Source organism: Watersipora subatra, chromosome 6 (assembly GCF_963576615.1).
Source record: "Watersipora subatra chromosome 6, tzWatSuba1.1, whole genome shotgun sequence".
Classification (NCBI taxonomy): domain Eukaryota; kingdom Metazoa; phylum Bryozoa; class Gymnolaemata; order Cheilostomatida; family Watersiporidae; genus Watersipora; species Watersipora subatra.
The window spans coordinates 5,428,064-5,500,152 of record NC_088713.1 but is presented as its reverse complement, the minus strand read 5'-3'; the positions used below and the strand labels follow the sequence as shown (position 1 = coordinate 5,500,152).

Sequence of the window (72,089 nt, the reverse complement as noted above, 5' to 3'; positions counted from 1 at the left end):
CAATAGAACTAAAATTTAGTTCAATTGCGTCTGAGGAGTGCTTCGCACGAAACAGATTTGTAACGCAAATACTAAAAGTTTACTTTTTTCGCAATAATTTTTCAAATATTTCATACTCCACTAATAATCTTTTAGGTTTTTAGTGTAGAGTTCTCTTTTTATATGCTTTTGCACTTGCTTTTAGTTAACATATATATATATATATATATATATATATATATATATATATATATATATATCCTTGCTTGTGCTTGTCCCTACAATTGGTTAGCATATGGTCATACATCTTCTTCATGTGTAGTGGTGACATCATGTATAGTCAAGCTTGTTAATATCTCTTCATCAGCTTGTAATGGTTAGATGGCTACTATGCTCGATAAATGGAAGCATAGGGATAATACATCATTTATTACACAGTTTGTAGCAGTGGAGAGAGACTGCCGTTTCTTTTTAGTTTTTCCAAGGTTCCTATGCCAGCGTTACCTGTCAACCAATTTACTTATAAATTGGTTTGACAAATAACGCACTGTTTTAGCAAGGCTTTTAACACGGATGCTGTCCGTGTCATAACTTCTATCACTGATTCAATTCTATGCAATCCTATGCAATCCTATGCAATCCTATCTCTGCAGTCTGGCACGCTGATCTGTCAGAGCTTCCAATACTGATGTATTCCTAGCTTGACAGTGTATCACGCTTTTGTTTTAGCATTGCAATATCCAGGATGCCAGTTTTAGCGTGATTGCTGCTTTCTGCATACTTTCAAACTTTCCAACCCTGACAGTTCCCAAAATATATTTATTACTGGAGCCCTAGATAGGCTCCTACAACTTAGTTTAATTTTTATTTTTTTTTCCTTATTGGTCTATTTTCTTGATTAGCCCTTTTCTTATTAGTAGTTTCATCCCAGATTTATTTTGCCACTAAAGTTGTCTTCCCTTAGCAACAGTTTCACATTCTGAAGATCCTGTCATGAAGCGCTTCCATAGTTGAGTGAACTCCCCTTCAATTTTCTGTTGATAAAAATCACACTTAGTAGTTGGCTACTGTACTGCATATGTATAGGTTATTTAGATTGGGATTTACATCCACACCTTTTCTTTTTCTCTAATCTCTATTGGCTTTTAGTAATACATGTAAATGTAAACTTTTAAAAAGTTTATAAAATTTTAGCTTTTTCTTTTAGGTTTTTCATTTCTTTTCCCTTCTCTTCTTGACCTTTCATGTGTGCAAAATCATCTAAACAAATGTTACCCTACCCTAGAGTACAATCTGGTAGATGCTACTTATTCTTTGTGTGACTTCATTAGTCTTTTTCTTTTCAGTTAGCATTTGTATACATCATAACTTTTATCACAATGATACAACTTAACAATTTTCACAATATAGAACATGAGGTTGTAATTCCACGCCATTTTTACAACAGCCTGCTAAGTGAGGACAACTTGTATGCATATGCTAGATATCTCAATCATCTAGCCCAACCTCTGTGCTGTGTGATGCATTGTTTACAGGGTGTTTGTGCTTGGAATAGATGACACGATGCTAGCAAATTTTGTTCTATGCCTAAAGGTTATTTGGTCTATCATGCATTTTTTGGGCATAAATATTCCATTGAATCAGTGCCCATTACCTGCTGCACAATATTATTGCTTGAAGTAATATTTATAACAAATCAATTCCAGTTTGTGAATTCAAACTTTCTGTATCAATCGGCTTGAAGTAATTGCTCAGCTAAGAGATCAAATGACAGTTGATTTCTTCTATCCTTTTATTAATTTGGCAACAGGAATGTTTGTTCCTCATCTAGTATTATACACATTGACAATCACAACAGGTAGCTGAGGTATGTGAACCAGGCAGGTGACTAGTCATGACTGGTGTCAAAGCTCTGACAAAATGGACATCTTGCAGACTGAAATGCCCCCTGATATCTTGTTATACAATAAACACACCTGACATTTAGGCTCCTATGTATACAACTCACATCAATAACTGTTTTATCAGACTATTGCAACACTCATAATGCCATCTGTTGTTAAGAGGTCATGAAAATAGTGCATTTTATCTAAACCATTTGCTGTCAGTAATTCTACTTTATCATGGTGACAGGAAGGAGCAGCTTTTAACCTGAATAGAACAGACTTTTTCAGCCCTTAGGTCAGAAATCAGCTATATGAATTGTAAAAAACAGGTATTTTAATCCGGTCGATTTTCTCATGAAAAAACCTTAAGTTTTGTTTGATAAAGAACCAGGCTTCATCATGTAGAGTACATATTGACATCTAGTAACTTATAACTATAATCAGCAATAACTATTATAGCTCAGACCGCAAGTATCGAGAGGTACCACTATCGTTTTGTTCAAAGTATTGATTGATAGCTTCTGGTGGAACAGTAACCTTTTTTATACTCACACACTTCTATGCAATAATTGTTGTTATTAATTCTACATATTCAGAAGTTTTATTTTGTTTTTTCAGTTCACGTTAACTGCATCATTACTTATATCAAAAACTGATATTTTAATCTGGTTGATTTTCTCATGAAAAACCTTATATTGTATTTTGTTTGCTAAGGAACCAGACTTCATCTCGCTGAGAACAAATGACATCTAGTAACTTCCACCTATAATGGGCTACAACCATTATAACCATTGCAGCTTAAGCCTTAAGCAGGCACGCGGTAGGCATGTCGGCTGTGGGCAGGCAGATCGTAAGCAGGCAGGCCATAAGCATGCAGGTCGTAGGCAGGCAGACCGTAGGCAGGCAGGCCGGGCAAGGAATGGGCAGATCAGCTCATTGCTCAATGTAAGAGGCGAGGCCTCGCCTACTAATAGTATTGGCTGACCTGTTCAAATTGGCAGCGCATTGGCTAGAGCCTTTTGTGAGGCAAGACTTATCCTGTATGCAAACCCTTGTGCTCTTGCAGCTGATCGCTTGGCGACGATTCGACCACTGTGCGCTGAAGCAATCCGCAACTGATCGCTCGGAAAAGCAAAGGATTGGAACAATCAAGAACCAATACGACTGGCGAGTCACAAGGGTACACTGTCCTTTAAAAAGTGTCATGGTATAGGTTTATGACATAAATATTTACATATAACATATATACATATATATATAATGTATATATGAAATATATATGTTGTATATATATATATATATTTATATATATATATTGAAATATATTTGTATTGAAAATGAAACTACCCGTCACATATATATCTATATATGCATTTATATACATGCATGTACATATATATATATATATATATATATATATATATATATATATATATATATATATATGTATGTATATAAATGCATATATAGATATATATGTGACGGGTAATTTCATTTTCAATACAAACGAGGTCAGATCACACAATTGTTTATTAGCCCAATGTAATAGAAAAATTTCTCAGCTTTTCAAAACTGTTTTTAGATTTGAAATCGAAGCAACTTAACCTGATATAAAGGTTTTTATCGAAGAAGGTGTTGGTCAATATGGTCGACGCAACAAATTGAGAAATTTGTCTTTAAACCATAACTGTCACATACAACTTTTATTGTATATTCTAGGTAAATCAGCCACGCTGATTCCGATTTTGTACTCAAAATAAAGATTGGTCAACTAACCTTCAAAATCATTTAGGTTTTTTAAGACGTTTCAATACCAGTTTCGAAAACAACACAATCGGCATTAATAGATTCGCCCATAAATATGTGACCAAACCTAGCTTTTTCAGAAATGGAAGTTAGGAATGTTTAGACCAATTTAGAATAATAGAGATCGGTGTCTTAAAATCTATTATTATTTAAATCCAGCATGTAAAATAATTTCAGTTTTTTATGAAAGGTAGATAAACTATTTAAAATTGCTCGTAGCTTGTTACATGATGCTTAAATGGGCTGAGCACTGAGAAAAATGAGCTCAAAAAGCGCGGTTCTATCACAAGCAAGCGTTGTTATCGCACTTTTTTAAATATGCAATGCTAAATAGCTGATCTACCTTTCGGAATAGACTGATATTATTTTTAAGGCTGAATTTAGATATTAATGGATTTTAAAACACCCATCTCTATTATTCTAAATTGGTCTAAACATCTCTACGTAACTTCTGTTCCTAAAAAGCTAGGTTACGTCTCGTATTTATGGGCGATATTAACACACTGTTAAAAAAGCCTTCATTACTCTGAAAGTTAGTGGACTAATCTTTGTTTTAAATACAAAATTGGAATCAGCTTGTCTGATTTACCTAGAATATACAATAAAAGTTGTATGGGACAGTTATGGTTTAAAGTTGATGGATTGAATTTTAAACAGTATTGTTTGTTGATGTTTTCGAATGCCATAGCAACCGCACACGACAGATATTATATTTTCATGAATGTTGAAATCTGTAGGGAAGAGAACATGGGGAACAATATGAAATAGGTCCCGATGATTTCACTTCAATTCAAATACATAAATCACTGAGGTCAAGGTCACATGTTGTGTCGTTGGAAAGGAACACATTAATACACAGTAAAGTGGTTACTACCAAAATGTGTTGCACATTGAATTGATTATTTTGAGTAGAAAATTGATGCAAATGTATCAGTGTAAGAATAATTACCCAATGCACTCACAGAAATTTTACTGAGATGAATGAGTAAGCGTCTTTAGGGTAGACGATCCAGGGCTTCTGAGCCCGGGGAGACAATTTGAGATCAATGGTACCTGTTTAGTAGGTAAATTGGGTTTAAGTTAAAGCAAGTTAAAATTGATTAAAATATTATTAAAATAACATAAATATAATATAATAATGTAATATAAATAAAAAATAAATTAATATCATTGCTGCTACTGTTTATGATTGACATTTACGTTTCCGTATCAGGGCGATAGAGCTAGCCTTAGTAGACTTTTTAGTAGTCTTTTTGGATTCAGCAGTAGTTGCAGCAGGCGTATTGAGCTGTGATGGCTGTTGAATAGGTGTTGGGCACACAAGATCTCTTTTTCTCTCATCACACAACTCTCTGATTTCTTTGAAAATATATTGCTGACGTTCAACACTCAGACAAGGTGGCGGAATAATTTCAGGCCGCCCTGACCTGGCTGACTCTGCAGACATAAGCTGTATATCTTTACTCTCCACGCTATTGGTATGCTTTTTTACTTGGACATTGTCTGCAGCACAACAACGATTGCTGCACACACTGTCTATTAGTATTACATATATTGCACCGCGTTATTGAATTTCTCTATGTAGTACTTTCAAAGATAAAATTAAGGATGGCAAAGAATACAAAACAAAGTATACCTAATCTTTCCGCCAATAAGATAATCTGGTGGTAGCTCTTAATTTAGGTGATCCTTTTGCTTTTTGCATGAAAAAATCTACTTAAGTCCTTTATTGGACCGAGCACATTGCCACGATCGTCCATGACCATCTTGGCACTGTTTATGCGAGCCGAGCCATTTACTACCTAATTAAATAAAACTCAGATTAGGTAACCAAGAACCTTTAGATAGTTTGTGTATAAATAGCGCAGGCAAGATTTGCAATTTCTTATTTCACTAATTGACAAAATGAGAAACATACCTCAGCTATATCCAAAAGAGAGGAACTCTGTTAGTTCTGTATTTCCTTTTTCAAAATTGAAAATTTGAAAATTGAAAATTCAGTTCTATCTCCTTGTGCAGCCCATTTGCAACGCACCAAGCCAAGTACTATATTACTGCGTTGTTTTTATTCTGGCCATTTAAAAGCGTTTGATATGTATACATAAGTTTATCAATACATTTTCAATACAAGCATGAAACTTCAAAACAGTGGTTGTTGCTTGCATACCAACAGTTGTCAGCGTGGAACAAAGCTTTCTCTTCAGCAAGGCCATAGGTCTCCAGATAGTGATGAAAATAGGATACGACGCTGTTGGCTCCTTTTGTCGAACAAGAATCTCATCAATCAGATAATTCACTTGTGCAGGAAAGGTGTCACAGGCCACTCCAAATAGAGCATGCACATGCGGGGTTTTAAAATAGAGTGGCCCAGCTTGCTGTGGGTTGGCAGGGTAGTGGACCTAAGAATTATACAAAACAAAAATTTGTTGTTTTCTATAGACATGCAAGTACATTGTACATTTATATTTTAATTTTTAAATGCATATTTTCATTTATAAATTTGATTGTTTTTATAATTCTTAATTAGCGTTTGCAATTGTTAATTGCCAATTATTAAAATTCAGCAATGTTTCAACTTAAAACAGTACATTCATAGCCTTATACCATGTAATAGTTGAGTAAATATTGTTATATTTTGGGCTGTGTGTGCGTTTTTGACGAAAATACAAAATAAGATTTGCGTTTTGTAACAAGCAACAAGAAATGCTTTAAAAAATGTTTTTGACCTACCAGCTGTGCATAATCAAATCGGTAGTGAGCAACAGGAGATCCAGTTAGAGGAGTGTTGGTACCAAGCTTAGAACCTTCTGTTGGATATTGTCGTGACAACAGGATCTCTACACTACGACTGTTATCAGTAAAACTTGGCTGAAATTTTCCATCTAATCCATCATTCTCCAAATCTAAATCGATCTTACTGCTTCGAAAATTACTATTACTTGTTTCTCTACACTATAAATCTAAATAATCCACATCGACCTCTTCAATGTCTTTCCAAAAGTCACCACCATCGATATTGCAGTGAGACATTTTAAAACGCGATACGTAAATTGAATAACCGGAAATGAAATGTCGCCATTTTTGTTGTCCTTAGCAACCACTTCAAAGTCCGAAAAACAGTCTAAAAAGCATCCTAGCTAATCAAACAAAAATCTTTAGCCAATCTTCAGAAATGGATTCCTGACATATGATTCGCCCTAGAAAACTCATGACCTCAAATTACAAAAGTCTAAGCTGCGTGGACAAGTTTCACTTTGAGAGCCTATTGTGCGCTATATGAAATGCCGAGTTTGTATTGAATAGGATACGCGCTGTCACATATGTAGCAGTCTGTTAGTTACTCGTATACGACTTAATAGAGTTAAGCTTCCAGTAACAAAGTTAGTTCCTTTTAATGACCGCTCTTTGTGCATTTAGCCCGTTAAGCTCACAACTTCCGTGGCATAATAATTTTATCTATTGAATAACTGTTATAGTTACTCCTTTACTGCATTAGGATAATATATATATATATATATATATATATATTCCAAAGTAGTGTGTTAAAGGTGCCAAATAGTGCTCAATGAGTGATCAGAGCTTAAATATAAAATTTATTCATGTAAAACCTTAGATAAAAAAAAACTTCATTACTAGTAGTTTCATGTCTATTACGCAGACAATCATCAGATAAAATTGTTTTGGTCCGACTGAGTTATATGTGCAAGAGAGGTGTAATTACTATAATGACTGATAGCTATGTAATTGCATTTCGTAGTGTGTATTTAGCAGAATGTCAGCATGTGGAAGCTAGCTCATTACGCTTGTTGAGTGAGCTCATTTCTGGCTTTGTGAGAATGATGTACTTTTCTGATATGCACAGGTTACAACGCTTGGTGGCTGGGTCGTATGGCCTTGCGGTGTTTTCAGGCCTTTTAGCTGCCAGATGTAGTTACTAAGCTGTATGGCAGATTGCTTGTCCTGGTGCTTGAAAGATGATATGTGGCCGCTGAATCGTGTCTTAAAGGTATTTTCTGTGAGGCCAATATAACTTTCTGTAGGTTTGCTACCGTCGTCTGCGGTGACTACAGCTTGGTAAATGAGCGACTTGCTAAGACAGTTTCCTTCGAGAGGGCATGCGTTTGGTGCGCGACAGTTGCATGTTTTGTTGTTTGCTGGGTGCGTCGAGGCGTTGTTCAAAAGCTTCTTATTGTGATTGTTGATGGTTTGTTTGATGTTAGGCATGCAGCTGTAGCCAATCTTTGTGTTGTTTCTATTAAATAGCTTTCTTAGAGGGTGATTGCTCGGAAAAGATTTATTTAATATTTTGATGAATGTCTGACCGATGTTATTTGCCACGTTTCTGCTATATGGTGGGTTGAACCATGTGATTTTTCTTCGTCGCCTGTGTTGTTTAGTTGGTGTAGTGGTCTCATGGGGTGTGAATTTCAGCTGGTGTGTATATCTGCTTGTTGTCAATGCCTGCTGGTACGGTGGTGCTGCTCGGTTGAACTCATTAGCATCGGATGAGATTGCTGATAGTCGGTGGTTGATTGCTTGAGGTAGCTGCTTTATAATGCAAGGTGGGTGGATGGATTGAGTGGGATGTTATTGGGTTTGTTGTACGGCGAGTATTTCCCAGTTGTTAGGTCGAAGGTGACGTCTAGGAAGTGTGTCACTTTTTTGGTGGTTTCGGCTGTGATGTTTAGTCCGTGCTTCTTGAATATAAGGCAGAGGTCTTTTTTTAGTTTTTCGGCTTGGCGGGGTGTAGATCCTGTTACTGCTAAACCGTCATCTCTATACAGTCCTAGGTTGATGTTGTGCTTTTTACTGATCTCGTGTAGTAAGAATGAGCCAATTAATTCGCACGTTTCTGCTCCGTCGTAACTCCCCATTGTCACGTCAAAATGGGAGTTTTCTCCCTTTTTGCCCCACGTTGTATTTCCGTTGAATAACACTGATTGTTTGGTGTGCATGATGATGTCTGTGTCCTCAGGTGTAATGTTATCGTAGTTCGACGCAAATTTCAATGCTGATTGGAGGAGTTCGGCTGAGATAGAGGGGTAAAAATTGACTATGTCAAACTCTATAAAGATAGCTCTATCTCTGTTATGGATATTCTTGAACCAGGTAATGACTTCTGCGGTGTTTTTCCACTGGTTGATGTTTAGACTCTTGCTGATGTTACAGTTTATGCGGTCGAGAATTGCTTTGCTTATGCATCCGATGTTTGATTTAGCAGGGTTTATTAATCTACATGCAGGGTTCTCTTTGATGTTGGTTTTGTGGTCTTTCAATGTGATAAATGCGTCTCGTTGGGTCATGCTATTAATTCTGTTGTCTAGGTCGAGAGTTGTAGCGATCTTTTTGGCTTCTCTGTTAATACTGTCTGTTACGTCAGCATCGATCTTTTTGTATGAGTTGGTTATGCTGTTTTGGAGTAGTCGGTTGTAATCGGCAGTGCCTATTTTGTAGAAGTTTGACGTCTTGTCAGCTGGGACTACCATTGATTGTGGGTTGTTAGTGATGTTCGCCATGTCTTTGGATAGTTTCTGTTAGAAAGTGCACGACTGCTGTTGCCTGAATCTCACGTTGCGTATCATATTAGCCATTTCTCGTTCGAATTTCTTTAGTTCGTGTATTTGCGGTGGTGATTTGCGTGAGTTAAATCCGAATGTTTCTTTGCTTTCAGATGTGATGTGCAGGTTCAGGTGGAAAAATGCTTTCCATCGCATTCTCTTTATAAGGTGTTCTACTTTTTCTACAAGTCGTTTGGTATACTCTTGTTGTGATGGTATGCGGATGTTCTTGGCTGAGTATCCAAGGTTTATACAATCCATGTTGGCGTCTTTAAGCGGAAAGTGCTCTACTGTTTATGAGGAGCGTATATATTCCAAAGTAGTGTGTTAAAGCTGCCAAATAGTGCTCAATGAGTGATCAGACCTTAAATACACCAACTAAACAACACAGGCGACGAAGAAAAATCACATGGTTCAACCCACCATATAGCAGAAACGTGGCAAATAACATCGGTCAGACATTCATCAAAATATTAAATAAATCTTTTCCGAGCAATCACCCTCTAAGAAAGCTATTTAATAGAAACAACACAAAGATTGGCTACAGCTGCATGCCTAACATCAAACAAACCATCAACAATCACAATAAGAAGCTTTTGAACAACGCCTCGACGCACCCAGCAAACAACAAAACATGCAACTGTCGCGCACCAAACGCATGCCCTCTCGAAGGAAACTGTCTTAGCAAGTCGCTCATTTACCAAGCTGTAGCCACCGCAGACGACGGTAGCAAACCTACAGAAAGTTATATTGGCCTCACAGAAAATACCTTTAAGACACTATTCAGCGGCCACATATCATCTTTCAGGCACCAGGACAAGCAATCTGCCACACAGCTTAGTAACTACATCTGGCAGCTAAAAGGCCTGAAAACACCGTATACAATTAAATGGAAAATCGTTCAACACGCAAGGCCATACGACCCAGCCACCAAGCGTTGTAACCTGTGCATATCAGAAAAGTGCATCATTCTCACAAAGCCACAAATGAGCTCACTCAACAAGCGTAACAAGCTAGCTTCCACATGCTGACATTCTGCTAAATACACACTACGAAATGCAATTACATAGCTATTAGTCATTATAGTAATTACACCTCTCTTGCATATATAACTCAGTCGGACCAAAACAATTTTATCTGATGATTGTCTGCGTAACAGACATGAAACTAATAGTAATGAAGTTTTTTTTATCTAAGGTTTTACATGAATAAATTTTATATATACATATATATATATACAGTCAAACATGGATAACTCGCCTTCGGATAGCTTGAACACATGGTTGACTCAAACGGTTTTTGGTCCGCTCCCACGTAATGATAAATTGCTTTAGATAACTCGACCTCAACTCTGTTAACTCAAAGGTTTTTGCCTAACGGCTAGCAAAACGGTCATTATCGCTTTAGAAAATCACTTCATTCTAAGCCATAGAGGTAAACCTCAACTTTTTGTAGTTCATAGGCTTCGTTATTACCATCATTGGCAAAATATTTTTGTCAACGACTTTTCGAAAGGTTTGGTGAAATTTGATTTTTACCAAACATCCGCTTAGCGATGGCCCTTCGAAAGCAAAGAAATGTGAGGTAACCTTCGCATAAACTTAAACAAAAATTGGCAAAATTCATCTTGGTTAAAGCGCTCAGAGAAAAAAGATTTTTTTTCTGAGCATGTCAACAGCGATCAAGTTTTGTCGACATTAATATAAAAACGTCCCGGCAATAACATCACCTCAAACAACAAACCAATCTCAAGTGATAGAAAAATCTCTATACTTTTCGATAAGTATTTTTTAAGCTTTACATTAGAAGCATTTAAACTGAAACAAGCGATTTATGCTTTTGATTTATATTATAGTTTGTATATGTACATATATCTACTAATAAATAAATAAATAAATACATAGACTTGTGACAGTGCTCTGATAACCTGAACGCTCTGATAACTTGAGCACTTTTACTCGGTCCCGTGAAGTTTGAGTTATCCATGTTTGACTATATATATATATATATATATATATATATATATATATATATATATATATATATATATATATATATATATATATATATATATATATATATATTGGCACACTTATTTCTCATTATTTAAATGCATTTAAAACTTGTTCCTTAAACTATATGTATCGTAATATGATGCATACAATTGAACTTAAAGTGCCAGGTCGTCACGTGTATTGTCGTTGACTAACCTTTGACCTTACTTATCACTGCCTTGTAGCTAGTCCTATACTGTCATTTGAAGGAATCTAGTGACTGTGTCTAACGGCTGATAGATGTGATACAGCTGTCATCTAGAAAGAAAGAGCTAATCAGACAAGTAGCTTCCATCAGGTAAGCTTTCCTTCTACTTGAAATCCAATCAATCAGATACACAAAAGCTGTTGACTTAGGAGGTTATTGTTAGTTATTTGTGACTTGTTATATCTTTTCTCCATTACCATTATTAATCTTGTTCAAATCTGTTCAAGTAGTTAATTCTAAAAAGGCATTGATCAATAATTACTGGTGGGGAGGACTGTCTCAGCATTAAGTTGTTGAATATAGCTGTCAATATTTCAAAGGCACATTAGTTTTTATTTGTTTCAACCTGTTTTTTCGAATAACAGATACTTTTGTGTAAACCTATTGTGACCTAGAATACTTAGCAATCACTTATGAAGTTTTATGTGTATCCAAAAACCTAGAGCTTACCAACACAGTTAATATGACTCTTTTGATGAACCACACATGTAACTGATGTAACATTCCAATTGTAAGCCAAAAATCATTTTTATGATGTAAATTTTTGATTATTGCCCATTGAAACAATTCATTTGCATCTAAAATGGCTGTCTGCAACAACCTTTATATCCATGCTATCCATTTTCTAGTCAACTCTCCGAAAACAATATTTTCATCAGCTATAATTTGCACACAGACTACCATCATTTACTTTAATAAAAATAACTGCCATTATTCTCCTAAAATTTTTAAACGACGGTAAATGATACCTCAACCAACTTTTATGTGCTCAAATTTGAATTCGCTTAAGTGTAGAAAATCCAAAACAACAAAAATATTTTTATTCAAAATTATTTACTGTCAACAGCAGTGTTCATGCAACTCTCTCATCTAATGAGAAGAAAAATGTTTAATTAAGTTTTTATTTGTTGCAAGTTCTTTAAAAGGATCACTACCTACATGTATATTATGTCATGTACTTCATGTCAAGATTGGAATAAAAATACTTAAAATGACCAGCTTGCAATTAGGCCACTGTTTTTATTGTTTTTTTGAGGTAATATAGTTTCCAAGATGAACCAAAAAATGTTTAGCACAATTATGCCCTCTCTAGCTGGAAACTACATTTGATGAGTTATTATTCTACATACAATCATTTTTCATTTTGGTATTGTAGCTCATTCAATTTTAACGTAGTTATTTTGGTAACATATCTATGCACTTAATTGTTGTGTTTTCTGATAAGTTCGTGCAAAAACTTGGTCTAGCCATATCAAATACAATAAACAATGTTATAGTTGTCATTAATAAACTATGTGACAACTGGCCTAAAGTTTAAATATTTACATTTAAGGTAGTTTTTTGCTATGTCTAACATCATAACTACCATGACGTGTTTTCTATTTTTTCACAAAAACCGCTCTTTTCACCCTTTAGCGACCGGGCGCTTGCGCTAGAAATTCCCCAACGCACCAGAACATTGACTACTACAATTTGAGCCTTCGACACGACTGCGTAAAAACTGTATCAACTTTCACGAAAATTGAGGTAGATACATAAATTAACATGAATAGGAATGCTGAGAAATTTCTCTACAAGTTGATACTTTTTTATGTAGATAGCTTGCATATGCTTTCCTGCAGAAGTTTCAATTTTTTGAAGCAACCAATATTTTATTTTCGTACGTCAATTTCAATTGTGTTTTCTAAATAATAGAAGTAATTGAAAATGTTGTATAAATTATACTTACATGGATTTATATGTTCACAAAAATTTGCAAAAGAAATTGGTCGTCCAAGAAAAATGAAAGGAGCGATGCAACGCAGGAGCGCTGCTCAAAATTCTCAGCGCGTGGCCTAATGACCAGCGAAAAATGGCGGCTTGACATGATTGCCTAAACTTGGCGATAACTTCCATGCAAACTGACATACAGCCACAAATAAATATGCATTAGAAAGCTTAGAACTTTTTCAACAGGCTGCCATTTATTTTTTGCAAATCGGCTGTAAAGACTTTGGTCAATATTCTGATTTGACGAAGCTGTCAGCTTTTTACCATAAAATATTGATAATAAATATTTTTTTAGAGCCAATAGCTCTAAGAAAATAGTTTATGATAAGCATCTGCACGGCAACACATATGTTTGCTACACATAGCAAAAAAAATGGTTGTCCAAGTGCGTTATAATCAGAGTTAGGCGCTTATGTGCATTGCGGGTGCAGATCTTAGAAATGCTCATGACGCCATGTCTATAAGCAGTGCACGAGATGGCTGACAAGACCTGACATGGCTGTTCCAACCCTGCTATAACTTTTGTGCAAATTGGCATTTAGCTGCAAATGAATATGCATTTGAAAGCTGAGATTATTTTCTAGACTGATTTTTCCTCCAGACAGCTTGCAAAGCTTTACAACCTAAGATCTATATATTGATAGTTATGATATTTTGCTGATTTTAGTTATGATCTTATGCATTTCTCGAAACTAGATTTATGTAACGATTTTGCATATTAACACATTGCACAAATTCATGTGTGCTGCAGCAAAAGTTATTGTGCATAAAATGAATTGAGTTGTGAGCCTGCATTGGCGCATCTGGTGAAGCAGCACAAGACAGAAGGCAACATTTATTACGAGCACAAACAGCAAATTATGGACTGATAGAATGCATGTGAACTGAACTCTTATTATTATTTTTACTATTATATTTTTAGTATTATTTTTTACAAGTTCAGCTGCTAACTCTGGCGAATTATAAAAAATATCCATAAATAAACAATGACCTAAATTTAGTAAACCACTCATTAATTTCATGGCTTTTTTGTGAGTGGTTTTTTACCAGTTCTTTCGGCTTGCTCCCGCTCATCACCAATGTACACAGACAACTGTGCGCATAGCCAGAGACAGCATCGCAGAGAGCAAACAGCTTTATTCCAAATATAGATCTTTTGGATGGAATATACTGTCTGAAAATGAGTCGCCCTTTCCAAGCCAACAAGCTTTAATCTATAGATATAAATTTACCAGGCGGCAAAGCAGAAGATAGCCGGTCACATATCATGGCAAAAACACTTCCTAATTTGAACAATTTATTGCCAGCAGGGTTTTCCGAATTGTCAGTGAAATGTAAACTGTTCAAAATCAATGAAAACCTGTTTCTTGAAATAATTTTACCAAACACTGGCGTAGATAACAAATGATCGGTAGACCAGTAAGACAACAGAGTAGGCTTTTTGACAATACCCATAAGCAAAATTAAACCAAATATTCGCCAAATATCTTTTTCATCGACAAGCTGCCAGGCATCGCCATGTTTTTGAAGGCCATATCTATTTGTTTCATTAACTATAGCATTCATGATGGCCGATGTAATAAACAGCTTTAAGTAGCCAAAAATACTTATCTGTCCAGGAATTCGGCTTCTTACACCTGCCAAGCTGTCATCAAAATGAAATTCTTTGGGTTTTAAATCGGCTCCTCTTTGAAATCCGTCACGACACCCTCTTTCAACGCTGGCCGTTTCACTCTCATTTTCGTACTACAATTCACTCTGTTGAGTTTCTTTTTTACTTTCATTGTCTTCTTCACATTCTTCTGCACTAAATTCCTCTGCTTTACTTTCAAACCGGTCGATATCTTCCTGTAAACGAATGTTTTTAGCAGCGCTTAAAATATCACGTCCGTTCATGATGATAAGCTTTCCATAAAGAGCGATCAACTTCTAGCAACGTGTTCTTTTTGCACATGCGTATAAATGACTTATTATAGCCTCAAAATAGTAGTAATATATCTTTTAAAACTACTCAAAATATTAATTAAAAATTTTAGTGCCGTTTTTAAAATAAATAAATGAATTTAAAAATTACCTATCGAAGACTCAGATCTGATGGGCATTCACGGGTTTGGTGAGCTGAAACTGTGCTCTCAACCCGTGAGTTTACTGGAATGGTGCGCAAGAGGTTAAGCACATTATTTCTTTTTGGACTAGCAAATAGCTGTCTGCTAAAGCATCTTCATTTCTAAAATATCTCTTAGATGCACTCTCAGTTTTAAAATGCAATAATAAATGTATTGCTTGCCAGAATGGTAGCGCCATTTTGAATAACTCTGTAGAAAATCCCCATCAGTAAAAAAAATGCTAATTATATCAAATAATTCAAGTCGGTTCGTTTTAATAATCTCGGAATGATCGCTGTGCATGCTTCCTAAAATAGTTCTACCAAATCCCTTCTAATTCAACCATCTACACTTACCAAACCAAAAACCCTGTCCTTACCTTCTTAAACATCATTGCATAAGTCATAAGGCAAATAAGTTCATGATATGCTTTTGTTGCATGTACAAACTGAAGACAAGTGAGTAGTAAAATGGAGACCTTTTACTATCATTGTCAAGCTACATAAGGGAACTGTTTTAGTTATGTTACCATACAGTTATAGTTGGGGGCGTTGTACATACTAATGGGAGTATTTGAATGAGTCACGTAACATCTATGCATGCCAAGTGGGCTTTCCTGTGGTTGTATCTAAATGTTAAACTGTGTTACTGCATGGTTGCTGACACATGTTGACTTACACAAAACTTTACATCAAAATTATTGCTTTACAATGTCACAATACAAATTGGTAAGCACCAACTAGTTTTGCCAATAGGTGTACTAGTCAGTTAGTATTGCAAATAACAATCAACCTATAAAACATCACAAACATGGTGCATCAGCTAATATTAGAAATTGTAACTAACGAAGTGTTATCCCACAAAGGCTCTCTTTACGATATTTTCGCCAAAACTCTGCAAATTGCTGATTAGTACCTGTAGTTTGTAGTTATTGGTGTATACATAAGGTTTCTCTAAAAAGTTTTAATGATAATAATAGTAAAGAGGTTGCTGCCTTTTAATGCATTGCTAACTGGTGGTTATTCTTTGACAGATATATGCAGCTTTTAATCTAGATGCTAATAGTTCTAAAAAGTCAGGTTTTTTTTACTCAAAAACTACCGCTACAGAGATAATTAAAATGCACTATCTTTAGTCTAACTCAATTTTGCTATCTCAATGAGCTAATATAATGTATTAACTACCAAGGAAAGCTTGTCTCTAAAATAAAACTCTACAATAAGTTTTGTATGTAGACTCAAACGTCAGGTGTCCTAGCAGTTAGTATTTTAAAATTATTAATATGAAGAGCTCTGTGGAAAATTGTTCCTAGTTATCTGGAAATAATATCAAGAAACCCGGTAAAATTTAGAACTTGAATGTGTATATTTAGATAGGAATCACTCACTGAACTTCAAAACTCCTAACAAAGGCTTGAGGATGACTGTCATTATTGCTTCTTCAAAGCTTTGTTAGCTATTCATATCCTTCTCCGTGTGTGCTAGTGATATTACATTGGCATTAGTCAGTTGATTGCATTCTATATCTATAAAATTGGAACTCTAGATAAGTGGTTTGTTACATGGCTGTACGCAATTATTGAGGATCCAGTTGAGTAGCAGCCAAAAGGGAGATAAGTAGAGCATACATGTTGCATTGTATATGACAGTTTAGTTGGGCTATATCTTTTAGGTACTACAACTTTGAGGTACCACAGGCTAGAGAGAAAAAGCTAGAGTAGATTATCTAATCAAAACCATCCTTGCATCCTAGTTGATTTGCATCTGTATTTGCATTCATATTTGCATTCTTAGTATACTGTAACGCAGGTGTGCTATGTTCACGAGTTCATATTGTCAGAGTTGGAAACGGTAAAAGTAAGAGTCTGCCGCAAGCAGCGTAACAAAAAGCAGCAACCGCGGTAGGATTGGTATCGCAAGAATTGCAACGTTAAAATAAGAGCGTGAAAAACTACAAGGCTAAGAATGCATCAGTGTTGAAAGCACTGACACACCAGCTTGAGAGTCAACGTGAGAATCAACAAAGATCGGAATGTAGGTCAGCATGAAAAACTACAGGGATAGGAGGACGAAGCATTAAATATGACAGCTAGGAATGCATCATTGATTGAAGCTCTGACAGGTCAGCTTGAGAAACTACAGGGCTAGGAATTCATCAGTGTTAGAAGCATTGGTGCGTTATGAGGACAGCATAAAAGTAGCTTTGAAGCATTACCACCCGCTGCCACAAACAGCGTAGTAAATGATGAACTGATAAAAATATTAAGCATATGAGCCATTTAACCATTACAACTGATGACAGACATTAACAAGCATGATAGATGTACTCCCAATTATGATTATCACCATTACGCATGAAGGAAACGTGTGACCATCTATCAATCAATTATAATTGTCACCACTACATACGAAGGAGATCAATACATCACAAGAACTACCCAATATTATTTTGCAGAGTGACAACAAGCACAAGCTGGGAAATATACATCAAACCAACAACCGAGCGAGTATTTAAAACACTTTTATTTATATAGCTTACAACATTGTTTATTATAGATAAATTGACTTTGTGAAATCATAATATAATTGCGCATGAATTTTAATGTAATGAAAAACAAAAAAAATTATGTAACGACTATAGAATGTATCACATAAAATATGAATATCTATTTTGCCTTATGTTAGATAGATAACTATACATGTACGTGTCTCAGGATGAGTATTATAGCAATATCCATTTTTTTAGGAATCAGGTATTGATGGTTTTCAGGTTATGGCCAATCTTCTAGAAATTGTTGACCTTACCTCTTAACATATTGACTTGTTAGCTTACTGGCATTCCAAGCATCGTCATAGAATCCCAAAAGGAGGATGTTAAATATCAGTTGTCAGAAAGGAATGCTGGTTGACATCAAGGATGCTAAAGCAGACATTACATGAATGTTGTAAGATACACAAGAATGAATTCAGGCAGCCAATGACATTTGTCAATGATCAGAGAAAGATTATATGAGGAGGAGCTGGAAGCAAGCCAAAGCACGGGAAACCGGCAGCAAGTCAGTGTCAGAAACTGGCAGCAAGTCAGAGGCAGAGGGCAACTGGCAGTGAGCCAGAAAAAGGTAGAGTTTGTCTGGCAGCGAGCCAGAAACAGCAACTTGGCAGCGAGCCAAGCAGCAAAAGGGGTGCATAGAGAGAGGCTAATATAAGCCACAGGAGCCTGCAGCAGATAGCCTGCAGAGGATCAGCCCATTGAGGAAGAAAAACATGCAACAGAAACAATTTACCCAAGAGGTGGGAAGCCAGGAAAACTACAAAGCCCTAAGAGAAGAGAATTCATTCAGCCCCCCCTGCCAGCAGAAGGAGCCATCACTACAGCGTTACTACAAGCCTCGCAGACACATAACAATTGAACCTAGAAAGGCCATAACTAATAGGGATAATTATACAAGCATATTGTTATTTTTGCTTTGGCTAGTTAGTATTGACAGACTTACTGTTATTTTTGATCTTCTAGTCATTGGTAATGTAATGAAAAACAAAATAAAGTTATGTAATGACTATAGAACGCATCACATGAAATATGAATATCTATTTTGCCTTATGTTAGATAGATAACTATACATGTAGCTGCCTCAGGATGAGTATTATAGCAAAGTCCATTTTTTACAAATCAGCTATTGATGGTTTTGAGGTTATGGCCAATCTTGTAGAAATTGTTGACTTAGCCTCTTAACAAATTGAATTGTTAGCTTACTGGCATTCCAAGCATCGTCATGGAATCCCAAAAGGAGGACGTTAAGTATCAGCTGTCAGAAAGAAATGCTGGTTGACATCGAAGTTACTAAAAATAGGCATTACAGGAATGTTGTGAGATACACAAGAATAAACTCAGGCAGCCAATGACATTTGTCAACAATCAGAGAATAAGTATATAAGGAGGAGCTGACAGCAGGCCAAAGCATGGGGTAACTGGCAGCGAGCCAGAGGAAGGCAGAGTGCATCTGGCAGCAAGCCAGAGACAGCAACTTGGCAGCGTGCCAAGCAGCAAAGGGGGTGCATAGAGAGATGCTAATATAAGCCATGGGAGCCTGCAGCAGATAACCTACAGAGGATCAGCTCATTGAGGTGGAAAAACATACAGCAGAAACAATTTACCCCAAGAGGTGGGAAGCAAGAAAAACTACTAAGCCATGAGAGAAGAGAATTTATTCAGCTTCCCCCCTGCCAGCAAAAGGAGCCATCACTACTGCGTTACTACAAGCCTCGCAGACACATAACTGTTGAACCTAGAAAGGCCTTAACCCTTTAGCGACCGCGAGGTTACGATGGAAAAACCACTAGCGTACCAGCCAATAACTGGCGCGATTTGAGCTTTCGACATGACCGCATAGAAACTGCAGTAACTTACATCAAAATTGTGGCAGTTACATAAATTGACATGCATAGGAAAGCTGAGAAATTTATCTACAAGCTGATGCTTCTTCTATGTAGATAGCTTGCAAATATTTACCAACAGAAGTCTCAATTTGCTGAAGCAATGATTTTTTTATTTTTGTACGTCATTTCTAATTGTATTTTTCTAATTGATAAAGGCAATTGACAGTGTTGTCTAAATAATTCTTGCATAGATTCATATCTTCACAACAACTTGCAAAAAAACTGGACGTCAAAGAGCATTGAAAGTGTAGATATGAGCTCCGTTACAATGGAGGAGCGCCTTTCCAAATTTTCACCGCGTGACCCTAACGACCTGCGAAAATCGAGGCTTGACATGGCCGACTAAAATTGGCAATAACTCGCATGCAAATTAGCATGGAGCTATAAATGAATATGCATTTGAAAGCTTAGAAATTTCTCAACGGACAGCCATTTATTCCCTGCAAATCGGCTGTGCACACTTTAGTCAAAAATCTGATTTAACAAAGTTGTCACCTCTCTATCATGAAATATTGATTACAAATATATTTTTAAAAGCAATATCTCTGCCAAAACTGGTTTATGATAAACATATGCACGGTGTCATATGTTTACAAGAGTTTGCAAAAAAATTGGGTTATTCAAGCGCATCAAAAGTTGAGTTAGGTGCTTCTGTGCATTGCGGGAGCAGACCTTCGAAATGCTCATATCGCAATGGCGATAAGCAGTGCAACTGTTACCCGACATGGCTTCTCAAACTCTGCTATAACTCTCCGGCAAATTGGCATAAGACTGCAAATGAATATGCATCTGAAAGCTGAGACATTTTCCTTCAAGCAGCTTGTCGAGACTGCAACTTGAGATGAATATATTCACAGATATGATTTTTTACTGGCAGATTTATGTGCATTTCTTGAAATTATAGATTCAAGTAACAATTTTGTATATAAACTCAGTGCACGGATTCAGGTGTGACGCAGCTAAGATCAATGTGTGCTGCAGCAAGGATTAACTGGTTGTGCACAAGAATTGAGTGGTGAGCCTGTATTCACACACTTTGTGAAGCAGCAAAAGACAGGAAGCAACATTTAATATGAGCAGTTACAGCAAAAGATGGAGAAATTATTCTGCTAGATGGCAAAGCAATATGAGAACTGAACACTTTTGATGAGGTGGGTGATAAGGGCAATGGGCATCAAATACAACATATCAATACACAACAAACACAATAGATAATGACATTTCAGCGAACGTATGTACAAAAGCTAGCAATACAAAGCGAGGAAGCATTTGCAGAAACTAAATAAAATACAATTTGTAAATAAATTTATTTTGCATGGTCGGGTTCAAAATATGACTCGCATAGAAATATTCCACAAGAGAATCTGCTGCCGGTACCTTCAGCTTTACTTGCTCATCACCCATGTATACAGACAACTTGTGCACATAGCCAGAGACAGCATCGGAGAGCAAATAACTTTGATCCATATCTGTTAGATGGAATACACTGTCTGAAGTTGAGCTGTCCTTTTCATGCCAGCAAGCTTTCATCTATAGATAGAAATTTATCAGGCAGCAAAACAGAATATAACCAGTCGCATATCATGGCAAAAACATTTTTCAACTTGAACAATTTATTGCCAGCAGGGTCTTCAAAATTGTCTGTAAAAGGTAAACTTGCTTCTATTTTTCTTTCTACTTTCAATTTTATTAAAAATCCGCGTAGATGATGAAGGATTGTGGACCAGTAAGGCAACAGAGTATGCTTTTTGAGAATACCTATATGCAAAACTAAACCAATAACTCGTCACATATATTTATCATCAACAGGCTCCGAAGCATCGCGATGTTTTTGAAAGCCATATTTATTCGTTTCGGTAAATATTACATTTATCATGGCCAATGTTATAAAAAGCTTCAAATAATAAAAAATACTTACCTGTTTAAGTATTCGAACTTATCTCCTGCCATGCTGTCATCAAAATGTAATTATTTTGGTTTTAAATCAGCTCCTCTTTGAAATCCGTCATTATTCCCTGTTTCAACGCCGGCCGTTTCAATCCCACTTTCGCAATCCAATTCACTCTGGCAATCTTCTTTTTCACTTTCATCGTCTTCCCCACATTCTTCTGACCTGAAATCCTCTTCTTCACTTTCGAACCAGTCGATATCATCATCTAAACAAATTTTTTAGTCGAGCTCAAATAATTACAAACGTCCATGTTGATTAGCTTTCCATAAAGAAATATCAAATCTTTACAACGTGTTATTTTTGCACATGCGCATAAAATTTCTTATTTATAGCCTCAAAACAGTAGTAAAAAACTTACTGAAATTGCTCAAATTTTTAATTTTAATTTTTAGCGTTGTTTTTAAAATAAATACAACGTTTTAAAAAAGGTCTATCGAAAACGGCAAAAATGTCGGGTTTGTCGGTTTTGGTACGCTGAGACATTGCTCGTAAACCGACAAAGGTCGGTCTTGGTACGCAAAGGGTTAACTAATAGGGCTAATTATACAAGCATATTGTTATTTTTTCTTTGGCTAGTTAGTATTGACAGATTTGCTGTTATTTTTGATCTTCTACAGAAAATAGAATCTACAGACATTTGAAAACAAACCACTGGCACATTCTTGTTGTTTATTGGATAACTGCCTACACTCAGTAGTAGGCCTGGCAATCTCAATACTACTTGTGTTGAACTTTGATACTTGGGCTCCTCATTGCAATAGCCACTACTGTCATAAAAAATTGCAACGAGAACTATGGGAGTGTCCATCTCCATTGATTGAGTTGTTATTTCAATTTGGCCTTATAGCAGCAGTCTGATTTTTTGTTGGCGGAAGTGCCACTTTGTCTGCGGTCAAAATTTGTTTTGGGAGAAATTTAACTCAAGGTCCAGAGGCTAACCATTACACATAGAACCCTAGAACCATAATACCATTAAAATCAGAGGAAGCACACAAAAACAATACATTTTTTATTATTATTTAATTATTAAATTATTATTACTGTTAAAAGATTAATTGCAAGTCATACTTCAAATTAAATAATAAATAACATAAAAATTATATAATAGACATTAAATATTTCAAATTCTCCCTTGACAATATCAAATCACAATACCAAACAAAGCTTGTTTCTAATAGAAAACTCTGGAATTGGTTTATGTATGTATGTGAGTTCAATTAGCAGCTAGTGTTGCAACAAAATGGTAACTAAAATGTTTGTGGATTAATCTCCAAAACTTTAAACAATTTATGAACATAAACCAGAATGCTTGAATAAACACATGCCTCTTTCAACATTTCAACTTTGTTGTTTGCTTATGATATTGCATTGGTATTGGAAGGCTGACAAATCTTTTTTGCAATCACACTTAAACGTTAGCAGACTAAGTCACATTTTAGAGTAGCAGATTGAGGACTAAGCTGGGTAGAACCTATTAGGAAAACTGGGCTAACTAATTATTATTATAATATATTTATAATATATATTATATTTATATTATATATTATTTTATATTCATGGTTCAGTTTTTTTTCATAAACCAATCCCTCATGTATTTTGGATTGTTCTTAAATATATCAGATTTTACAAGTTTGTTTGGTTTGTTTCATTAAGAGCCAAAGTAGTTTTTTATATCATCGTATCTGTCTGGTCTGGATAACCTTATCTCTGAGTGATGTTTAACATTTTAACTTTGGCTCATTAATGTGAGGCCAAAGTTTGATGTACCGTACAAATTGGTTTAATAATCACCATCAAGATCTTCTCACTAATGGGCTAATCCTACTGTTTTTACTTGAACAAATTGGTTAAAATAAATACTAAGACCTATCTTGCTTTTTTAAAATGAACAAGCAACATGAATATCAGTAAATTAAATTTTAATTAGATCAATGTTGCTCTTTTATTAATAATTTTGATTTTTTTTGCAAGTTTTTATTTTGCTGAAGTCCTCATCCATATTGATGGGTCTGAAATTTTTTATCAGCTGTTTCTATTGGTATATTGACCTTTCGTCCTGTTTAGTTTCTCCAGGAACTTCATTTTGCCATAATAACCCTCTGAACCCTAAAGGTCATTACTCCAGCGCTGCATAGCATGTGTCAGAAAGTCTGGTGGCCAGAAAATTTGCTTTCAATTGGCTCTGTTTATTACGGCTATTTTTACATGTAAGTAATGGCATGAACCAATCAAATTATTTTTCGCACAGGCCATTAGACCATAAATTTTGCTTATTTTGAGTAGTTTTTATATAACTCTTTTACTTCCTTGTTTATAATAATAGGTTCCACTGGAACAACTTCACCAAAAACGGTGCGATTCATTTGTTCGTTAGTAGGTCATAAATATTGTTCTACAAATAAAAAGTTTTATCACACTACTTATAGTTTTCAAGATTATTCAAAGTCATGAGAGGATAATAATTGTGTGCTCGATGCATAGTAAGCTACTGTAAATATTTAAAGGATTTTTTAAAAACTGGATGAATATTGAGGGTTTTAGCCTGAGTAACTTTTAAACACTTTTTTGCTTTCTGTTTGGTGATATTCGCTCTGTGTTGCCAGACTTTGTACTAGTGTTATACAAAATATTACTGTACGATGAGCGCAGTCAGATATATTTGATGAAAGTTTTAAGCTTTGGATCATTGGAAAAAGTGCCCATGGTTACTGACACACTTTGCCAAGGATGGTCAGGGTTCAAATAGTTGAATATATCAATGTAAATACTATTTTTGGTCCACCCAATTAAATGTTCAAAAGTCTAAAGTCAGAGATTTAACTGAATATAGGCTTAGTTTTTAGAAGTTTAGAGAACCATACCTATTATGACAGCATTTTCACTGTTTAACCTGAAAATGCTCTTATAGATAAATTTCTGCTAATTTATATTGAAGAGATATAATATGTAGCAGTCTGTTAGATACTCGTATACAACTTAATAGAGTTAAGCTTCTGGTAACAAATGTAGTTCCTAATAACGACAGTTTTTTAGTCTTTTAGCTCGTTAATTTCACAACTTTCGTAGCATAATGATTTTACCTATTAAATAATTGTTATAGTTACCTCTTTACTTCAGTCAAGTAAGATATATATATATATAAACACAGTTTTTACTCATTGTTTTGATGCATTTAAAACTTGTTTCTTGAATTAAATGCATCATAATATTATGCATACAATTGAGCTTGAAATGCCAGGTAGTCGCCTATATTTTCATAGGCTAATCTTTGGACCCACTTATCATTGCTTTGAATCTAGTCCCATACTGTCACTTGCAGCAATTTAGTTACTGTTTCTAACTACTGATAGTTGTGATACCGCTTTGATCTAAAAAAGCTAATCGGAAAAATAGCTTCCATCGGGTAAACCAACTTTCTACCTAAATTCTAATATATCAGATAAAAGAAACCTGTTCACTTTTGAAGTTTTTGTTAATTAATTGTGACATGTTACATATTTTCTTTTTTATCAGTACAACTCTCATTCAAATATGTATAATTGTTTAATACTGAGGAGACATTGATCAAAAAGTACTGGTGGCAAGGGACTGTCTATCTCAGCAATAAATTGTTAAATATAACTTTCAATGTTTCAAAAGCACATTAATTTTATCTGATTCAATGGTTTTTTAATAGAAACTTTAGATGAATGTGCAAAGCTATTGTGACTTGGAATAGGTTGTGCAGTTTTATGTGTATCCATAAACTTAAATTTAAAAACACAGTTAATATAACCATATTGCTGATCCACACATCTAAACGATGTAACATTCCTATCGTAAGCTGAGCATCTTTTTTGTGAGGTAAATGTTTGATTATTACAGTTTGAAGCAATTCATTTGCATCTATAATGGCTGTCTGCTACAACTTTTATATCCATGCTATCCATTTTTTATTCAACTCTCTGTAAACAATATTTTCATCAGCTATAAAAATAATACTGGCATGCTTCTGTCATGTAGTGATAATGCTTGGTAGTGTTCTTTAGTAGGGAAACACACCACCAGGACTAGGTTTTTATAAGCTACCTTGGGTGGTCCTAACACATATCAAGGGCTTCTTCTAGAACTGTCAGATTAACCTGAAGGGATACATTTTGCAACACGTCCAGTCTGACAGAGCCAGGTAACCATTTTAATTGTCCAATGTGAGAAGGACAGAGGTGGATCTTTAACGTGCCCACATTGTTAGTGTGGTACACTGGGCCTCCAAGTTAAGGTCTAGATCCAAAAGACCCAACAATTTAGGGTTGAAAGCTTGCTGAGAGCTTTTTGTCAGATTGGCATTAAGCAGGGCTCGAACCACCAACCCCATGGTTGACAATCAAAGATGATACCACTAAGCCACCCTGACACCCTGACTGACTGACCCACCCACCCTGACTCATCAGCTATAGTTTGTACACAACTACCATTGTTTACCTTAATAAAAATAACTGCCATAATTCTACTAAAGTTTTTAAACGACAGTAAATGATACCTCGAATAACGTTTATGTGCTCAAATTTGTATTTGATTATGAGTAGGGAATCCAAAACAAACAAAAATATTTTTAATTCAACAATATTTACTGTCAACAGCAGCGTCTATGCAACTCTCTCACCTACGCTAATGGGAAGAAAAGTTTTTAGTTAAATTTTTATTTATTGCAAGTTCTTTTAAAGGATCACTATCTATATATACATTATGTCATGTACTTCATGTCAAGATTGAAATGAAAAATACTTAAGTTGACCAGCTTGCATGTAGGCCACTGTTTATTGTTTTTCTGAGGTAATAAAGTTTACAAGATAAAACAGGAAATGCTTAGGTCAATTATGCCCTCTTAAGCTGGAAACTACATTTTATGAGTTGTTACTCTACATACAATCATTTTTCATTTTGGTATCAAAGTTCATTCAATTTTAACGTAGTTATTTTGGTGACATAACTATGCACCTAATTGTTGTGTTTTCTGATAACTCACTGCAGAAACTTGGTCTAGCCTTATCAAATACACTGAACAATGCTATAGTTGTCATTAATAAACTATATGACAGCTGGCCTAAAGTTCAAATATTTACATTTAGGGTAGTTTTTAAATATTAATTTCAAATAACCCTGTAAAAAGCACCATCAGTAAAATCAAAATGGTCATTATATCAAATAATTCAAGTCGGTTAGTTTTGACAATATCAGAATGCTTGCTGTGCATGCTTGCTAAATTGGTTCTACAAAATCCTTTTTATTTCAACTATCTACACTTACCAAACAGAAAGCCCTGTCCTTATCTTCTTTAAAATTATTGCATAAGTCATAAGGCAAATAAGTTCTTAATATGTTTTTGTTTTTGTTTTTGTTTTACAAACAGAAGACAAGTGAGTAGTAAAATGGAGACCTTTTTCTATCATTGTAAAGCTACATAAGGAAACTGTTTTAGGTATATTACTATACAGTTATGGTTGGCGGGAGCTTTGTACATACTAATGGGAGTATTTGAAAGAGTTACGTCACGCCGATGCATGCCAAGTGGGCTTTGCTGTGGTTGTATCTCAATGTTAAATTGTGTAAGTGGTTGCTGAACCATTTGACTTACCTGAAACTTTGCATCAAGATTATTTGTTTTACAACGTCACAATAGAAATTGTTAAGCAATGACTAGCTGATGCACCATGTTTGGGATGTTTTATAGGTTGATTGTTATTTGCAATACTTCCCGAGCAGCACACATATTATTATTTGCAATACTAACTGACCAGCCCACATATTGATAATATATATGCTGGTCAGTTAGTATTGCAAACAACAATCAACCTATAAAACATCCCAAACATGGTGCATCCGCTAATGTTAGAAATTGGAATTAATGAAGTGTTATCCCTCAAAGGCTTTTTTACGCTATTTTTTGCCAAAACTCTGCAAAACGCTGAGGAGTACCTGTAGTTTGTAGTTATTGATGTATACATAAGGTTTCCCTAAAAGGTTTTAAAGATAATAATAGTAAAGAGATTGCTGCCTTTTAATGAATTGCTAACTGGTGGTTACTCTTTGACAGATATATGCAGCTTTTAATCTCGATGTTAATAGTTCTAAAAAGTCAGGTTTCTTTTTACTCAAAAACTACCGCTACAGAGATAATTAAAATGCACTATCTTTAGTCTAACTCAATTGTGCTATCTCAATGAGCTAATATGATGTATTAACTACCAAGCAAAGTTTGGCTCTAAAATAAAACTCTATAATAATTTATGTATGTAGACTCAAACTTCACGTGTCATAACAGCTAATCTTTTAAAAATATTAATATGAATAGCTCTCTGGAACATTGTTCACCAGTTATATGGGAATAATATCAAAAAACCCTGTAGAATTTAGAATTTGAGCGTGTATAATTAGATAAGAATCACTCACTAAACTTCTAAACTCCATAAAAAAGCTTGAGGATGATCGCCATCATTGCTTTTGCAAAGCTTTTGTTAGCTATTCATATCCTTCTCCGTGTGTGCTAGTGATATTACATTGGCATTAGTCAGTTTATTACATTCTATATCTTTAAAACTGGAAATCTAGATAAGTGGTTTGTTGCATGGCTGTACGCCATTATTGAGGATCCAATTGAGTAACAGCCAATAGGAAGACAAGTAGAGCGAACATGTTGCATTGTATATGGCAATTTAGTTGGGCTATATCTTTTAGGTACTACAACTTTGAGGTCCCATGGGCTAGACTAAAAAAGCTAGAATAGATTATCTAATCAAAGCCATACTTACATCCTAGTTGATTTGCATCTATATTTGCATTCATATTTGCATTCTTAGTATAACTCAAGTGTGCTATCTTCACGAGTTCATACCATATCACACCACCAAACAGAGCTTGTTTCAAACAGAAAACTCTGGAATTGGTTTATGTACGTACTTGAACTTAACTACCAGCTAGTGTAGCAACAAAATGGTAACTAAAGATGTTTGTGGGATTAATCCCTAAAACTTTAAAAGTGTTATGCACATCAGCCGACATGCATAGTTGTATGAACACATGCCTCACTTCAACATTTTAATTTCATTGAGCTCTATTGATATTACATAGGTATTCGAAAGCTGATGGATCTTTCTTGCATTTGCACTTAAAATATGTCGGCCTAAGTCAGGACTTTTGAGTAGCAGTAAGATATAGTTGAGGAGTAGAGTAGGTAGAGAAGCCAATAGGAACACTTGGCTAACCATTCATTATTTTTAAATCATGGTTCAGTTTTCCTTCATAAACCGATCTCTCATGTCTTTTGATTTTTTTTAAAGACAGCAGACTTAACAAACTTGTTTGGTTTGTTTCATTAAGAGCCAAACCTAGTTTTGCATATCGGCACAGCTGTCTGGTCCGGATAACCTTATCTCTGAGTGATGTTTTTTTTATTTTGACTTTGGTTCATTTATGTTAAGCTAAAGTTTGATGCGCTGTACAACTTAATTTGATAACCCTCATCACCATTTTTATAATGGGCTGATCTTACTGTTTTTTAAGTTGAACAAATTATTTAAAATAAATACTAAAGTCTACACTGCTCATTTAAAATAAACAAGCAACATGGATCTCCGTAAATTACTTTTTACTGAGATCTATGTTGCTGTTTTATTAATAATAAGTCTTTTATGCGATTTTTCACTTTGCTCAAGTCATACCCATTTTGATGTATCTGATATCTATAGACCATCATTTCATTTTGCTATATTGACCTATCACCCTGTTCGGTTTCTAACAAAAATTCATTTTGTCATAATAACCCCCTGAACCCTAAATGGCGTTATTCCAGCACTGCTTAGGGTGTGACAAAAACTATGGTGGCCAGAATGTTGGCTTTCAAATGACTTTGTTTTGTTTACAAATGTTGTTTTTATCTGTATGATACAACATAAACCAATCATATTATATCTTGCACAGGACATTGAATCAGAAGTTTTACTTAATTTTTTATCAGTTTTAGATAGCTTTATCTATTTCCTTCATTATAATAATAGGTTCTACTGGAGTCATTTCCCACAAAACCTATGCGGCACATTTGTTAATAGGTCATGAACTTTCTAATTTAAACTATCTACACCTACAGAACAGAAGCCCTGTACCTACTTCCTTCAACATTTTTGCATAATTCCTAAGGCAAATAAGTGTATCATACCTGCTTTTGTTCCTTGTACAAACTGAAGACCAGTGATGAGTAAAATGGAGAACTTTTTCTATCATTGTCAGCAGCATAGAAAATCTGTTTTGGTTATGTTACCGTATAGTTAATGAGTGGCTGGGTCACTGTATATACTAATGAGAGCATTTAAATGAGTTAACAACATCGATATATGTCAAGTGGGCTTTCCTGTGGTTATATCTAAATGTCAAACTGTGTTAGTGGTTGCTAGAACATTTGAATTGACATGAAACTTCTCATTAAGATTTTTTGCTAACACTAACAAGTTTTGCCAATATGTGTGCTAGTCCGTTATAGTATTGCAAATAACAACTTACTTATAAAACATCACAAACATGGTGCATCAGCTAATGTTAAAACTTGTATTAAGTGATGTGTTATCCCACAAAAGCTCTCCTTACCTTAATATCACCCAAACTCTGCCAAATAACAAAGAGTACCACAAGTTGTAGCTAATGATATATACATAGGCCATTCCTATAGTTTTTTGGAGATAATGATAGTATGTAGATAGCTTGCTTCTTCTTTTTGCATTGCTAACTAAAAGTTGTTTTTTGACAAATGGATTCAGCTTTTAATCTAGCTGACAATAGTTAGAAAAAGTCAGGTATGTTTTTCACCCAAAAACTATGATATCGCTAGTTAGACAGAAAAAACTATTATACATCCTCTTTAGTAGAATTTAGCTGTGCTATCTTCATAAGCTTGTGTAATATCTTAACTACCAAACAAAGCTTGTTTACAAAAGAGAACTCTATTAATAATTTATGCATGTGAACTCAAATTCTAGTTGATATTATAGCTAATCTCATAAAAATACTAATATGAAGAGCTATGTTAGGCATCGTTGACAAGGTATGTAGGCGGAACAAACCCTTGTACAGTTTGGAGTTTGAACCCGTATATTTAGATAATAATCACTCATTCAACTCCAAAACTTGGTAACAAAAGTTTGAGGATGATTGCCATCATTGGTTTTGCAAACCGCAAAGCCTTTATTAGAAATTGGGGTGCATGAATAAATGATTATATTTAGATCACTTGTTCACCTTTGAAACTGATATAACAAAAGTTTGAGGATAACTGCCATTATTAATTTTGTAAAGCTTGTAATAGAAATTCATACCCCTTTACTGTGTGTGCTAGTGATGTTACTTGGGCATTATTCAGCTGGTTACATCATTATTACTTAAAACTGGAACTTGAAATTAGTGGTCTGTTACGTGGCAGTATGCCGTAATGGAGTGTCTGAATGAGTATGAGCCAATAGGGAAAAGTGGTTTAGCTAAAATAACTTGATAGGGAAAAGTTCATATTTGCGTTACATACTAACTTGCTTACATGTTTTTTGATCAGTTCTAATGTCAGATTTCAAAAGCTTGTTTTTCTGTCTTTATTGAACATGTGGTTAGTTTTGTATCTCTGCTATGCAACTTGATATAAACAGCCTTGTCTGTGGGTAATGTTTGTTATGTGTACTTCAGCTCTGTCAAGTTAGGTCAAAGATTGATACATTTAGTTTAATATATCCGACTGATTCAATTTATAATTTACTTCCTTTGTTCAAATTACCAACTAAATGTTCTTATCTGGTTGAACAGCTAGTTGTTTCTTTTAATGTTGAGGTAAGTAGCTCAAAAATGTTAGCTTATGTTAACGAGGCAAAAATAAAGATTTGGGGACATTGCTATGAACATTTGCAATTTAGAAAAGCTCACAGAAATCTAAGTAAAAAGTGTAAGTTAATAGGCAAATAAACAGTATATTTTCATTCTAATTAGAACTCATTAGTAGTCAATTATATATTTGACCAGTCATAGTTAAGTGACACTAAAGGCTAAGGTTGACATTGTTATGCAAACATCAACTAAAGTGCTAATCATTAAGATAAATTAAATTGAGAGAACTTGTTGCATTGTATATGGCAACATAAGTTGGCTACATCCTTTATTTCAATTAGGCTGAAAAATACAGAAAAATTGTTTCGATGCTCACTTTAATAAGCATCGCAACTTAAAGAGCATGGCATAATAGAAATGTTGTCAAAGGTTGTTTTTAAAGTACATTAAAGTAGCCGGAACTACATATTGTATGAACATATTTTTGTAGAATATTATTTCAGAACAGATTTGAGAGAAAAATTTTATTTACAATATTTTTTCAGCACATAAATTTTAGACAGCCTATGAAGGAGTTTAAATAATTAGGGCATGTCTTCAATTAATAGTAGCAAAATAAATGGACTACGATAAAATTACACGTGTACCATCAAAAATTTTTAAATGATAACTGAATATCTGTGAAGATTTGCAAAGCTTTGTGATAATTCCCTGAACCAAATTTCCTCACACTATAAACATCTGTACATCAGCAAAATATTAAAAGTTACATCTTGTATTTCTTGGTAATTGCTTATATAACCAATAGAAAAGACAATGCATTGCAAATGTCAATCAGTCGAAACATCCAGTTTTAGTAAGTAGTACTAGCATTTTTTCATGTTTTTTTTCTGGCAAACTTATCCATATTATGTTTTAGGTGTAGTAAAAACTTAGAATTTTTATTTGTGGAAACATTCACTATCATTTATTTGACAAGCTTTCTGCAATTGACAACCATATTTTAGGTGGCATATATTCAGGGCTCTGTTTTCAGGTCGTTTTATATTAGAATTGCTTTATAAATTTTTAAATACATCAGTTTGTAAAAATCAGATAAATATATTCTTGTTTTTATTTTGCTTTTATGTCATCTCAACTTTTTTTAACAGCAAACTCCAAAACCTAACATTCATATATTCAGTATTTATTTATGACTCCTATGGGTGGATCATATAGAGTCAGATTACCAGGTATGTAGGAGAAATCTTAAAAAAGCATCAGCAAAGTTAAAAGCCAGGGCTGGTATTCAGATATTCCGATAGAAACTGTTCAAAAAATTTTCTTTCGTACACTTTATTATTGCTTGGTTTTCATACTCAAAATGAATTTGAAAATTTTTCAATCTAAATCTTAGAAATGGTAAAATCTGAGAAGATTCGAACCCATTTCACTTCGTAAAATCTGTGCAAAAGCATTCGAAGTGAGACTATTATTTGACCTCATAGAAACGCCCACTGCAAGTGGTTTTCAATTGATAATACCAAATTTAGCTCTCTCCAGTCGAGCTAAAGATTTCAGCTCCTTTCATCACACAACCATTCAGATAAATTATAATTATTTTTGCTAACATTAGGTTGATTATACAATGATGAGGAAACAATCAATTTTTTTAATTGTATCACCACGTTCATCCAATCACTGGACCTATCATTTGTTCAAATTCCTACTGCACTAGTGTCAACATCTTCCTAGGCCTTAATCTTTTAGCATAAATATTTTTCTCCCTAAAAGCAATTTTCATTTATTGTGACTGACCTTTGATATAAAGTTAAAGACTTAGTCTATTATTACAGCTAGATTATTTGTCCTACTCTTTCCGTTTGTGTCAAAATCTTTTGACAACTGTGACCAACTTGACTTTGCACTGCATTTGAGCAAAGGTGACACGCCAGATGACATGCCTGTTAAGAAGTTGGATAGGCCAGAAGGCAATAAGTTGCGTAATATTACACTAAAGCTTGAACTTTGCTTTTCCATAGCTGAGGCTGAGCCACTGCATGAATAATTACTAATAAAAACTACAATAAAATCCAGGATTTGATGTTGACGCTTGAACTAAGATTTTGCTCGGTTATTAGTAATAGTAAGGATCTCACCCACTTTAGTTTAAGTTCAAATAGCTAAGTGGTTTGCTTTGCAACAAATGTACACTTGAACCAGACTTTGACCTACTTGAGCAACTTTTAAAAAGTCAGTTAGGGAGCTTGGCTAGTTGAATCTACCCACCCATTGACAGCGCTAAGATTAGTTTATTTAGAAAATGTTTTCAGGTATATGACTTTAGGTGGTCTCCAGAGTTTGCAGTTAACCAAAAGCCTTTTTGTTTACTCCACTGAGATTTCAATTTAGCTTAGTATTTCTGAAATGCTGCCTAACACAAATATAATTTGTTATAACCTGTATTAGCTAATCCTAACTCCTAATAGGCTTTAAGGTTTTTTGTTAATCTAGGTAATACTAGCCTTTAAAAATGTTTAACCTACAATACTTAATTTCTTTTAGACAACCAGAAATAGAGTGAAAAATCTAAAACCGAATAAAAAGTGAAAAACAAGAGAGTTTCCACTAATTGTTTGGTTAGGAAATAAAATAACTCAAGTAGACCAGCCAAAAATTAGTTCTAAAACCTCAAAGTTTTTTACTGATCTTTTTTATTGATGAAGAAATTGAATGAGGCTATGCAAAATAATTTGCATCATTGAATTTAAAAATTTGAAGTTTTTCAAAAAACATTTTTTGCTTGTGGTGTTGACTGTTGCATTTTAGAGTTTTGCATATTTACACTGTAGCCTCACATATTTAATTTTGTTTTACTAAAGCATCAAATGTTTGAATGGCATATGAGGTAGACTTTGATTAATAACATTGTTTATCGATGTCTGCTGTATAATTCACCATGAGCTGATATTGACCTAGTTTCTTGGAAATACAGTACGATACAGGATACGATTTATATTCGTTCTAGGTTTGACACAGTATCATAAAAAAAGTCATATGGAAGGGTATAGAAACCATAAAAAACTATATAATGCAAACATCCCTTAGTAAAACTCATCAAAGTTTTATTCAAGTATTGCTCATGTTAAAAATTAGGAAGAGGATAGTATGTTTGTCTTTGTAACTATTGTTACCTACATTGACTTTAGTATATTCAGTGTATTTAGTGGTTATGATCTGCGTTAAAATGTAACAATGCAGTGCGTTATGGGCATTACATCCCGTCCTTATTCCGTACTTTAAAAAGAGACGGACGTAAAACATAAACTTTGAATTTGCTTTAAATGAGTTTATTTTTCTAAACAAACAATTAAAGCTAAGTTTCACTATTTTTACATATTTCCTGAATTCTAACTTGTTATCACTAAACTTTATCACATACCAGTAACTGTTTTTGTTTTAAAAATAGGTTTAACCAAGTTCATTAGAACTTTTTTCAACCCAATTTGGCAAGAAAGTTCGAATGAAACTGCTTCGTAATGAAGTGGATCTTTGTTAGCAGGCTGAGGGAAGACTTGCTTTGCTAAAATGTTCAGAATCTGAAGAGCTGGGTCTCAACAGCACTACCTTTGGACACAGCTGTGGCTGTCCAAAGTATTATATTGGTGTTAGAATAATATAAAATGGAGGAAAGGGTTTGATGACTGCCAACATGTTCTTTTCTTAACTCAGGCCTCATGACCGCTTAACTGTTAAAAAAAACTATGATTCAACCCAGCTGAGCTGAAAGGCCAATAACACAAGTAGTAGCCAAACTGTGTTACTCAATCTGCAGTTATAACAGGAAGGACCAGCAGTTCCTTAAATCAGAGGGCCAGCCCTTTGTTTAGAAAATGTCAAATCAGAGCTATATTTAATGCAATTCATCAGAAACTCTAGAAGCAACTGTTATATACTTTTATTTTACTGAAAACAATATTCATATTTACTCTAAAAATCTACTTTATTCGCAACGCTAAAAAGTTGGTTCAAGCAAGTGTGGAGAAATTTGTTGTGCATCAGATTAATTACAACATTCATTTCATGAGATAAATGACCTATAAGATAGAATTGCACCAAATTTCTCTTTAGACTCGCTTTTTTTTCAATAGCTTCAGCTTAGATGATTTTACTTTGCATCAATTTACATTATTTTATTTTTCACTGTACAATTATAAGTTCTATAGATACTAAAAGGTCTGGCTGTTGTACAGAACCAATTTGAAATTGCTGGCATTTTTATAACATATCTGATTATAAAGAGTGTCCCTCATATGATTTTTTATTTCATATTTCAGATGAAAGAAGTCTGATCAGTACAGAAGAGTGAATAGTTTTGTTTGACGGTTTTTAGGAATCTAGGTTCTTTTTTTTCACAGAAGACATGTCATCAATTAATGAAGCTTGCTTTTTCCTCATTTAGGTTTAACCTCTTTTTGACTGTTTTGATTTTATTACTTGAATATTCTATACATCAATATCCTATTGCATATGCATTTCAGGATCTAATAAGTCCAGATTACTTCGATAGGGTAGTGATGGCTGAGGCCTCGATTGAATGCGGGTTTTGTTGCCGAAAAATTATGGACATGGATAACCCTATTCGGCTACCATGTGATCATGTTCACTGCCATGAATGTATCAATGGGTTCTATGATGACAAGAAGATTTTGAGATGCCCTCAAGAAGATTGCAGGTAAATGTTTGCCATTGGAAAATTGTGTCACATTTAATTCTATCGCAATTCTTTGATCACTTTCGGATGGGGAAACTTGACTTTATGGCAAACATTTAATATCTACGTGACATGATATTCAGTTAAAAAACTGAGATTTGTAAAATTAAAAGATTACATACTTTTTACCATTTGCAATTTTGCAAGCCAAGAAATTTACACATATCATAAAGGCAGAAGTACTTTTGGTGTTTAAATTTACAGGAAGGTTGTTGGAGAACCTATTGACAATTTAAAACCATATGGAAATGATGACAAGATATGTGACATTTGCCTGTGTAAACAACATAGAAGGAGACTTGCCATATTCTACTGCAGAAGTTGTGAAAATTATTACTGCCAGAAACACAAACAGGTGATTACCAATAAAATGAGTTGATTTTAACTTTTTGAAAGTTTAATATATGTTGGTAGCATGGTTTTTAAATGCATCATCGATTAACAACATATCTTACGCAAGCTTGCACGTGCTTCTGAATACAACTGCAATTAAAGTATCGACAGCCTAATCAGGTTTTTTTGTGTAATCATGTTGCAGTTCTTTAAAGTTTCTAAAGTTATATAATAATGCTGAAAATGGAAAACAAATATTTATCATAAAGTTTCAGCCAACAATATTCTTCACAACTCAATGCATTTTTGAAATTTATTATAATCTTTGGTAAGGTGCATTAATAGTTCAGCAGCAATCTCAATGACTTATATTCACTTTTGTATATTTCCACCAACTTCTTAGTATTATTTCATTTGCCAAAAATATACACTCGCATTGTGTGTTTTTATCTGAATGAAGGAAAATAATTTTTTGGTAGAGATCTGCAGGTATTTGTCACACTTTTTGAAAAAAACATACAACTTCAATCTTTGTCATAACGTATGCTTATGTCATGACCATCAATTAACTTATGGTGTTATTGCTAGCAGCATCCAAACTCATTATTGACAAACCACCTTTTGAGATGCTCAAAAATTATATTTAAATATTTATATTAACTATTATCACAGTATTTTTCTGTTTTTGCAGGCGCATGAAGGAGTTACTCTAAACCATATCATTGTTCCTCTTTCTGAATCTGAAACTCAGACAGAATCACAAGAAGAAGACAAATGTGAAAGACATACAGACCAAGTACTTTCTCTTGGTTGTAGAACCTGTTTCGAGCCTTACTGTATCAAATGTGTATCAGAACTGTCATCATGCCAAGAAGGTTAGCAACCTTGCACTAACAGAAAAAGATTAATTAACAAACATGTAACAATAAACAATCCAGTTTAAACAGAAGAAATAAATAGATGATCAAAAAAGAACACAAGATATATTTTGTCGAAAAATCAATGATGATGATGTTTTCTTAATGGCAGTTCTAAAAATTCAAAATTAGTTTGGTAGTCAGGCGCACCAAATTGTCATTGCTGTTCCATTTTTATAATCTATAATTTTTATAATGGTAACTCGAATTTTTGGCTTTAAATGTTTAAAAAAATTTTTTATTACAAGTTGTTTGCTTGAAGGAAATGCTCACAAGCTCATGTCCTTACAAGAACTGACAGATCAGCTACAGAAAGAAGACATGACCAGAGAGATGGCAGTGAAAGAAGAACAGTTCGAGCATCTGTTTAAGGAGACCTCAAAGGCTGTTGCACTGCATGATGAAAAGACTAATGAAGGATTGCAAAGACTAAGAAAAACCAAAACTGATCATGTTTGTTTATTGTTTTTAACAATTATAAATAAATAGCTGTTAATTTGTCAGGAGAAGTACTTCATCACTACAATATTAAATTGCGCTAAACAACACTAATTAACTTTTTTCTTAGCTTCAAGTGATTAAAGAAAAATATGACCAGCTTGAGATTGTATGGCTGGAGCACAGAGGAACACAAAAGGAAGAACTGACAGACTTTCTAGAAGATGAGGTGATTGCAAGATGGAACCAGATAAGAGATGAAAGAGAAGCAATAGAATCAACAATAAAACAAGCTCGACAGGTTGAAAACTTCAAAATATCTAACAAACTGGAATTAAAAAACTCAAACTTTATATTAATTCACCAAGTTTATATCAATTTTATGAAACCCTCTTTTTGTGAGTTTATAAAAACATAAAATGGGCTATTCATTACATACTATAACAAAGCTACTTTTCTGAAAACTTTGGCATTAAGGGGCAATAATTTTGTTTAAAAGTTTTTTCCAACAAAATATATATTTTAAAAATTTGTAATAGATCCTTCAAACTTTTTCCAATAGCTGATCACATTGAAAATAATCTACATAACATTAAAATAGTCATTTTGACAAACTCCTATAATTTTGTTTAGTGCCAACCAAATATTGTGAAGTGAGTTCCGACTATACCATTAAAATCTTTATTAACTTTTCTCAACGCAAAATTACTCTAGTCAAGCACCTAATAATGCATTTCTTGATTTGGTTTTTAGCTGTTAATAGTTATTATGTATAATTGGCAGAGGAATAGTTTTTTTAGCAAAACATTATCAACATTTCATAAATAGTGTACTTTATATAAAATATTTAACTTTTTTATCGGCTAAAGTTACTGGCTGTTTGACAGAAGCAAATAAAGAATTTACCAGATAACAATAAGTACAATATATTTAAACAAGCACAATAAGCATATGTTAGCTTGTGTAAAAATAGCTTTGTAATCATGTATATGGAGCAAACGCCATGTAATTATCACGGCACTTACATTTTAGAATTTTTATATTCACTTTTCTATTAAAGGTGGAGATGCTAAAATATTTCAACAAACACATGACAGCAAAGGAAGAAGCTGCCTCAGAAGATCTTCCAAAGCTAGAAGCAAAAGGCTCAGTTTCTCTAGTTGCAAAAGGTAATACTGATGTACACTTTGGCCTTCTCAAACTATTTCATCTGTCATAAAATCATATTCAAAGTTTTGAGGAACAGAGTAAACACATAATTTACATATAATGGCCATAATTTTTGAGTCTGATCAAAGTTTTAGTAGAAAAGCCATACTTTTTAATCATGTACATGCATTGTCTCAAAAAATATGAAGCAAAAGTTTTATATGTTGAAAGACCTGCTTATACGCTTTTAAACGCCTGTATGGATAATACACTCCCTATGTGCTAAAGCTTATGTGAGTAAAACACATCCTATTTACTATGTAAAGTCCACATTAGCTCATACGTATGTTCTCTACACTATTTGAAGAATCTACGAGTATTTCGCTTCCTATACATTTGTCAATGCTCATATGAACAAAAAAAGCCTTTACGCTGTTTAAAGCAATTGTAAAACGTTGCCTATATGTTCATTTAAGCCAATATGTGTAAAGCACTGACCGTTTTCTATATAAAGCTCATATGAATAGAGCTTTGCCTTTTTGGCTATCAAAGCCAATATGAGTGAATTACTGTCTATATCTGGTTTAAAGTACATGTCGGCGAAGCGCTGCCTAAATGCTATGTAGATATTTTATGAGTACAGATCTGTCTATACACTTAAAGCCAAAATGATTAAAAATATACCTATTCGCTTTATAAAGCATATATAAGTAAACCACTACATATACGCTATGAATAATGTTCAAAATATCCCATTTAATACCATTTAAATTTATATATTCTAATTGAAGCCCATGTGAGTAAAAAAACTGTCTAGACACAGGCTACTTATATTTTCTTTTAGGAGATCTACCAATTAATTTGACAATCAAAATGTAGTAGCAAGCTATTCAGCAGAAGCAATCAACAAATCGCAAAAATTCATTACATTGTCTGAAGCTGTAGTATATTTCTGTATTGTAAATTGATTTATCAATAGGTAATCAAAAAAGCTCAAACTTTAGAATTGATGAATAATTTATTTTGTAATCATTTTATCATAATATTTTCTTATTTCCTTGTTGTCCAAAAAAATGCAACAAATGACAATCATTTGGGTTTTTCAACTTTTTAATTATTATGTGGTTATTTAATAAATTTATGTTGTAAATCTAAAAAACTTCGTTATTGCTATTGTTACTTCAGTTGGTAAGCTTAAGTTTGTGTAACGTTTTTGAAAAAATATTCAACTAACCTTCTTTGACTGTTATTATAAGGCAATTTTTTTAATTTTTAAATCTGTATTTCAAACTATATTTTATGCAAAAAAAACACTTTTTAGTCAGAGAATTTCAGTAATTGCTTGATGAGCATATAAATCAATTAAACGTGATTACCATCAACTTATTCAGAACCAAAGCGAGAGATAGAGCTTGAGCTAGCACCTGCTAATGATGTCATAATTGCTCCCGAATATCTCATGATGCCACCTCCTAAAGAGATCACTCTTAAAAAGACTATAGAGCTGCCTGCAATTATAAGCAGTCTCCACTTTCAGGATGGATACCTATATGCTGGGATGTGGAACAATAACATAGCTAGAATAGACAGATCATTTAATATAGATGAGTCTTTTATCACCTGTTCTACACTAGCATTATCTATTGCCGTGTGTAAGGACGAAGTCTATGCTCTTTTAGCTAGTAGTGATTTTGATGGTGAAGCTGACGAGAATGATGTTTTTGAACATGAAGTCTGTGTGTATGATATGAGTGGTAATAAGCTAGCTCATTGGAGGGTTTCCTGTTATAGGTGGTCTTTCAATATATTGGCTGTAGTATCAGGTGAGCTTGTGGTAGCGGACTTGCCACACAACAGACTTACTGTATTCTCTCAGTCTGGGCAGATACTTAGGCATTTTTCATGTACGCTACCAAGCAAGCAATTTGCATTCATGTGTGCTGCTGATGGGAGCTCGGTAATCATATCTGAGCCTGAGACTTCTACAGTCTCCAGGTTTAACATCAATACAGGTGCTGTTGAGTGGTCAGTGAGTGTGACTACACCTTTTAGTGTCTGTTGTTATGACTCTAAGTATGCCCTTGTAGGTGGTGTTAAATCAAAGGAAATACAGATTATTGATGTTATAACAGGTGAGTAGTAAATAGGTTTTAAGTGTAGACATGTTGATAGGTATTTCTTTTTCATTTGTTGAAACTCTGAAAAGCAATGTACTTACTGTAACAAACAGGAACCGTTTTCGAAAAAAAACTTTCCTAAAAACTGCACGGTTTTTTAATCTTTTAGCAAGAAAGGTACAAGTACTTATTTAATCCTCTACAAGAAAATGAAAAGACTTTACATAGAAGCTACTAGTAACATGTGTTTGCAACATCATGAAAATAAATTAATTTTCCATTTTTATACCTCATGTATTTTAATGTAAGTGCTAGTCTTCAAATATAACGGTATTTATAAGCCAATCAAAAATGAGCATGATCTATGTAATATGCACAGTTATAAATGTTTTAGACTTGAAATATAACTAACAATTGAATTTTAAGGAATAATTCCATGTGCGTCGTTATCTATTATCGTTATCGTTATCGTTATTAGTCTTTGTTTAATGCATTGGGAAGATTTAATGCGTTACTAGTGTTAATGTATTAATAACTAAAATTAAAAAATAAGTTCATTTAAAAAAACTCTGAAAATTACGGAGTAATTTAAACTGTGAGAATAGAAATGAAATGATTGACCGACACATGCTTGGTGGTCTGCAGACATGCTCATTGCTCATCTTTTCGACTGTCACTGATACAAATAGAAATAAAGTGTTGCTTCTTAAATTTATTTCTGTCTGGAGCTGAATGCTGAAAATGACACATTATATGCCTTATCTGACCACCAGAATCATATACTGGATAATCTATTGTTTTATTTGCCGGTCATTGAAGGATCATGGTCTATGAGGTTTATATGGATTTAAATGTTTGGGATGTTAAATATACAGTTTTACTTTGACATACTAGCCTAATTGTTTCTGTGATTGAGCTCATATGTAAATTTATCTGTATCTAAAATCAGTATGTCCTATAATAAATAAGTACGAAAACCTGTTCCCATGATATAGACAACCAACTAAACATGATATCGCGATGGAAAATCTGTTTTAACACCGGTATTTCACGACGTACCTTCACAAACACCTACTTGGTGGTACTGATCTGCAATAAAATATAACATTTCTGTACACTACAACAAAAATGTATAGATTTTTTACCTTTAAGACACACATAATGGCTAACAACAGCATGTGATTTGACAGCAACGCATTCTGTACTTTAGACATTTGTGAATTTAACTTACGGTCAATGAATTTTGCTTACTAACACACTTTAAGCTGATTTTCAATCTTTGGCTAATTTTAAATATAATTTAGTATTTGTTTAATGTTAGTTATTGTTTCCAGCTTGGCTGGCGCTTTTTGTTTCATATTTATTATAACTGCTAACATACTTCTTAGAAAGTTTTTTGACTGATTCGACAGAAAATCATAATTTATGCTCTTCTCAGATACAGCCTTTAGTATACTTGGCAGATTAACCCTAAATACATAGCAAACCAGTTCATATCTTTAAATCGTTATGCATCTTTTGGTTGAAAATTGATCTAAATTTTGCTAATATCTATACTTTCTCGTATGTTTGAACACTAGTATGTTGAGGTATGTCTGTAATTAACAAGGACACCCTATGGATAATTTTGTTGTATTCAATTTTCTAAGTTTTGTTTGACATTTTTGATAGATTTAAACTATTATTAGCAGTTCATGTTAATAGTATTACATTTTTAAGTAAAGTTAAATATAAAACATTTAATGTGTTTTAATAATATTTCGTAATTTTTTTATAATTTCGAAGTTTTCTATTGCAGGTAGTTTACACAGTAAGCTTACAGCTGAAAGCTTTGACGGAGACGCTGCAGTTTGTGTACAAGTATTTAAATCATATTTAGCTGCAGTTGAAACACCTGGAAATAAAGTTCTGTTTTTTAAATTTATTTCTGCTTAACTTGAGCTGCTTGCAGATAACTCCACTTTGTCTTAAATGACCGTCATAGCCATTTTCTATTTACAACAGAGGAACTTTATGAATGACACAAATTATATGACTAGTTATGGTACAACTACATGTACATTTAGTTGAAGTACAAATAATATAGTCTTATCTAAATACTATGTCATATTTTTGGTGTAAAAGTGTTGCACATATTATAAAGTTTTGGTCCAGATGAATTTATATTTTTAACTAGTTGATAATTAACTTATTCTATATGACCATAATATGTTGCTAAAATAAATGAAGCTTTACCAAAAATATTTGGCCAAATACTCAAACTACTTTTTTTACTAACCGTTAAATACCTTGTTCTACATATATATATGTGTCAGATGTTGTTGGCGTACAAGTGTTATCATGTGTTCGTTTCACCAGTTACACTAAAAACTTCAAACAAATAGAATATATTCGACTCGTTAAACTTTATTTTAGATCTAAACTTTAGATGGATAAAACAAGTTTGTGATTAATTGGTCAGATTTTCCAGTAATTTGCCCACTCCGAGCGAGTTGAGACATTTCGTAACATTACCCTTGATTTAATCGTCCAACATTGTCGTAGGAATGTTTTGTGGAATGCGTGTTGCAAAAGTCTATTAAAACTGTTGCACTACTTGGTAGAAAATAATGATGCAAGGTAACTAAAAATAACTGATCGCCTTGCTAGATGATGCAGCATTTGCTGCATATAATCAAATGAATTATGAAAGAAAGGAAGGAAATTGATTCAGAGATGAAGCAAGCTCCACAAGATTGACAGCCTAACGTATCATATAAAAAGCAATTGACAAGTTGAACTGCAACAACAAACCTTTTAGTTGAAACAAGTTTCCTTATTTTGTTTTTATTTGTGATTCATGAGATATACGTAACGATTATGATTTGCTGACTTTACAGTTTTACAACAATTTAAAATGTTAGGTATTAAAAGTGGTAAAAAAGTAAATCTTATTTACCAGATACGACTGTAAATGTTATAAAGTTTCCGCTTCCGAGTCAGATCATTAGTTGATAACACTTTGTTTGTAAAATGTTAATAGATATGGTTGCTTTTTGACATTGCTAGTTTTTCCTTTCGTGCACAGCTTAGTTACTCAACATATAAATGCAAGTTTTCTAGAAAGTGTTATCACATAGTAAAGATCCCTAAGCAAACGTAACACTTAGATATGTTAGTAGTAATCGATGGATAAAACAAGGAGAGTAAATAGACATAGAGCTTGTAGTAACATCTAATCATTGATTATTCCAGAAGTTTCAATGCAGGAGTCATACAATAGCTTTCAATAGCTTGGTTATTTGATGAAACCATGAATATGTCTTCAAGTATTGGGTGTGTGATATTTATACTGGTGGTACCAATTCATAACAAAGCTCTCATGTGTGAAGTAAAATTTGACTAGTCGATATAACCGCAATATTATTTCACATTAATGCAAAATCTTTCCTGTTATCAAACGTTACTACAAGTTGATTGTAACATATGTTGTCTTTCTTGCATGTAAAGAAATTAAAAAGATTAGGGAAATATGATATCAAGCTGTGGATAAAATAGGAGCTTGGTTAAACATATGAAATACACTCTACATGCACTTGTAAATGATATAAGTGAGAGTGAAATCATTATACTAGATACTTAGATTGTTTTTGAAGCTCCTCCTAAAAACTTATTTAGAATAATTTCCAAAGCATCTCTAATTACCTTGGAAAAATCCTAAAAAAAGTTGATCTTGGTTTCCTAATGGTTTACCAATAAAAAAACTGCCTCGAGCAACAAATGCGCTTTAAGACTAATTTTTTAAGAGCTCAAAATTCAAAAAATAAACACTTATAAATAATAGGCTATGACTCTTATCTTGTCATTCTAAAATATGATGCCAAAATAAAATATGGTAATGAGGTAAAATAGAAATAATAGGTAGGAAGGCGTTCAACGACGATAGCAAAAAAGCATCTCTTCATTAGATGTCGTAGCATTGAAAAAAGTCCGAAGGATGGGTGCACTGATTGAAGTTGTATTTGCACTAATGATTCAAGCATTCCTAGCAATTAGTATTGTTACAACAGAATTAGAGTTTTGGAAATGAAGCATTTAACCGAGCCTAAATACACTGTATAAACATACGCTTTGTCTCGTTCCAGTCACTATTGTTGCCACTTGCGCTCCCTGAATAATGATTTTAAGCGTTTTACTGGTAGAAGCTCGCTACTCTGTAGGTTGAGACAAAAAAGACAAGCTTTCCCTTCATTTGTTTAGTTGCCAGTAGACATCTGCTAGATAACTAATTTATGTCGCAAGATTTACACGTAATTCAAAGTAGCAGTCACAGAAAGTGCACCAGTGGACCTGTGTATGTTTATGATGGCAGAGTGCGGGCAGCTTCCAGACAATAAAATAGAAACTTTGATGACTGGGTTTCATTTGAAATAAAGTAGACAACACTGCAATCAAGCTAGCCAAAAGTCACCAGGTATCTGCAATATGAAGGAGTCTGGCTCAGAAGGCAGTGGAACCTACATTGCCAACTCATCTTCAGCAGTGAGGGTTGTCTAAAGAGCTAAGCAGCCGTGCGTACTTTTGCTGACAAATCCTTGCAAAGTACCCATTTCGTAGATATGGGTACTTTTGGCGCTGATAATAGTAGGCACTATTGTCAGTGCCTATTTGAGGCGCTGATAATAGTGCCTCAAATGTCAATTTTTATATCACCACCAGAAAAATGAGCAGAAGAAAAAGGTAATGAGGGCATTTAGATAACCACTGGCCAAAACAACACGTAAAGTGGCCGGAAAGTAGCCGTCTGGATATTTTAAAGTAATGAACAATATGGCATCAGGTAATTTTATACAAGCAAAATAAGAACCTGGCAACTGGTGGCTTAGTGTTTTGCATTGCATATTTGTGTCCCTGGCAACACATATTTTGATATCAGGTGCTGCAGCATTATTGCAAGCCCTGAAGTAAAGGAATTCAAGCTAGCCGTTTACCTCAGACTGTCTAAAGAAAAACAGGTTTTTAGTTAGGCAGGGTAGAAAACCCTTCACAATAGTAAATCTTTTCATGCCAATCATGCTAAATCGGCCTAAACAGGGCAAAAATATATCGAGCCAGCTATCTAGCCAAAATGGAGAATGCTGGAGATAAGGAGACTGCTGAACTTAGAAACTAACTATTGTGGATAGGAGATGTTTCAAAATTAGTCTTGTTCATGCCATCTCGACCGAAAGCACTAAAGAGCTACTGTAGGTGTTTCTATTTTAGCAACCGGTGCAAATCCCAAGGACTGGTCAACATCCAGGACTCCTAGACGGTTTCCGAGACAGTCTCAGATGTACAATTTTGAACGGTGTTTCCTGTTTAACGTTGTTGCGATGAATTTTAGCTTGGATTCAAAATTTTCTTTGTTGCAGCATGCGCTGCAAATTATTTTAAGATGTTTCTTTTAGTGATAATGGTATTTTGTTTGATACAACATTTTTGTTTGTCGAAGTTGTTTTTTTCCGAGATTCACAATCGTTTTTTTATATTCATAATGTGAATTGTGAATTTAGAACATAACATTCATAAGTTAACTTTGTGAATTCTGTTTCATAAACATTAAGAAGGAACTATAGTGAGGCAAAAATGAAATAAAAATAAGTCATAACACAACATAAAACAACAATAGTCATAGTATAACTTCAAATAGCCTTGCATTTGAAGTTGTAAAAAGGTCATGAACGTCATGACAAGGTGTTGTGAGGTCATTTCTTGCTAAGGAGTATATAACCTGCCTTGGTTCTCACATAAATCAGTTTCACAAAACTGACGTTATAATGTTTGCATTGTATTAAAATCAGTAAACAAAATATTCAAAATCATAACAAACCGAAAAACTGATGGCTGTAGTACTTAAACCACAAAAGCAAGTTTTGTATGCAAATGGCTGCAAATTTAGCAGCCTATAAAAAATTTCGCAAAATTTTTTATTGGCGCAGATGTATATACTGGCCGCTGATAATTTCCTAAGATGGAAAGCATTACTGCTTAAAATTTTGTAGTAATTTTCCATCTTGATTATTATTATTATTATTAGCTCCCATATTTTATCTGCTGCTTTATCTTGTACATTTTTGCTTCCAATTATTTGGTCACGATTCTCCTCATTATACTGAAATGTTAGCATTTTCAGTGAATACTTTTAAACGTCTGTGTTAATCTATGTCATCACAGTTTAATTATCAAATGTTTGTCTCATTTGAAGGTTTTATATTTTATACTTGCACATTTTATGGACAAAAAGCTTTGCTTAGTACATTTTCATGTAATTCAGCCTTAGGTGGCAGCATTGCCAGGCCTTTGAAATTTTTTATACCACCAATTGTGTGTATAGACTTCAGTTGATATGAAAACATAATAACTAAGAAAGCGAGTCAGTACAGGCTTAGCTACGTATGTCAATCGCTACAAAGGCACGAAGCAAAAAAGCTCCTGAAAAACATTTTTCTGCTTTTTACTTTTTCTGCATCAGGTATTGATATTTTGTATACTTGCCTATTGTTTTTTGTTTGTTGCTTCTTTTCTGTTCTATTCATATATATATATCTATATATATATATATATATATATATATATATATATATATATATATATATATATATATATATATATATATATATATATATATGTATATATATATATATATATAAATATATATATATATATATATACATACATGTATATATATATATATATATATATATATATATCGCTTCTATACACAATACCTGTTGCAGGTATTGTGTATAGAAGTCTATGTGATGAATATGGCCTTAATAAACCACAACACTGGTGGGAAGCTCCTGGTAAGGTCAATGAAAATGACCGCGCTAAGATCCTCTGGGACTTCTACATCCAAACTGACAAGCATGTCCTAGCAAACCAACCAGATATAGTGGTGGTAGACAAGGAGAACAAGAGGGCTACTATAATAGATATAGCAGTACCCAATGACTACAATATAGCCAGCAAAGAAAAAGAAAAGGTAGAGAAATATCTCTCTCTTGGAGAAGAAATTGAAAAATGCTGGAATGTAAGAACAACTGTAATGCCAGTAGTCATTGGGGCACTGGGCGCAATAACACCGGCGCATGAAATGTGGCTTGCCCAAATACCAACAACAATCAATTCACGTGAGTTGCAGAAAAGTGTGCTATTGGGAACAGCTAAGATCTTGAGGCGAGTACTCAAACTCCCAGGTCTCTGATAGGAGACCCGAGTTAGAGCAGAATTTACCACCCATACGGGGTAGCCGGGGTGAGGAAACAATTTATATATATATATATATACATGTATATGTATATACATATATATATATATATATATATATATATATATATATATATATATATACAGTCAAACATGGATAACTTGAACTTCACAGGACCGAGCGAAAGTGCTTGAATTATCAGCGCGTTCAAGTTAGAGAGCACTGTCACAAGTTCGTTTATTTATTAGTATATACATGTACATATACAGACTAGAATATAAATCAAAAGCATAAATGGCTTGTTTCAAATTAAATGCGTCTAATGAGAAGTTTAATACATTTTTATCAAAAAGTATAGAGAATTTACTATCACTTGAGATTGGTTTGTTAATTGTTTGAGGTGATGTTAATGCCAGGAATTTATGAAGTTTATGCAAAGGTTACCTCACTTTTCCTTGCTTCCAAAGGGCCATCGCTAGGCGGATGTTTGGTAAAAATCAAATTTCACCAAACCTTTAGAAAAGTCGTTGGCAAAAATATTTTGCCGATGGTGGTAATAATGACGCCTATAAATTACGAAAAGTTGAGGTTTACCTTTATGGCTTGGAATTAAGAGATTTTCTAAAGCGATAACAACCGTCTCGGTAGCCGTTGGGCAAAAAACTGTTAACAGAGTTGAGGTCGAGTTATATATATCAATTTATCATTTCGTGGGAACAGACCAAAGAAACCTTTCGAGTTAACCATGTGTTCGAGTTAACCATGTGTTCGAGCTGTCCTAGAGCGAGTTATCTATGTTTGACTGCATCTATATACATATATATACAGTGAAACTCGGATAACTCGCCCTCGGATATCTCAGCACGTGGGTAACTCGAACGGATTTGTTTGGTCTGTTCCCACGCAATGATAATTTGCTTTAGATAACTCGACTTTAATTCTGTTGACTCTAACAGTTTCTTTGCCCAATGGCTACCAAGACGGTTGTTATCGCTTTAGAAAATCACTTTTTTTCAAGCCATAGAGATAAACAACAAATTTTAGTAGTTTTTAGGCGTCATTATTACCACCATCGGCCAATTATTTTCGTTAACGACTTTTCTAAAGGTTTGCAAAAAATCAAATTTTACCTAACATCCGCTTGGGGATAGCCCTCTGCAAGCAAGGTGATGCAAATTACGCTTTATTTATAAGTTCCGTATTAATTTATATGCATAGATTGTTACATTGATTTACATTTATAAAGTTTGTTTCAATTTATAGGCTCATAATTGCCTTGTCTATTTGCTTACACATTTTTCTTAGCAACTAAACCTACTAGTAATACATCATTGATATATCACTTTTTAGAACAAACATAGTTACATTACTAACTTACCTTACTTAAGTGTAAGATTATCATTATCAGCAATTCCTCACACTATTATATTCAATAACTAAATGTTAAATTTACACAGATTTGATAATATTATAAATTTACAATATAATTTCGAAAATCTATTTATATTTTCATTATTTCCAAGTTGTGTTTTTAAAAAATAATTCGATTACAGGTTTTAAAGTTTAAACATTGTTAATTTTCTCATCACAGTTATTTTTATTTTGTTCATATCCAATTTTCCTTTGTTATTGATATTAATTTATCATCTAATAATTTTTTCGGACTTTTATCGAATAAAATTATAATCACAAAGTATTTCCTTATTTAGTTATAGCTTTTGTTTTAAATTGATTGGTTAAATGCATTTATTCTGAAAAGTTACACATAGTCTAAAGCCTCTAAAAATGTACAATAATTCATTTTTAAGGGGTTAGGGTAATGAAACATTTCTACAAATAATCAAATCTATAAATAAACACCTTCATAAAAAGTTAAGATAATTAATGTTTCATGCGTTGAGTAGAGTTATTTTTCATGTTTCATATTTTTCTGCGCAAAAACTGTTTACTACCCGTGAAATGCTAGGTGTTTGTTTACCTAGTGGATATATTATTTAAGAGTGATATTTGGTAAAATAATTTTGAACATGAAAGAAACATGGTTTTGAGGAATCTACTAACAATGTACCTATGATGTGAACTTTTCACAACTTTTACACCAAAACCAAAATTGTATGGTTTGTCTGCTAAATTAAACTGTCTAAGTAATTAAACAATCATCATGTATTTTTGGGTAAAGTAAGACAAAGTGTTAATAAATCTTTTGCTGTTTTACCACAACAAATTTTTAAATGACTCAAATTAGTCTTTTGCACTGTACACAGTTAATGTAAAATAATTAATACCTTGACTGTACATGTTCTTTATGTAAAATTAGTTGTCAATTTAATTGACTGTTGAAACATAAAAATTAATACAAATATGCATAATTTACTGTGTAATTTATTTTGCTCTCTTGTTTGCGTATTGCTACATTCTCCAAACTAATAATGTTCCAGCTTACAGCACTTTGGCTACTGCCTCATAAGCATACACTGCAGCGTAGTAAAGCCTTTGTCTACCACCTGCAAAACTACTTGCCGCTGTATGTAGCTGCAGTCTTTATTTGGTTTTCAAACAAATTATTGGGTTTGTTTAGTATTGTTTTCTCCAAGAATTTTAAACTATAAAAAATCTATAAACATCTGTCAATCATTCAAACAAGTTAGGTAATAATCAGCCACAGAAGGATAGAGCACACACGATTACAGTAAACCTACATGTAGTTAAATACGTCCTGTGAACAATCAAAGTTTACTAAATCGGTCATGATCTCAGAAACCATTGTTAATTCGGATGTGTATGATTTGGAGTTATCTACAATAGCAGAAGGAGACAATTCTCACAGTGATTTTGAAAAAAAGATTTTAGTTCAATTACAGCAGATCTTATGGTCCATAAACTGAATACAGATTCACCATCAGTGCAAAAACATAGTTCTGAAAAAATTGGTGTTGAAGTTTGAGAAACGAAAACCAATTCACAATTTTGTTTACATTTGTAAACGTCCTAGCAACCAATATCAATAATTTGTGCTACTTATCAAGATTTTTGAATTTATATGCAAAAAATTTGCTGAATTTATAAATCTAAACAGATTTTAGTTGGTTGTCATAGAAATAGCTGAACATATATAAGAAAGTTTAAGCCTATAACTTAATTTTAAAGATATTAAAAAAGGCTTGGCAGTACCGCGATATTTGGCCCAGCCGTAGTATCACCAACAAAATCTTTAGAAAAATAATAACAGTAAGATATTGCACACCATCGGTCACTATATACTTTGATCTTGTAAAATTGAATATTTATTCTTATAATTAAACATTGTAATAATCTTATCAGAACCATTAGAAAAATATCATCGTCATTTCCTTTGCTTTCACTGCTTTGGACATTAGTTGGAATACTAAAGTACTCATTATAAGTGTCCAAAATGTCAGTTAACTTTAAAATCGGCAAAAACAAAATGATTACCTTTCAGTACTTCCACATTAATTACAGAAACCTTCGGCAATTGGACAATGCCATAGACTGGTGAAATGTGCATGTTTTTCTCGTGAAATGCACATGATTTAATGGTTCTACTCTCGGTCACACGGCTTTATTGGCACTTCATTGGCCGGTCTTAATTTTGATTAAAGAAGGCTTGTTGGGTTTTAATGGCGATTTTAGGTCCAATTACCTGGTCTAGTTATGTATTATTCAATCAGATGGGTAAGTTTTAGGATACTTTCTACATTTATTGTTCAAAAACTTGGCAACATATTTAAATAGGTTTATATGTGTTTGGTATCATTATTATACTTAAACGACTCCATTGAAAAATGATTAAATTTGTTGATGAGATTTCGGTACAAGGGTTTGCGATGGCTGTTGATGAAAAATTTCCATGAGTTGTGTGCACATATGCATTTATCATAAAGCTCTCAAACACTCGCTTCGCTTGTGGTTGGTCGTGAGATGACTTTTCATAAATTTGCCTTACTTCAAACCAACCTTTTGTGACACACACACAATATAATATATTGCGCTCATTTGATATCCAAAAAAAATTAATCACTTCTTCTGTGACGTTAAAGCTATTGTTTCTTGAAATATTTTACTTAAATATTCTCAGTATTATATTCTTTAAGTATTAAAAACATTTTTTCTAGATAGGTATACATGTAATTTCTTTTATAAATACTTTTATCAAATATTGACATTGACACTAGTGCATAAATGGAAAACCTGAGCTTCCAATGTTATCTAAGTATGACTAAAAGGGCTATTGGTCGTAAACATATAAAACTAACAATCAAGCTTCTAATTGTAACTTAGTCATAATTACACACTGATTATTCAGTTTTTTGTAGGCTGAATGACTGCAGTTAAAAGAGTTTCTGCAAAGTTTTACCGAAGGTATTGCTAATTGTTTATTATTTGTGACTTTTTTATATTTGACTTGCTCGGACTGCCAGTACGTTTTGCGATAGTCATATCATCCATAATAATTAGTGGTCTTGTGACCATTGAAACAACATGTGTGACGCGTTTTATTGCTCACAATAGTTCTAATTTTTTTTTAAAAGGGCAACACGAAATACTGGCTTTATCAAATGTGTTATTGGTGTTGATTCCTGAGCTACCCAGCCTCAGCTATAGCAAAGCAGTCAGTAAATATCACTGCCTCGTGATGTGCTCGACTGTCTAAGTGATTGTTAAACATTACTAGTAGACATCCCATCAGGTGTATCATCTTCTCTCAAGCTCATTGCAAAGTCAAATTGATGACAGTTATAATAATGCTGCTCCGGCTCTAACTTGAGCATTTAGTGACAGAACTTTTTTACATTTTAACCTTGATAAAGTTTTGTTGATATTAATCTTAAAAAAACCAAATATTTTGAGAGCCACTACAAAACCATATAGCTGACCATATTTTTGAAAAGAAGATAATCTTTGCACTGTCAAGGTGCATGTTGAAGTAAAATCAGGGCAACCACAAACCAGGTTGAGCAGGTGCTTGAATACAGTAGCCTATGCACCTCCAATTTAACTACACTTCCGTCACTACCAATGCAAAAGCCTATAAAACCGATTTGCTACCGCACAGCCATTAGCAGACTGTGGATATGCTAACACAACCATAGCGAGAGCCAACAACTCAGACTCCATTTATACTGATACACACAGCTGATAGCAGACTGTCTATACCATCGCAGCTCTAGCAAGAGCCGATAGATCAGACTCTATGTAACAGCTGATAGCAGACTGTATATACCAGCAGACCCTTTAGGCCAAGCTGTCTGCATTACAACAGAAGTTATGTTGTACTTGAATAAATTTATTATATAATAGTATGTCTCACCATACTTGCCAAGTATCGACTGCTCCTCAAATGCAGAAGCAACTGGTTATATGAGCAAGCAGAAGCAAACTCAACATGATTGGTGGTTACAAGTAGTTGAATTTGAAGGTCAAAACAGCAGTTATTTTTCAAAAGGACAGCTGTTATTTACAAGTAAATACGTGATGTACAAATTTGGCTACATTTTTTATATGCATTTATTAATATGACACAAGATTGGTTAACTAAACAAGCAATCACCAAATATTCCTCCTTTTCTTTTGGTATATTTTTTGCTTGGAAGTCCAAGAGAGGGGGTGCCTTATAATCCTTTTAGCATATTCTAGCCCTAATTTATACTAGCAAGCGCCTTAGTTTCCGTTAGACGTTGAATCACATCGCAATTTGAATTTTTAGCTGGATATCTAAGCTTTGTTTGATTCACTTGTATAGTTCTAGCCCTTGCCCCCATCTTCTCCTCTGCCCTTCTCTGTGTCATCAACATCTGATAAAGAGTTGTCCTTTTGCTTTAATGGTTAAAAGTATTTGTCATAAATTTTACGCTAATTTACTAAAAATCACACAAGAAACTTCATAAACATCAGGGTAAGAGAAAGAGCATAAGAGGCTGATGGTGTTTTATAATCAATCATTCAGAAATTTATTAGGTGCTGTTGTCAAATTATATGGAAAAGATAACTTCGGTTTCTAGAAATCGTCTTTGATTACGGCTGTAGAAGAGGAGTAGGATAAATGGTCACAGAGAATGTGTAGGCCACCCCTTATTGTGGGAGCTGTGTTATCTGTGAATGTTTTCCAATGCCATAATTTGTTTAGCCAATCAATAAAGAGCCTACTGTTACCATTTTTAAGATTTTTCAACATTCATACAAAGACCTGCAAGTGAGGTGCCTTATGCTTGAAGACTAACTATTTCTACTAAGTCAATGCGGTTGGGTCTTTTTATTTATTAAAAATATGTTTTGGATTTAAAGTGTATACCAAATCTGAACATTTAATGAGCCAATCAATGCATTTTGACAAACATTTACAACTTTTTAATCTCAAAAATTAGTAAGTTACTAATGCTTTGACTAAAGATACATGGGATATGCCATGGTAGGATAGGTGCACCGGGCGGTCCAAGTATCCTACATGAATGCAGATATATACTTTGAAGATTGGGAAAGCGGTCCATCTATCTTACTTTTCGATTATTCCAGATAATCATGCCTCAATCTTACAAAAATAAAACAGACAGAAAAGCAGTACCCGAGAACGTGATGAGAAAAGCTGTCAAAGAAGTAGTAAAGGATAAGAATATCCTGAGTATCCAAATATTCAAGGGCAGCGGACTATGTATCCTTTATACCGGCTCATGTATCCTCTTTGAAAGGGTAAATGAGCCACAGTTTTAAAACTCACTTTTCATCAAATGTTTTTGTGCAGGAGTTTAACGCCAGTATAGTATTGTAGCAAATGCTTAAACTCATGGCAACATGAAATAGGAAGTTTTTTGGTACTTTTGGCAGAATATATTCAGATAACAAATTATTACCACTTTTGGAGGCCCATGTATCCTACTCCTCCCCTACATCAAGTCATTTAGGTCAGCTAAGTGAAATAGATAAGTAGAAATTCTTTAGTCACAAACAAGGATTGTAACCCAGGTACCCACTCTCTGTAGTGTTTATAATGTGCAAAGACCCTACATCAAATAATGCAATTTCCTTGTAGTCATCTCTACCTACTTTCAATTATTTTTTGAATACCTTTATTACTGGAGCCCTAGCTAGGCTCCTACAGCTTAGTTTCATTTTTATTATTTTCCTTGTTGGTCTATTTTCTTGGTTAACCCTTTTCTTATTAGTATTTTCATCCCAGATTTATTTTGCCACCAAAGTTGTCTTCTCTTAACACTTTAGCAACAGCGTTACATTTTGAAAATTCTGTCATGAAACGCTGCCATAGTTGAATCAACTTCCCTGTGAGTCTCTGTTGGTAAACATTATCCTTGGTGTTAAGCTACTGTAATGCATATGTACATGTATAAGTTACTTACACTGTGATATACCTTTTCTCTTTCTTTAATTTACATTGGTTTTTAATAATAATTGCAAACTTTCAACAAGTTCATAAAATTTCAACTTTTTCGGTTCAATTACGTTTTACATGTCGAAAAGCATGTAAACAAATGTTAGACTACTGCAGAGAACATTTTGGTGGGTGTTACCTATTATTTATGTGTACTTAGTATTTCTGTTTTTATTTAACATTTATATACCATAACTCTCATCGCAATGTTACCGTTTCATAATTTTCAAAATATAAAACCAAAGGTCATTGTAGCTGACTGCCCTTTGTGTTAAATTAATTAGTCCAGTGCAGTATGTCACCTGAAGTTTAGTGGGCTATCTTGGGCTGATTGATGCTTCTGAATCTGGCTGGTTCTGTCTGGATTGATGCTTTCAGCAGCACTGTTTGCTTTGGGTGCCATTAATAGAGCAGCAATTATATTGGTGCAATTTCTGGAGCTTGGCGACTCTTGAATTTGGGTGGGTTTATGTGTCATTTTAATGTTTCTGCCTTGGCGTTGTCTGCAGGAATCGGTGCACCAGATGTTCAGCGCATGACAGTAACCCTTCGACCATTTTTTATAACTTTTTACATGCCTGGTACATCATAAAAATACACGTCAGCAACTCACCCAGATTAGTCTCTACTACTCATCCAGACAACGATATTACAAAGTTCGCTATTGAAAACTTTATTTATCAATTTATTAACATGATACTTTTATTATACATGTAGTAGAGACCTTTCAATATACCAGCAATTATACCTGTTGGATAATTATTTTAAATACCTTCAAGTACTAGCAAGGCTCCAATGAGAGGAGAATAGAGGTATGTTAATTTTTATTTTTCTTGACATATACATCTGATTTTATTTACCTCTAGTATTATCCGCATATTCTATTTGCATAGTTTATTCATACATATTATCCACTGCTGACATCATCATAATCATATTTTACTCTTTATAATTTCTAGTTTTTACGGGATATACTGGTCGATAAACCAATTATCTCTGTCCAAAAAGCAATATCCAAAAACTTAAAATGGACCTCAGCTACAGTCGTAACTCCAAGCCATTTTAAAACAAATTTGATAAGTGAGGACAACTTGTTTACACATGCTAGATACCACAATCATTTTTACTGACCGCTGTGCTGTGTTGCACAGCGTTTACAGAGTGTTTGTTGTTGCGTAGATGACATGATGCCAGCAAATATCGTTTCACGTATGCTTGAAGGTAATTTGGTCTATTATGCAACTGTCAGGCGTAAATATTCTGTTGAATGAGTACACTTTACCTGCTGCGCAATACTATTGCTGGAAATAATATTTATCACTATGTTTCCATGATTCGCATAATTTGTATGATTCACAAGTAGAGTTACTTTGCAATTGAACGTTCCAATGAACACCTGCTGATGAGCATTTAACGCCAGGGCTTCACCCTATAGGTCAAGTATTAGCCTAACTAATGACCCTATAAATAGCTACCCAGTCTTGTCACACTAAGCTTAGCAGCAATCCCTCGGAACATTGGTGGTTTGAGACTGTTGAAATCGAAATAAAATTGACTGAAGCGTGAAAATGTTTAGAATGGAAAAGCCACGGTATTGTAATAATGCGCATGAATAGCAAGTGTCATTTCCATGATTGGCAAGGACATTGGATTCGATAAAGTTTGGCGAATTGCCAAACTCGCTTAGCTTGCGGATTTATGCTATTTCCATGGTGCAGATAACTTGCAGATTGGCTCAAATTTGCAAATTATGCGCATCATGGAAACACAGTGTATGACAAATCCATTCCAGATCACAAATTCAATCTTTCTGTATCAATCAGCTTGAAGTACTTGATCAGCAAAGAGACCAAATGACAGTTGGCTTCTTCCTTTTTATGGACTTAGCAATAGGAATATTTGATCATCATTATATATAGATCATCTACTATATCATTTGATCAGTATTATACACAGCGACAACCATAACATGTAGCTGAGGTTTGGGGACCAGGCAGGTGACTAGTCATGGCTGGCGTGGAAGCTCTGATAAAATGGATCAAATGTAAACTAAGGCACCCCCTGATATCTTTATCATTCAATTTGACGTTTAAACCTATTGTGTATACAAATCACATGACTGACTGTTTTATCAGACTATTGCAACATCGAAAATGCTGGCTGTTGCCAAGAGGTCATAAGAATAATGTATTTTATCGAAGCCATTTGCGTCAATAATTCTCCCTTATCATGGTGACAGGAAAAAGCAGCTTTTAGCCTGAATAAAGGAGACTTTGTCAGCCATCAGGCAGAAGTCATCTATATGAATCAAATGAAAACAGATATTTTAATCTGGTTGATTTTCTCATGAAATAATCTTGTGTTTTATTTTGTTTGTTAAGGAACCAGATTTCATATTACCAAAGAATGTATTGTAACTTATAACTATAACTATTTTGCGCTATTAATATTGTAGTGCAGGCTATAAGCAAGCAGGCTGTAGGCAAGTCGTAGGCAGGCTGCAGGCAGGTTGTAAGCAGACAGGTAGTAGACAGGCAGGCAGGACATAGACAATCAGACAATTCGTAGACAGGAAGGCAGGCCGCAGGCAGGCAGCTTGGCTTGATGCTTTCTTAGGAGGCAAGACATTGCGTACTACTCGTATTTACTGATCCGCTCATTTAGCCAGGTCAGTCTATTTGACCGTGGAACTTTTCTGTATATATATACTTACATATATCTATGTATATATACATGTATAAATATATACATATACAGTCAAACATGGATAACTCGCCCACGGATAGCTCGAACACATGGTTAATTCGAACAGTTTCTTTGGTCCGTTCCCACGTAATGATAAATTGCTATATATAACTCGAACTCAACACTGTTAATTCGAACTGTTTTTTGCCCAACGGCTACCGAAACGGTTGTTATCGCTTTAGTAAATCACTTTATTCAAAGCCATAGAGCTAAACCTCATCTTTTCGTAATTCATAATTGTCGTTATTACCACCATCGGCAAAATATTTTTGTCAACGACTTTTCTAAAGGTTTGGTGAAATTTGATTTATACTGTTATACGATGAATAGCACGGGCTAGCCGGGTCACGCGTGCAAGGATTTTCGCCACGCACATACAAAACAAAAATCGCATGTTGTTTTTGTTTTGTATGTGCGTGGCGAAAGTCCTTGAGTGCGTGGCGTAACCCAGCTAGCCCGTGATGAATAGTTTTCCGACGTTGATTCCATGTTGAATCAACGTTGGAATATTGAATGTTTAAAACGTCTTAAAAATTGTTATAATTAAACGTATACGTTGTCTTAGCTACAAAACACTATTCATCGTTTGACCTAAACACAGAATACATGTGTACATTCAATAATTATCTATTAAAAAGCGTGAGTGATATAGAATGTTCGTAAAACCTCGTGAAACCTCTAATCGAACTGCCTCGGTGTGTTGCTTTTAACTAATCCCAGGTAAAGTAAGGTAATCTTTGCATGAACTTCAAGAAAAAACGGCAAAATGGATCGTGGGTAAACCCCCAATAAAAAAAAAGTCTTTTCTTTTGAGCATTTCAACAACGATCAAGTTTTGCCAATGTCAATCTAAAAAACGTCCTGGCAATAACATCACCTCAAACAATAAACCAATCTCAAGTGATAGAAAAATTTCTATACTTTTTGATAAAAACGTTTTAAACTTTACATTAGAAGCATTTAATTTAAAACAAGCCATTTGTGCTTTTGATTTATATTATAGTTTGTATATGTACATGTATCTACTAATAAATAAGTAAATACATGGACTTGTGACAGTGCTCTGATAACTTGAACGCTCTGATAATTCGAACACTCTGATAATTCGAACACTTTTGCTCGGTCCCGTGAAGTTCGAGTTATACATGTTAGACTGTATATGTATATATATACATATGTATGTATATACATATGTATGTATATACATATGTATGTATATATAAAAACATTGTTTCCTCACCCCGGTTAACTCGTAAGGGTGGTAGTTTCTGCTATAACTCGGGTCTCCTACCAGAGACCTGGAGGTTTGAGCACTCGCCTCAAGATCTTAGCTGTTCCTAATAGCGCACTTTTCTGCAACTCATCTGAGTTGATTGCTGTTGGTATATGGGCAAGCCACATTTTATGCGCCAGTGTTATTGCGTCTAGTGCCCCAATGACTACAGGGATTACAGTTGTTTTTACATCCCAGCATTTTTCAATCTCTTCTCCAAGAGGGAGATATTTCTCTACTTTTTCTTTTTCTTTGCTGGCTATATTGTAGTCATTGGGTACTGCTATATCTATTATAGTAGCTCTCTTGTTTTCCTTGTCCACTACCACTATATCTGGTTGGTTTGCCAGGACATGCTTGTCAGTCCGAATGTAGAAGTCCCAGAGGATCTTAGCGCGGTCATTTTCATTGACCTTACCAGGAGCTTCCCACCGGTTATGTGATTTATTAAGGCCCTACTCATCACATAGACTTCTATAAACAACAGCTGCGACATGATTATGTCGCTCAGTGTATGCCTTTCCTGCAAGCTGCTTGCATCCACTGATGATGTGTTGGATGGTCTCAGGTGCATCTTTGCACAGTCTGCATCTAGGACCGTCTCCAGTGTGATAGATTTTTGTTTGGAGCTGCCTTGTTGGGAGCACTTGCTCCTGGGCTGCCATGATAAGCGACTCTGTATTGGCCGTTAGGTTTCCTTTGTTCAGCCACATATATGTCTGGTATATACGTATATATACATATACGTATAAATATACATATATACATATATATATATGTATATATATATACATATACATACATATATATATATGTATATATATATATATATTTGGTGTATACATATATGTACATATATACTGTATATTTAATATATTTTTTTTAAACTAATTCAAATCATTAAACTGCTGATATTATTTTGCAAAGAAAAGTATTTATGTATTTATAGATATATTTATACTTGTTTATATATATCTGGAATAAATTTACTATATAAATAGCTGTGTATGTCTGTCAAATGTCACTATTGGAGGTTGTTAAAAAAGATTGCATCATACAGGGTTTGAACTAACAACTTTCATCATGGTAGACCAACCCTCCAACAATCGACAGCTTGCTGGCATGTCAGAAATGTTGTACAGTTGATCCGTTCTTTATCAGCAGACCTGACAATCTTTCACAGTACATGTTACTACCGGGGTTACTAATCTTTACTATAATAAAAGCCATGTCTGTCTAAAGCAACGCCTGGAGCATTATGGGAAAAGTGTATCACTTAGAAGTATGCAGTTTTGTAGCCATGCACATGACGTGGTACACCACTGGCCTTGATTATCTCACCATTAAGTGTGCAGTGGTTCTGCTCATGTATCAGGTCTATGTGTTTTACATAGTGTACTAATGCACATATTTCACATGTATTTTAATCCAAAAGAAATTGATTCTCTGATGAAATAATTTTAAAGTTTTGCTTGTTGGATAAAGAACCAGGCTTTATATTGCTGAGTAAAGATGATATCTACATGTAGCAAATAATAACTGATAGACTAATACTTGACCCCATAAGTCAAGTATTAGCCTAACTAATGACTCTATAAATAGCTACCCAGTCTTGTCACACTAAGCTTAGCAGCAATCCCTCGGACCATTGGTGCATTGAGACTGTTGAAATGGAAATAAAAACAACTGAAGCGTGAAAATGTTTTGAATGGAAAAGCCTCAATAATCTACTTGTAACTATGGTATGATTCACCATTGTAGTTTCCATGATTCGCAAGCACGATGGATTTGATAAAGTTTTGCGGATTGCAAAACTCGCTTAGCTTGCAAACTTATCTCGTTTCCATAAGGCAGATAACTTGCGGATTGGCTCAAAATTGTGCGCATCATGGAAACACAGTGTATAACAAATCCATTCCAGGTCGCAAATTCCATCTTTCTTTATCAATCAGCTTGAAACATTGCTCAGCAAAAAGACCAAATGACAGTTGGCTTCTTCTTCCTTTTTATGAACTTAGCAATAGGAATATTTGATCGTCCTCTAGTATTATACACAGCGACAACCATAACAGGTAGCTGAGGTTTGAGGACCAGGCAGGTGACTAGTCATGGCTGGCGTCAAAGCTCTGATAAAATGGATCACATGTGAACTAAGACACACCCTGATATCTTATCATTCATTAAACACACCTTACATTTAAACTCCTTATGTATACAACTCACATGATCGACTGTTTTATCAGACCTTCGCTACACCCATAATGCCCGCTGTTGCCAAGAGGCCAAGAGAATAATGTATTTTATCTAACCCATTTTCGCGTCAATAATTCTTCCTTATCATGGTGACAGAAAGGAGCAGCTTTTAACCTGAATAAAGAAGACTTTGTCAGCCAGCAGGCAGAAGTCAGCTATATGAATTGTACAAAAACTGATATTTTATTCTGGTTGATTTTTTCATGAAATAATCTTGTGTTTTATTTTGTTTGTTAAGGAACCAGACTTCATATTGCAGTGTACAAAAGAATGTCTTGTAACTTACAACTATAACTATTCTGTGCTATAATTATTGTAGCGCCGGCCGTAGGCAAGCAGGCTGTGGGCAGGCTGCAGGCAGGCTGTAAGCTGACAGGAAGTAGACAGGCAGGCAGAACGTAGACAATCGGACAAGTCGTAGACAGGCAGGCAGACCGCAGGCAGGCAGCTTGGCTTGATGCTTTCTTAGGAGGCGAGACATTGCGTACTACTCGTATTTACTGATCCGCTCATTTAGCCAGGTCAGTCTATTTGACCGTGGAACTTTTATGTACATATATATATCTATACATACATGTATAAATATATACATATACTTATATAAATATATATATATATATTTATCTCTTGTATACGTATATATATATATTTATATATATTTTTATATACATATATATATACATGTATATATATACATATATATAAATATATATATATACATATATATATATATATATATGTATAATCCGTTTCCAAGTGGTGGGCAAGCACGTTATTGGTCGATAGTTTTTGGGAATCGGCCCCTGCTTTGGATCTTTTATCAGAAGTACAGTTCGTCCTTTGGTCAGCCATTCTGGATGGTCACCTTGTTCTATTAGGCATTCCATCTACTTAGCCATTCTAGTGTGAAGTGATGTCAATTTCTTTTACCAGAGGGCTTGAATCATGTCATGGCCAGGTGCTGCCCAGTTCTTCATACGCTGAACTCTGCACTTGATGTCCTCTTTGCTGATGGTGAGTCCTTGCTGAACCACAGTGTGTTGATGGTTCTCTTTAAGCCTCTTCAGCCAACTTGCAGTGGTGTTATGAGTAGTCTCTTTCTCCCAGATGTCCTTCCAAAACTTTGAAGTGCTAGATCGGGGAGGCTCAGACATTGGCCTCTGCAGTTCACCTTTGAACTGGGAATACACTCTAGATGGATTATTGATGAACAGTTTGTTCATTCTCTTGTTATCCCGCTCTTTGGTGTACCGCTTCACTCGTGCAGAGAGTGCTACTAGCTGATGTTTGGAAGATTCTAGAGCTTCTATTGTGGCTTCCCCTTTTGGACGCTTCAATCTGTGGTTAGATCTCTCACTGAGCCTACTAACTTTCTTGCGCAAGTCCTTGATCTTATTTTGTAGCCTCAGCTGCCAGGATGGAATGGCTTGAAGCCTTGTTGGCATTGGCTTAATATCCATCTCCTCCAAGATGACAGTTGCTGTAGTGTAGATTAAAGCATTAGTCTCACTGATTGATCCAGTTGAGATCGACTCCAGTGCCATGTTAATGTCTTCTAACAGCTTCTTAGGTATGGCCTTGCTAACTCTTCGTAGTGGTACCATGCTTCCATAATCATTAGCAGCTGACATCTTGTTGATGATATTTTCCGCAAGCTCTCTCACCCTTGGGTCAAGGTCCAAGTGCATGTCTTCTTCAACCCGTGAGTCAACACATGATTGTGTATGCGTGACAGTGTGTGTTGATATGCACTCCTCCTTGGTTGAGGTTACTTGGGTGAACTGTTCCCTAATTTCATCTACCTCAAGTTCTGATATGAGGTACCGCTTGATTATGTTACTCCTCTGAGCTACAAGTTGCTTAGCGGTTAGTGGCAATTCAGGGCGCATGTTTATCCACAGTTGCCGCATCCTTCCCATATAGCCCCACTTTTGAGGTTCACTCATAAAGTAGCACTGCATGAGGTCCGTGTTATCAGTCCGAGTCCATTTCATCCGTTTTGAACCAGCAGCCCAGTTTTCACTGCCTTGTCCTGGTTCAGCTACAGGCAGCGCAGACCTTGGTTGACCGGGCGACATCCGAGCCGGCATGGCTTTGGTTATCGCACTCATCATAGAGGTTGTAGACGTTATACAAGCAAGGGTCTTGTCCAAGGACCACCAGAAAAGTGCAGTTGTTGGGGTTTGAACCGAGGACCTAATGATCACGGTCCCGATACCTTACCAACTGCGCTATCTGTCCTGGAATAGTTGCAGACAAACTGGAAGAGCACATGAGTCACTATATGACCAGTGCTCAGATAGGAATTGGGCGCAACACCCGAGGAACAAAACATCAATTACTGGTGAATCGGACGGTCTGTCAAGACAGCAGGAGAAGGCAAACCAATCTTGCCATGGCTTGGATTGACTACAAAAAGGCCTATGACTCAATTCTCCATAGTTGGATATTTGAGTGCCTCAGTATGTACAATGTTCACCCTGCTCTTGTGGCATTCATCAAGATGTCAATGACCAAATGGAAGCCAGAAATGGAGGCCAATGGCAAAAAGCTGGCGAGTGTACAAATTAAGCGAGGCATCTATCAAGGTGACTCCTTATCACCGCTGCTCTTCTGCATATGCCTAAACCCTCTAAGCAATATGCTGGAGGAGACTCAATATGGGTACCAGTTTAAGAGTGGCACCAAGATAAACCACCTCTTCTACATGGATGACATCAAGCTGTACGCTAACAAAGAAAGGGACATTGATTCGCTAATACACCTCACTCAGGTATACAGCAAGGACATCGGAATGACCTTCGGTATTGAGAAATGTGGAAGGCTAATTCTTAAGAAAGGTCATTCTGTGCTCACAGATGGCTTAAGAATGTCAAATGGTACCATCAAAGATATAGAAGAAGGGTACAAGTACTTGGGGATTATGCAAAGCAACATCAACCACGAAACCGAGGTACGTCACAAAGCCATTACCGAATACAAGAAACGCCTTCGGCAGGTCTTACGGAGCCAGCTCAATGCCAAGAACCAAATCATGGCAATAAATACCTACGCACTGCCAGTAATAAGATATCCAGCAGACATAATAAAGTGGACTGAGGAAGCCATCAAAGAAACGGTTATAGCAACTCGTAAACTACTGACCATGCACGGAGCACTCCACCCAAAATCTGATACTACTAGATTGTATCTTGATAGGAAAGATGGTGGTAGGGGACTCAAAAGTGTACAGCAGACAGTGAAAGAGGAGGAGCAAAGCATCAAAGCATATGCAGCCTCCATGGCCATCTCAGATAAGTTGCTAGCTGAATTTCAATCGGCTGCTCTTACAACGAACCTACGCCCTGATGATGAGGAAATTGACTGGCACACGAAACCTCTTCATGGTGCTTACCACCAACAAATATCTAAGGTTGGCGATCTTTACCAGACATATATGTGGCTGAACAAAGGAAACCTAACAGCCAATACAGAGTCGCTTATCATGGCAGCCCAGGATCAAGTGCTCCCAACAAGGCAACTTCAAACGAAAATCTATCACACTAGAGACGATCCTAGATGCAGACTGTGCAAAGATGCACCTGAGACCATCCAACACATCATCAGTGGATGCAGGCAGCTAGCAGGGAACGCATACACTGAGCAGCATAATCATGTCGCAGGTAATGTGTATAGAAGTCTATGTGATGAGTATGGCCTTAATAAAGCGCAACACTGGTGGGAAGCTCCTGGTAAGGTCAATGAAGATGACCGCGCTAAGATCCTCTGGGACTTCTACATCCAAACTGACAAGCATGTCTTAGCAAACCAACCAGATATAGTGGAGGTAGACAAGGAGAACAAGAGGGCTACTATAATATATATAACAGTACCCAATGACTACAATATAGCCAGCAAAGAAAAAGAAAAGGTAGAGAAATATCTCCCTCTTGGAGAAGAAATTGAAAAATGCTGGAATGTAAGAACAACCGTAACCCCAGTAGTCATTGGGGCACTGGGCGCAATAACACTGGCGCATAAAATGTGGCTTGCCCAAATACCAACAACAATCAACTCAGGTGAGTTGCAGAAAAGTGCGCTATTGGGAACAGCTAAGATATTGAGGCGAGTGCTCAAACTCCAAGGTTTCTGGTAGGAGACTCGAGTTAGAGCAGAATTTACCACCCATACGGGGTATCCGGGGTGAGGAAACAATAATTTATTATATATATACATATATGTATATATATATACATATATAAATATATATATATATGTATATATATATATATATATATATATACATGCACATATACATGTACATACTGTATATTTATTACATTTTTAAAAACTTGTTCACATCATTAAAATGCTGATATTACCTTGCATAAAAAAGTATATATGTATTTATACATATATAATTACATTTATTTATGTATATATATATATATATATATATATATATATATCTACGAATTAGCCTTAGATCATTGACAATTACTGATGGTTTATTTAACCAAAGACTATTTTAATACCCAGAAGACTGGTCATAAATTCAATAGCATTGCTGCTTCATATAGCAGAGTTAAACCTGTCTAAATAATGCATGTTAGTGACATACTCAGGTTGAGAGAATAAGTATATTTAATCAAAGATAATAAATTGCAATAAAATGCATTACAGTACAGGGAATTGTACAATGTTAATGCGTGTCTAATAGCACAACTGTGTGTCTTTATATACTATAGGAGGCCATCCCTACGGCTTGAGAGCTGTGTGGAAATTTCTCTACTGGTAGCCTTCTACAAGTTTGGGCCTAGACATCCTTTTGTCCCGAATGGGCGTTGTCCAAGGTCGGCTGGCATAATTAGTGTCAGGCTGGGTAGAGACTATTAACTAATCTATTAACTAGTCTCCACCAGACTATTAACTGTCCGGGGCGTGACATTGATTACATGTCAAGCTCGTATCACCTGGAACTTGTAGGTGCATGACAAATTGTTCCATCCTCATCTGCATCACATCCATATCTAAATAAATAGACATTTCCCATCATTATTTACACAGTGCTATTTACAAAAAAAGTTACATTTAATAATGAGCAGGGAAATATCAACGAAAAACCTCTATCAATCTCCTAAAGTAAGTCTTCAAATCAAACAATGGCCATTTTGGTTGAGCCTCATACAATTATAACTTAAGCAGCATCAAGATATCCTCATAAAGTTACACCGAGTGAACAATGATTGGTCTATACAAATCAGAATCACTCAGACCTTCCGAGTGATGCCACAGCTAGTATAATATATAATACCAGCAGGTAATGCATTGGTAATACTAGTGTGAGGTAGGAAGGTCTAGCGGAGAGAGTTGCCCTAATTTTGGTATCAGAATCGGAATCGGTGCCGATATGGGTGTCAAGTATCTGAATCGGCATCGACCAATCTTTTCTTAAAAAATCTGAAACCTCAGATAATTTTTACAGATCAATTATTGAGCAGAAAACAGTATTTTAGCCTGCTACTCTAATAAAGATCACCAGCTGAAAGTTTCTTACTCTTACCTAATGAATTACGGGCCTGCCACACTATTTATTCTATGTCTATAGCCATATCACCATTTACACAGCTAAGAAACATTTTTGCTTTAGTCAGGACAAGATCACGAAGTGTGGTATTTCCCAATTACAGTGATAGGATTCATTGCCACCAAGTGCGAACAAGATAGCAAAAAAGAAACAGGAATACAGTGTAATATTTCCATTTACTAGCATTACGAAAGTAATTTGAGCCGTCGATGCATAAAGCTATCTATCCCTCTCTTAATTCTGACTATACATAGCTTGTTGGTTGAGTTGTTCTCGTTTGGTTTGATTGTGTTGTGGATGTAATTTGTTTCTCTCTTTTATTATATTTATTTATATGCTACCTTTTGAAGTCTGTCTTAACCATTGTGGTTCTACATATTATTTAATGAGCTAGCTCTTGGGCGTAAACTATTACATGTCTTACCATAAATCAAAAATGCTGTTCGTTCGCAAGTGCCGCTAACAATGTTGTCATTTTTGTTGACAACAGTAAATACAAATAAATATCTATATTTTCTATAACAAAATTAACAATTATCTATACAACATAAAATATCTGAATCCGTATCTGAATTGGACTATTTTTCAATAAGAATCGATATATCGGATTGGTATCTGAATCAACTGGTGAATTTATAATCTGGGCATCTCTATAATCTGGGCATCTGTGGATATAATGCATTTTCAATTACAGAAGAAGCCAACTTCTCTCCTTCAATACTATACTAGCAAAAGGCTAGTAAGGTTATTAAAATATTGACTTTGGGTGTTACCTCTTGCCTGCTGCTCAGTTTGTCTGTATAGAGCTGATAGTCACTGTTGACTTTCTTCTTGCAGTGTTGATATTCGTTGTCTAGCATCATCCAATGCTACAACAGAGTGAAAAAAGAACCTGCTGATAGATATGCAACAAATTTACTGCTTGCGTTTAACAATGACAGCCGGTGCTCAATGCATCACTGCGTAGATGTACCTTAACAAATTTACCTGTCAACAAGGTTTGATGTGGATTGTGAATTACAACAGCAACTGACTGCTACTCTATCTCAGTACTATACTAACAATAAACTAGTAAGACAATCACATAAGAAGTTACCTCCAGCCTGCTTCTCAGTTTTTTTCTGTAGATTGTTAATGGCCAGTTGAGCCTTTACTAAGCCTACAAGACACAGTACTGGTGTAAACTGATATAAGGATTTTATTCAAAATTTAATAAAAGACAACGTTAGGCTGGAAATTTAATTGGAATATTTCTGAGTCTATAAGTCCAACACACCATGCTTCGGATTAGCAGATATTTATATACTAAAAATTCCCCTGTCATACAGCCCACGACCAAAGTGATATTGGAAAAAAGAAAGGGTACTGATGGTTGAGAAATGCAATACTAGCAGTTAAATGGCACTGCAGTGCAATAGGATAACTGCAACGGTAGCTGTAATGTACTGGGTGTGGGTGTTGTTATATACAACAAACAGCAATAATGAAAGGAAAAGATTATATGTTTATATCTCTCTTCCTGCAATAGGAGAAATGCAATATTGGCCAGTATTAGAAGTAAAATACACAGATATAATTAAAATAACCAATATTATTAATATATTAATAATAGAAAACCAATGCACAATTTTGTTTACAATTCCAAACGTCATAGCTAACAATATCAAAAGTTGTGATATTTATATAGATTTTTAGAAAATCTATTTAAAAAAGTGTTTGGTTATGACAAACAGCAATAATGAAAGAAAAATATTATATGTTTATATCTCTCCCCCTGCAATAGGAGAAATGCGATATTAGAAGTAGAATGCACTGATATTATTAGAATAACCAATATTATTAATATAGTAATACCGTAATAATAGAAAACCAATGCACAATTTTGTTTACATTTAAAAACGTCATAGCTAACAATATCAAGAAGTTGTGATAATTATATAGATTTTTAGAAAATCTATTTAACTAAACTATTTAGCAAAAATAATAACATTAACATACTGCCCGTCATCGATGTTGTTAGTGTGACTATAAGACTTCAATAGTCATCCAAACTTATAATTAAATATTTTAATAATCTGATAAGAATAGCTAGAAAAAAATATCATCGTCATTTCCTTTACTTCCACTGCTTTGGACATCAGTTAGACTACCAAACTACTCAAAAGTTTCCAAAACGTCAATTACTTTGAAATCGGCAAAAAAGAAACGATTTCTGTACTTCTACGTTAATTACAGAAACCTTCGGCAATTCGATAATGCTACAGAATGGTAAAATATGCACATTAATTTTTTGTGAAATGCGCACGACTTAATGGTTCTACTCTCTGTTGCTCGGCAATTCAATTGCCGGTCTTAAATTTGATAAAAGTAAGGCTTAGCAAGTTATAATAACGATTTTTGGCCAAATTAATCTGTCTATTTGTGTATAATCCGTTCAGATGGGTAAGTTTTAAGAATATGTCGACACTTTTCAAAGACTTGGTAATATATTTAAATAGGTTTATATGTGTTTTGTATTGTTATTATACTTCAGCGACTTTACAAAAATGGTTAAATTTGTTGATGAGATTTTGATGCAAAGGTTTGCGACGGTGTTGATGAATAATTTTCATAAGTTGTGTGCACATGCATTTATCATAAAAACTCTCAAACTTCGCTCCCCTCATTCGGTCGTGGGATAATAAAATACATAAGACAAAACACTGTTCTGATGTTATAAGGATGACAATATTTAGATAATAGAAATAAACACAATAGCCCAGCTACCTCATAGCAAGAATGTGGCATACCTTTAGTTTTCTGCTTGTCCGCCATCTTAAGCTCAGCTACTCTCTCATTGGCAACAGCGAGAGCTAAAGTAAAGGTAAATTTATTAAAGTTATTGATACTAGGCATAAAGTTAAGGCATGCTAGTAGAGGCATTAAACCCTTTCAGGCCTGTTCCCGAATACTTTGAAAAAAGTTGTGTTTTCCTGGGGCCTGATCCCGAATGTTTTGGGATAAAGTTTGATTTGCTCAATTGCTTAGCCTTTTTGCTATATCAGTTTTATTAATTTACCAAACAAAATCTAAAAGCCTGGGAATCATTTTGATACCCAATATGTGATTGGATAATAGATTTTTTGCTAACAAATTACGTGATAGATATTAACTGTTCGGAAAATTTGTTGATCGCCATTTTGCAAAAGGTTTATTAGGACGATGGCGAACTTCTTAAGTGAATCAGATGTGGTAATCAGCTCAGAGGAAAAAAATAGCAACAAAAGTAATGTTCAGAAAGAAAATGAGAACTTGTTCGTGGAAGAAGGTAAGTTTTATGTGGCTATATTTAGAATTTAACCAAAAAAACGATAAAAAGCCAGAAATTTTGTTGTGAATTTTGAACAAACTATATTTTAACAGTGTAAGATATGGATTTTTTTTATGATAAACATCATTATAACATTTCTAATGAAATAAAATTTTGAATTTTATCGATATTTAGAACTTATCACTTCATTATCCCATAATAATTTTATTATTTTCTTGTAGAACTACAAGAACTACTAAAGGCAAGAAAATACTGCATCAACTAATTTTTAATGGGAGCAAATGTGCATGGATAGTTGGCATCAAATAACTCTCAATGTCCCGTCTTTTTTTCTATGAATGCGACCATTTACATGTATAAAATGTTTCTTTTTCATGCATGTTCTTTTTACTGCATTTTTACTGTATTTTTTACTGTATTTTTACATATATTTTCCTTGCTGGTGATTGTCTGATGACTGGTAACTTATTATCTTGTTTTATGCATAATATATATCCATAATAACCTCTGCGATGCATTTCAATATAAATTAACAAGATGTTTGATTATATAATTGATAAAACTGTCAGCGACATAGTGTTGGTTAGAAGCTCAAAACACCTGTTCTATTACTTGGAATTGAGAAATCTTTTTTTTGTTTGCTGCTGATAAAACTCCCTATCACTTTAGCATAGTCTGACCTTATCACTACCAAAAAACTGCTTGTGAGCTGCTTTGAAACATGAAAATTCACTTTTATCAAAAATATCTTTTGTAGAAGTATTAAAAATTGTGGTTAGTATAATTTGTAAAGGTACACGGGTATTTATATCAAATTTTAGCCTGATGTGTTTTCGTAAGGCTGCAAAAAACAAATCAAGATTATTTTGAAAGGTACTGTAGTTATACTCAATTTCGTGTAGCTCCATTTTAATTATAAGGCTACTGAAAGATTAATTAGGCTTGGGAGGTCAGTCAATTAATTAGTACTGAATGGGTTAAGGCAGGCTAGTAGAGACATTAAACAAATGATTAT

At 34.5% G+C, this 72,089-nt stretch overlaps 1 protein-coding gene across 1 annotated transcript; it reads left to right on the top strand.

Moving 5' to 3' along the window:
* Positions 1–36,143: 36,143 nt before the first annotated feature.
* On the top strand, positions 36,144–62,600 carry LOC137397978 (uncharacterized). The gene is made up of 8 exons (XM_068084077.1): positions 36,144–36,301; positions 36,545–36,695; positions 37,365–37,548; positions 37,853–38,043; positions 38,159–38,329; positions 39,089–39,197; positions 40,569–41,309; positions 62,518–62,600. The coding sequence occupies exons 1-8, from the start codon at positions 36,144–36,146 to the stop codon at positions 62,598–62,600; spliced, it is 1,788 nt and encodes a 595-aa protein (XP_067940178.1).
* Positions 62,601–72,089: the final 9,489 nt, after the last annotated feature.

Coding starts and splice junctions, on each gene's coding strand:
- LOC137397978 (XM_068084077.1), top strand. CDS start 36,144: ATGGCTGAGGCCTCGATTGAATGCGGGTTTTGTTGCCGAAAAATTATG. Junction 36,302..36,544: donor TGCCCTCAAGAAGATTGCAG/GTAAATGTTTGC, acceptor TTAAATTTACAG/GAAGGTTGTTGGAGAACCTA. Junction 38,330..39,088: donor CAATAAAACAAGCTCGACAG/GTTGAAAACTTC, acceptor TTTCTATTAAAG/GTGGAGATGCTAAAATATTT.